Consider the following 70787-nt stretch of genomic DNA (forward strand, 5'->3'; position numbering starts at 1 on the left):
TTAACCACACCATGAAGTGGATAAAGGTTTCCTCTGAATAAAAATGCAAATATTCATCTAGCTGTTGCCATGAAATCATCACTGAGACTGTAGAAACGCAACTGATCTGCAGGCAGCACAAACCTTTGACCACATCCAGGCTGTGGTTTGTTGTTTTAATCAAATTACAATTTAATAAAATAATCTGCCGAAGAGGATTTTCCTGACAACAATCAAACACAGGACATTTTCCATCAGGACAACAACGTACATTGTGCGCTTTGTAGGTTCACATTGAGTTTGCTGCTGTGAATCTTGTTTGGTTCAAAGAATCCTCTGTTAGGGTTACACTTATAACTTGTGACCCTATCCTGGACTTCACTTCCTCGAGGTTACTGAGAAGACACTGGCCTTGTCTTTTAGTTCTCCTATAAACCAGCCTTTGTGCTATTCGTCTTTCTCCACAAACAGTGAGACCAAAGGGAGAGAGAGAGAGAGGAAGAGAGGAAACAGATTCTCAAGACCTGGTGGGAAAAGAGGGGTCTTGTGGAGGAAAAGCAGAAATGTCTCAGGACATTCCTTTGTGATTACACCGCGCTGGACAAATCCAGACGTCGTTGCACGCAGGAGGCCTCAACTTAAAGTCAATGTCATTAGCAAAGTGTCAACATAAATGGCTCCATGTTCTTGTGTTTGAAAGCTATTTGCAATAATTATGCTTTTTTTTTTTTTTTTTAATAAAACTGCACCAGCTAGAATTTCCAGTTAGAAAAAAAAAAAAAAAACGCTCAGAAAGGCAAGCAGGGATGCATCTCATAACTGTACCACACAAACAAGAAGATTCAAGCAAGAGGAAGTCTCTCTTTGCAAGGCTCAGGTTACACACTTGTGATTTGAGCTGAAACAGCAAACTGCCGACAGTGCAAAAGAAATAAAAGGAGAAAAAAAAAAGCATGTTCCTCCCCTGTCACAGCGAGCATGAATGAGGAACAGCTAAAAGGAATGCGCCATTATCATCATATCAGCAGCACTGGGGGAGGAGAGCATGTAGTCTCTCTTCACGTACCAGTGCGTGGAATCATGTATGTCAAGGAGTGGCGTGTGTGTGTGTGCGTGTGTGTGTGTGCGTGTGTGCGTGTGTGTGTGTGGAGGGGGGTGACATTGGCCTACAGACCCGGGCTGAGTAACCACCTCCACAAATCACCAGACAATGCTTTTCCCAATTTGTCGAGGTCAGGCGTTATTTTGTTTGTTTGTTTGTTGCTGTCAGCCATTAATCTGCGGCCCTCTTATATTTAACCCTTTCACTCCATGTGCATCCTTCACTTCTTGTTCTGTTGGCCTTGAGTAGATTTACACTCGGTGCGATCGCTATTCACTGTCACACTCCACATGCAGCTAATAATGCATTACTCAACGCTTTAGGTGCTACGCTTTAACCAAGCACGATGAGTATCTAATTGACCTTTGCATCATTATGTATCTGCTGTGCAACAGTGCTCCCACTCTGCGCCAATCTGACCTTTACCCCCCCCCCCCCCCTCACTCACTTAACATGAATTCAGTGTGTTGTAATTTCAGATGGACAAATTCATTTTGCTCGGAGAAAATAAAATATGCAATAATATCTAGAAAGCATGCAGCATATGTAAGGAAATGCATGGAATGTATACGTCACCCCCCCCCCCCACCCCGATCAGTGCTTCCTGAGGTTTGCTGAATTGGATGTGAGTCAAGGCAAATCAAACGAATCCTGTTAATCCTGGGTTTAGTGTGATGACAGGATCGACAATGCTTTTTAAAGCATTATTCAATTATTCAAATCAAGCTCATTAGACCTGTTGAAATTGGCTTTAATTGTCGCCCCGGATAAACAAACACGGATTTCTGGCACGCAAATAATTATTTTGCTCAGCTACAGCGTTTAAGATGCAGAATATGTGAACTGGAGCGCCCTCTAGGGGCTCCGAGCGTCCTCTGCCTTCCAGAATGACGTCAGACCCGGACTGTGTCAGAAACTGCTGCAAAGGCCCAGAACTGGTCCAAGCCGCCATGGGGCCCTAAGTAGACTCTGATTTCGCCACCACTCCCATTATTACTGACTTTTGGCAATGTTTGTTTTCACACAATGTTAATCTAACACATTATCAAATGTATCATTATAATTTGCATCTACAACAGTGTCAATTTGTAATGTTTTAACTCGCCTATGGATTTAATCTCTGCGCTGTCTGGTGTTCATTTGTACTTGAATACTATTAACTCCAAATAAAGTCACACAACATGAATGGCATGCGTAACCTCAACTCTAATAAAGAATGGAATTAATCATCACAGGATAGCAACAATGCTGTAGTAATAAATCAAATATATATAAATAATGATGAGATAATGCTGGAAATATATACAGATGGACGTAAATATTTAACTTTAATTCAAGCATTTGCTCTTGCTCTTCTTATTTATTTATTTTTGTAAATTGCAATTTCAATATTACAATTTCATCCGAGTATCTCTACTTTCTGGCTACTTGTGTCATACAAGGGGGGGGGGGGGGGGGGCTAAGCAGCCATTTATTCTGGCCCAGGTTCTGATTATTTTCAGCAACAGTAATAAATGACAATTAGAGGGCAGAGGTTTTTCTGTAATTATGCAGAATACAATTTGTAAAGCTTCAAACTGTGGCCATGAAATTGAAGGCGTGCTCTTCATGAAGTCTGAGGTCATTTAGATAAAGACACTAAATTTGAAATAAATGGCCTCCTGCTCCGTTTTCTTTTGCACTCTTTGCTCATGTAATTTGTCCAAATTGTGTTTTTCTTTAAAATACATTTGATGGTGTTTGATCGATGCCTTTATTGCTTTCATTGTGCAACATTGAGGAAAACTATGTACCGGTAGATAGCTGTGAGCAAAGATTTTTTTTAATTTTGACATTTTTACAGTGTCTCCCTTGCGATATTAATTTTGAAAATGTCAGAGAATCATGTTGCAAATAAGATGCATCACATGACCCAATTTTGCCAAAAAAATATTCAGTGATGTAAACATACAGGAATAGGAGCATCAAAACAATAATAAATAAAAATGACAACAATTTAAAGAAACAAAAAAATCACCAACATTATGCAAATATTAATATTTAAAGATCTAATGATTACTTTCCGAAGGTTTTTATCTACTGGTTTGCGCATTTTAAAATGTTTTACATTGCGTGTTGCTCCCGTTTGATGGAGAGATGGGCGAGGACAATAAATCGATTTCTGATTCCATGTGGATTCATGAGATTTGCACTATAAGAGATTATAATTGCATTCTCAGAGCCATGTGTCATACACCCTTACCCTGTTTCACCTACCTACATCCAATCTTCAATTTCTGCTTCCACCTGTCCTGAACCTTGCTCTGACACCTTCACAAACGCAAACGATTACAGCAAATTATAAAAGCAACATAACAAATAGACACTAGACGCACTGCCAGACATGTCAGACACACACCTAATCCACTCCCCTGCACTCACTCACAAGGATAACCTGTTTTAAACTAACGCCCAGTCACTCACCGTGTACAAAATATCTCATTATCATTGTTTAATAATTATAATTATAATATCATTATAAAGATGACACCAAATATGTTTATGTAAACTCTTCATCGACAGCGAAATACTGTTGTTTCCCTTTTGGGCTGCATGTAAGTAAAAACATCAATAGTGTACATTACAAACTATGCAGTCAATGATTGCCATTTCTTTTGAACAGGCATCGATGCAGCCACCTGCATTGTCAATCCCTTCATTTCTCGCTCTTAACTAAAGCTAATTTGCAGGAAGACCCTTAAATATAATTATGTGCACGATGCCTATGAATAAACATTCAGAAGAAAAAAACATAAATGCGCATTATTAACACGAGCAAAGAAATAAGAATGTACTTCCTGGTTGCCCGGCAGGGGTCCTCACGCTGAGGCTAAGGCTAAGCTAAGCTAAGCCCACCTCACCAGTTGCGTTTGCGAACAGCCCAACCCCGTTAGCTGATACACAGCCAGTTAGCTAACGTTTGGTGTAGGCGGTGGCTGTCTGTCAGCAAAACATCAAGAAGAAGAAGACAAGAACAGGACACGGTAAACATATTTCACTTCTAAAGCATGGCAAAATCGTTAGTTAAAGTATAAAACCTCGTCTGTCTGCGAAAGATTAACAAAGACCAGGTTTACTCATTTATGTGTAATTGCTTGCGATTTTTCAAATACCTAGCTAAAACTATTGCTGTGTAATAACCAAAGGAAATCTGGCCGTGTTTTTTTTTTCCCACAGTTTTTTCTAATTAGGTGATGTTTACTAAGAAGTGCGGAGTCAACGTTATAGTCATTGTGAAAGCTGCTGTTTATGGGTTGTTGTTTGTTTATTGTTGACTTGTACCATATTAACTCAGTTTGGCTTCTATGATAAACACACGTTCATCTGTTTAAAGCAGCACAATTCAACAACACATCCAAAAGGGCCCTTAAGGTGGACCAACAACTCCCTGACACAGTTATTATCTCAGAATGTACAATGAGCTATCTCTCTGACACAGTTATTATCTCAGAAGTTACAATGAGCTATCTCTCTGACACAGTTACTATCTCAGAAGTTACAATGGGCTATCTTAGCGTACCGTGGCTACGTGGATGGATCCGTGTCTCCTTCTGCACCACCTTATGTCAGAAACACTCAGCTCTACCTTTCAACCTGGCGTAAGAACATTAGCATTTGCTCAGCACCGCATATTGAATCTTGTAAATGCAGCTCAATGATAAGTCTCAGTACCTCATAACTATTAAAAAACAAAAACAAAAAAGACTTTGCTGAGGCCTGCGGCTCATGAGTGATGCTGCTAGTTGGAAGTGTCATATTCATGTGACAGAGTTTATAGTTCCTGAAATAGACTCTGGGACTCCGATACCTAATCCAGGGAGCGGATTTTGGTGTTTACAGGCACACTGCTCAACAGGCCACCCTATTGATCCTTGATACTTGCCAGATTAGGAAATTGCCAGTCATTTGTTTTTTAAATGTGAAAGTTTGTACTTCAAGGTATAAAAGCTTCACACCCTCTCTTTCCATTTTGTTCAGAATAATTGTGCATTTCTGAACAGCTCTCTGTCAGCCCATCGATGTATCACACAGTATCTCTGCGTTGCCTATCCCGACGTCACAACAGGCACGCCACGATGAACTCGAGGTCTCGCAGGACGCCCTTTTCTCTGTCCAGTTCGAGTTCGTCCTACACGCCGAGTCCAGCGGTCTCCTCCTCATCATTGGGCTCCAGTAGGCTGTACTGCAGGGAGACGGCGCTGAGCAAGGACTTCTTCCCAAGGGCATCGTCTTCGTACAAGACGGATGTGAGCCAGCAGGTAAACTGATGATGATAATAACAATAACTAAAGAAGACTTGCGGTTTCATGCAGGGCCCACACACGATTCTGTAATCAACTCGACTCCTCCCCTTTGCTGCTTCAGTCTGGTCCCATGCTGCTTTATTTAACTTTCTTCTTAAGGGCTGGTAAAGTACTTGTTTGTTTTTTTCGACGAACGTCCCTGCCATCCAATTCAGTCTGGAATGCAAAGGTCACATAAGGTCACAGCTGGAATATTCAACGAAACATTTTGGGCCCATGTCATCCAACCGTGCCTATTGCTGTTCTTCCTGTTCCAGAGTATTCCAGAGAGAGGGGACTCGAGTAGTACTGCAGTAGCCGGTTACTGACGCACAGCACTGTGGAGGTCTTTTTATAGGACAGCCTAGATTCTTTGGAACATGATGTGTGTATTTCAGTCCTGTTTCTTGTCAAAGATAGTGTTACCGAGGACCCGGGACACGCCCGGTTGTTTTTCCACTGGACTGGACTGAAGCAATGTCCAAAGACCCAATGAATCGCTTATTGCTGGTTTTAATTTAGCATCTGTGTATTATAGAAAAGTACCAGTTGAATCTATTCCAACAAAAGCACACGAGTTCAAAGAGTTCAATATAGTTATTCTTGCAAATGTGAATCTGAAAATCCTTTGTGCACGATAATGTCCGAAGCGCAGCAGAAGTTGACCGTTGGAGACGCTTTCCGTTTCTGCTTCAGCGTTGGTCTCGACTGATTCTGCTTCCGTCCCTTCTCTTCCTGAAGAGTCCCCGCCTGCTGGGCTTGTCGAGAGACTCTAGCGGCTCTGACGGCCGCTCCACCAGATGGAAGCTGCCTTCTTCTCTGACATCCTCCAGCGAGTCCAGCGACCGCCCTTGGGCCGAAGCGTCGCTTAGCGGCAGGAGCAAGCTGGTAATGGAACTGCACCGCGTTACCGGTTAACGGCAGCAGAATTGTCTCGCTTTTAACGTCTGCCTTGATTTTCCCAGCCCGATTCTGGGGGAAGGTTCGGGAGGCCTCCGGTTCTGTTGAACGCCACTGATGATAGTGATTCTAAAAGAGCCAAACTGTCGTACAGCAACAGAGGACTGTACTCCAGGACGCCCAGCACCCCCCTTACGGCGTCTACCTATGCCAGTCACGGGCTGAGCTGTGGCAGAGGTACTTGTTACCAAATGTATGGCGGTCGGGGGTAAAACCTGCAACTCCATCAGATATATGATTTTATACATTTAATCTTTCTACTCAGGAACAGGAGAAAACCGAAATGATTCATCGTGGAACTCGTACCATTTGCTCTCGCGGTCGTCATCGTCGTCCTCGAAGCCTCTCCTGCCCAGGAGAGCGCTCGAAACACAGAAGGAGCCCAGCCCCTCCGGTTTGGGAGAACGACGGATGCGGACTCCCGGACTGACGTCTCCTTTGTGTAGGCGCACGTTGAGATGTAAACGCGCAAACCAGTTTCACTGTAGACCCACATCACACAGACGGCTTCTCTCATTTCAGATCAGACAGACAGGTTGACCTCCTCATATGCGCAGGGAGCTCGACCTAAACAGACGGCCTACTCTCCCTCCTCCTCCTCCTCCTCCTCCTCGTCCTCCTCTTCCCCCTCTTCCCCCTCTTCCTCTTCCTCCTCCTCTACTTCTAGAGAACGTGTCCTAAATAGCTACCTATCATCTTCCAGCTCCCACAGGCCTTCTCCTCTGGTGCGTGACTCCAACAACAGAACCACAACCCATTTCTCGAATGGCTCATCAACCCGAAATGTATCTCGGGATTCGCGTGGAAAGCTCGTATCCTCCGCAGGCGTCTCCTCCTCTTACTCCTCCCGGACCCCATTGAACAACCCTCCACTACCCAGAACTGAGGCCGCGCTTCCCCTTAGGCCACGCCCTGAAGATGGAGGGCCAGAGGGTCGGAGCTCCACCCGCCGCCTCCTGTCCCGTCTCTTTTCACGGCGCTCCAGCCAAGACTCTTCCAGTGGATGCTCGAGTAATCGCTGCCTTGATGAAGAGAGTCCTTCCACTGGGGGAGAGTCTGTGGACAGCGATGAGGGGACCAGGACGTCGAGCGTGGAATCTGACTCTCTCGACTCAGAAGCAACGTTGGGGCTCCTGAGGAATCGCAGGCCAGTGCTCGCCCCGATCCAGGAAAACCACCGCCATGGCGTTCACAGCGGCTTGCCTGAGTCCGGAACGCCATCATGGAGAGAGCCTGGCGTCAGTAGTGACAGCAGCACGAGCAGCGGCGGCGGCGGCAGCTCCTCCTGGCTCCGTTCCCGCTGCCCTCCCCTCCTCTCTCGTCTCAGAAGGCATGTCAGAGACCAGAGTTCACACTCAGCCAGAGGCTCAGAGGAAGGCCGCGGCCACCCGCAGTACGTAGCGAGAAGGTGGGATGACCCTCAACAAAGAGCATCAGATGACGATGACGATAGCGAGGATGAGGATGATGAGGATGAGGGGGCAGTTGCTCTAGAAGCCTGTAGCGCCAGCCGTCCCAGCAAACCTGCAGTGGAAACTTTACCTGCCCTGGGAGATGCGTCAGAGGAGCTCTCTCCACACCGCGGAGTCAGAGCGCATCAAAGCACGCCCGCTGCTGCCGATCCGCTCGGCGCTGCTGGGAACCAGCTGCATGGCCGGAGGGAGAAACCCGTTTCCAGTAGCGACCAGGAGAAGCTGCGTGAGATCAAAGAGAGGTAATGGATTATGATCTTTCAATAGCCATTAAGTCCTGGTTAATAGAGGAATATATACTGATAATTTGTGTTAGTAGCTGTGAGTCAGAGCGGCTAACAACATCTGCAGACATGAATCCAAAGAAGGTGGGACACTCTGTAAAGCAGACAAAACAAGATGTGGGATTGAGCTAATTATTTTAATACTCTGTTAAACGTTGCCAAGTTAACATTTGGATTGTTTTATCCCGTCTGGTTGAGTTTTGATTTGTGTCCGACCGCAGACTGCTGATGGAAGATTCCGATGAGGACGAAGGCGATTTGTGCCGGATCTGCCAGATGGGGGAGAAGTCGCCTTCCAACCCCCTGATTCAGCCCTGCCGCTGCACGGGCAGCCTGCAGTACGTCCACCAGGAATGCATCAAGAGGTGGCTCCACTCCAAAATCGGCTCGGGTCCGTACGGCGCTCTTAACACCACCTTATAACCAAATCCTGCCGCCGCCGCCGTCTTGATGCGTTTGTTCTCCCATCAGGCACCAACCTTGAGGCCATCGCAACATGTGAGCTCTGCAAAGAGAAGCTGAGATTGAACATCGACAACTTTGACATTCAGGAGTTGTACAGGACACATGTTCGAGTGAGCGACCATTTTACTTCCTCAAGTACAAATACAATAGTAAAATCAGTGCGCCGCTGCCGAAGCATGGAGTCAGGAAATGCCACCAAAAATCAGTCTTAAAGAGGTCCGATATGAACTATCATGAAAATATGTCTTCTGGATCTGATCCAGAATGAAGTCAGGAAAATATATTACATTATATACAGTTACAGTTAAGAACACACCTTAACTCCGATTCACTTTTGCTCTTCATGTTTGGTGTATAAAGATACCAAGAACAATCTAGAACCTTTTGGTGTTGATCCAGATCACCATGTAGACTAAATCAAATTACGAGGGGAATGAGCTGCTTGGCGGAGGTCTGCGCTTTTCTTGTTAATTTTCTGCATCCTTTATGTGCTGAAAAGGCTTTGTCTCACTCTGCAGTCCGAATATGACGAGTTCCTGAACAGCGGCCTCTACCTGGTGGCCCTGCTGCAGTTCTGTGAGCATTTCTCCGACGTCCTGGGAGCATTTGACGGAACTGTGGTGAGAACTCAGACGCTCACAGCCTACGGTCTCAGCGTCTCGTCGCTGAATCGACGCAGAAATTGTAACGCCTTCTCTTCCTTTCCCAGTTACTGGACCTGGCGAGAATTCTCCACGAACACATGGGCAATTTTGAAAGTACGTTATTCAGTCCTTCTCTCCTGTGCTTGTGTTGGTAGAAAGGCCTTTCTAATGTTTCCCTTTTAATGGATTGCCACTGTAGTACATTTGCGATGACTGAATTTGTGTGTCTGATTTGCAGTTTCCCACAGTGACGGTGAGGAAGCGGTTCAAGACGGCAGACCGTCTATCGATTTTTCTGATCTGGACGACGATCTTGAAGAGTACTGAACAAGTGGAAGTGCTGCAATGTGGGTTAAAAGTGGGTTGCAGAGCTACTTCCTGCCATATGGTAGCAGATCTAGTTTTTGCGTATGCATCAATAGTCGTATTCGTTTGAAATGCCAGGTCTGCTGAACATGCAGCATTCGGGTGAAGTTTTGAACCTGCTCTTGATTTTCATTTCTATTTTTTGCCTTCTCAGATTAAAATGACGACCTGAGTAAACACAATCGTAGATGTTTATGGGTTCTAATGCTTTTGAGCCATTCGGAGGCGACCATAAGTTGCAGGTGGCTTTTTGCTGCAATGCAAACTTGAAATGGTTTACCATAGTATGTAAAATATGTTGTTGACCCCCACCAAAATTCTTTCTCAAATAAATGCACTTTATCCTGTTGTATAACAAAATTTAAAGGAAGACTGTTGTACCAAAAGTGCTTTAAATTTTACAGTGGTAGAAAGTGGGAAAGCAAAGAACAAAAGTGTTGATTGGTGAGCGATTTAAAAAAAATAAAAAATAAAAATAAAAAAGGCTTTTGGGAGAGAATCAATAGAGGGCGCTGAATAGTTTTATTGTCTTTTTCTCTGATTGCATAAAAGTCATTTTCTTTATTTTCCTCAATTTCATTGTCAGTGGGTCGACTCCAGAAAATGTTGCAGGACGTCTTCCTCAGTCTGAATAAATACGAGTTCTACTGATTACTCCTGAGAATGATGTTTTTTTTCTCCCTTTAGCATTGCATCATTTATTTAAATGGCCTGTTAGCGGAACAACTAAACTCAGCGTCTTTCTATAACAATGTTATTTGTTACATCGGCAAGTCTTAGCTAACAACTGCTAACTCTGACTAATGTTCTCACTGCAATGTGTTGCTGCCACCTAAGCCCCGCCCACAAACAAACATGTTTATGGAAAAAAAAAAACAGGCCTATAACACCACAGAGAATATAAGACACAAAAATACGGTATTTGATGATGGAATTTTATTGGATTCATTACCTGATTTGAGCTGAAGGGTCTCAGTGGTGACAGTTTAAATAACAGAACTGTTTTTTTTTTGGTTTACAACTTGAAGTGAATAGCTTAGCAAACTCTGAAATCCACACCGCGAAAGGAAGCTCAGGCTTTGGACATCCTAAAGACAAAGAGCATCTTTGGTTCATTTTTAGTTATAAAACCAACATCACATATTTACAAAGCTTTCACAGCGAGCAGCAGTGCAATTTGAACGTCATTAAAAACTTCCCAAAAACTCTTTTGTGCTCAAACAAACACGAATTGTTGCTCCACGGCATTTTAAAGTGCATTTTTGCTCAGTAGTTAAGTGCATAGGAAAGTCTGATTAACAAACGGACGGCTGACAGAAACGGGTGCTTGATTTATTTTTTGAGGATAAGATGCTCCTTTGATTTTTCTTTCATCTTATATTGAAAACTAAACCTTGTTCAGTATAAGTAATTCAAGCGAGTCAGCAAATATGCTGAGAAGTACCGAATCCAGTGGCTTAAGATCTCCCATTTCTTCTGAAGTAATATTAAAATGTACAGTCTTGTAATTCCTACTACGTCAATTACAAATATATCTACTTCTTTGAAGACAGTCCATCCAAAAATAAGCATCTTTCCTCATCTGTCCATATACGTAGTTTTAATGTGAGCTTCTGACCAGAATAAGGTCTCAGTGTCGCTATTTTGTGCTTCTGTTTTTGTTATTAATTTTAATTATTGTAAATTAGTTAATAACGGGCAAACTAACCAAACAAATTTGCAAATTGACACAGTGGTGCATTTTTAACTCAAAAGTCAAAGAAAAATTTGTTTCCCTTTTCAGGCAAGCGTTTGAGTATATTAATGTCTACAAATTAAAAAAATGAGACCCGAGAAAACCCGATTTTAAGTAATGGCATACAGCAGAAACAGTAAATGGACATTTAGTTTGGAGTCACTCATGCGTCAGTGCAATTTACCCCCACTTTAAGGCTAAAGGAGAGTGTTTAGTCAGTTCAAACTCGTTTTAACAATCTTAAAACACCCCACACATATTAATAATCAATATTTACCACGAAGAACTAAAACACAGCTCTTCAACCCAATCTGAAAGAGCCCAAATTAAGAAACAGTTTCGTTGGATGTTCACATTTCACCCTCCCTATTTACAGTTTTCCCACATACCTCAGGAACACTTGAAGGCCTCAGCAGGGAAAATAAATAATTTCCAAAAAGTAAAAAGCTGCACCTGCTCCACAATGCGCACGAGGCAGGCACGTCGATACTCCCTGAGGCTGATGACTTCAGCGAGCTCAGTCAGCTGTTATAATACTGGTGGTATCAGTTTCATCAAATGTTCTCTGGTAGCGGACAGTAGAGGAGAAGCGGAATCTTTTCTTCTTATAGACGATGAAGCCAATGGCTAGAAGTAGAGTGATGAGGATTACGATAAGTAGACCCAGTGCCACGGGGGAACCTGCAGATTCTGAGGACCAAATATGTGCAGTCAGTCAACACAGATTGTGTTTTCTGGCAAGAACAAAAAAACGCAGTTGTGATTCTCACTTGCTGCAGTTTTGCAGACGACGCGACTGTGGCTGGCTGTGCAGTCGACACGTCTCCAGGTTCCTTCCTCCGCCGTTATGATGGGGCAGTAGGGGCTTGACTTCTTCTCTGTAGAGGAGGCCTCGGGCTTCCAGTTTGAATAAGCCAGCTCGGAGCCATCCTGCCAGGATACAGGCCTCCCTGAGAGGATGAAACGGCATAAATAGCATGAGGTGATATGTTGTTTTCAGTTTGGTTAATATGTCAATATAACAAATGCTGCCCAGTGTGGCTGGAAATGATGCAGAGAATAATAATGCATGCTGAAAAACCCTAAAATGCTCTGGAAGGGACCTCAGAGTTAGATTCTCAACATGAGCGCTACTCGTCAGACAGCTGTCGCCACACTGAAGTGAATTCTTGCTTCCAGTTTCTTTACATTGATGTAAATGCAATGGAAGCTAAACTGTCTGTAGTTTTTTTTACGGTCCAGGTTCTAGATCAAACCAAGCAGCTTACCCTGAGCATCGAGGAGCAAGCCGAGCCACACTCGACCGGTGATGAGAGGGTCGTCATTCATGTACTTTGACACGAAGCTGTTTTCCTCGGTGGACTTTATAGTCAGCAGTTCAGCATCTGTCCACAGAAGAAGAAACGAAATCCAACGATGGACTTCAGGCGCTTCAGACGATTACTAACTACGAGCTGCCACGCAGGAAACGGCGACTCACTCATGTCCCGACAGATGTTTTTGGCCTGCTCCATGTCGTACAAACTGTAGTTGTAGAAGCTCATGTTGAAGGCGTAACAGTGATCCTGGTGCTGCACCCAGTTGGACACACCGTTGCTCTGAGGGCAGCGATTAGCCTCTGGGATCGCTTGCAGTTTGGCTCCTGGGTTAAAACAGCGCAGAAACAAGATTAAGCAATTAAAAGCACCTGAATGCTTCTAGAATTGCAATGGTCTTACTCTGGGACGCGGTGGTGATGTTGGTGGTGTAGCAGACGGCGCCGTCCACCAACGCACTGCAGCTGCTCTTCACCCAGGCGCCAGCAGGGGTTACAAACACACAGCTGGGCTCCTGCTTGTCCGGGCTGGAGCCGTCCCGTGAGTCCGACATGCTGGCTTTGTAGTCAAATCCCGTTCCGTCAGACCACTCGTAGGCTGCGCTGCCGACCTGCATGGGATCGAGATGGACGGAGGCTGCCGCGTAAGCCGGGCGCATCTGAAGTCCCGATCCGAATGAGGTCCGAACGTTTTATTGAACTCAGTTACAATAAAACGCTAAATCCTACCAACCTGGCTGGAAAGCCCAATCCAGAGTGGGAATCCGTCCGTCTTGGAGATGAGGTTGATAACCGCGCCGTGCTGGATGTCATGGACACTTGCCAGGTGGCCTCCACGCTGGTCACACTCCTTCAGCGCCTGGTACCAGCTGAACTTACCGGTTGCAATCTCGTAAGTTAAGTTGCCGTAGCGTTGGAGATCCTCCAATGACTGGTTGTACTGCTGTTTCAGTTCTTGAGAGAAATTAAGTAATCCTGGTGAGTATTAAATATGCCGTAACAGTAATTGTGGATGGACGTGATGCACCGACCGTTGTCCAGCTTGCACGTCACGATGGTTCGCTGCTGGAATTCTGAGAACAGGTTTGGGTTCGAGATGAGGATCCAGTCGCTTTCAATGGTGAGCGCTGCCAAGAATGGCGCCTGCACATCTGGTCTACCGGCCTCCCAGTTGGAATACTGGACCTTTGTGCCGTCGTACCACCTCATCTGGTTATCTGCAGCAGAACACAGTCACCATTATCTCTAGGCTGACTGCTGTAGTACAACAGTACATTCATTCATTCATTCGTTCATCTTCTTGACCGCTTTGTCCGTTACCGGGTCGCGGATCGTTGCTGGAGCCTATCCCAGCAGTCAGCGGGCGAGAGGCGGGGCACACCCTGGACAAGCCGCCAGTTCCGGAGAACCCGGAGAGAGAACCCGCGCAGAAAACAAAATACAAACCGTTGTCATCCTTGAACATCCCCAGCCACACAAACTGGACCAGGTCTTTAAAGGGTAGGAGCTGCTGCCCAATAAACTCGTTCTCCTCGGCATTCCGGATGGTTAGGATGTCAGCATCCACATCTGGAGCAGAAATACGTCACGATTTGCAACATCAGCAGGTACAGGACTTCTAACGTCATTATATCTCTTTATCAATGGGGAGTTTTTCTCTATACCAAATGAGGTGACAGTGTGCACGGGAGCCCAAGTAGCTCAGTCAGTAGAGCATCAGACTTTTAATCTGAGGGTCCAGGGTTCAAGTCCCTGCTTGGACATCAAGCTCTTTACTGAATTTACCTCATTTAAATTCTTACGTAATGTTTTGCAGGTATCGAGAATCTGTCCTTTGTCATAGTGATCCCACCGGTTGGCGACCAGCTGGAAGGAGTAGCAGTTGTTCTGGAAGGGGATCCAGTTTGGCCCGTTCATCTTATGGGGGCACTTCACTGCCACATCCTCCGGTGTTGTGATGATCTCCGCTGGAATACAGAAGTTTAAACTTTTTTTTCATATAAGAATTTTTTTTTTTTTTGAAGAGAAAGAAAATCTGTAAAGACTAAAATAAAAGGTATAGAAGAAGTATTTTAGTTTGGAATACTTTGATTGAAATAATGAAGAGATTCACAGCTAAGAAATCCAAAAACTAACAAAGGACGTGTACCAGCGAAGGAAAAGGAAAATATTTCCAAGTTTCTAAAGGATTTGAAACATGGAAAATTGGATTGCATTAATTTCGAAACCATTTGAGAACAAAACGATGCTCCTTCACTTGTAATTAATGAAACATACATATTGAAATGAGTATTCATTTAACTTGATGTATCTATCTTTCTGGAATAGCACTAAGAGTTTCTGCTTTGTCTCCATTACAAAAGAGGAAGTGTTGGCAGATTTGTACATTGCAGCACAGGGTTTGTGGTTGCAGGCTGCAAACTGTGTGAAACATTTTGAGCGATAATATTGCGATGGTTTCCGTAGCTGCAAATGTATTCACCGCCATGCTCTACAAAGTGTCTCACCAGCAACATGCAAATATAGTGAGACGACTTTCACAACCACTCCCGTAGGGCATTTGCCGAGAGTGAAATTCCTCCATCTAGATCTAGAGGAGAAACGCCGCGTGCACCACTGAGTCCACGCCCCGGCAGGAAGGAGCTGCAGGAAGAGGAGCGGCGGGTATTTCTGTTGATCATCGTTCCACATCTCCACTCACTGTGTGGTTTGTGGCAGATAGCGCCTCCGAGCTGCTCTTCACACTCGGTGGCTTTCCAAAACCCGTCGGTGTCCAGATAGACGCACGAGCCGCTGGTGACATCAGGAGACCAGCGGCTGAAGACGGTGTGACTGTGGTCGGTCCAGCGATAGTGGATTCCATCCTGGGGGGAAAAAAAGAGAAGACGCATTAAAGACAGTCCTGCAAAAAATAGTGGATGGAAATGAAGGCAAGCCCTCATGCTCACTTACATCTTCGCTAAACAGGCCGATCCACATGGGCGTGCGTGCTCGGCTCACATGGACAGTGAGGCTGGATTGCAGCAAGGTATCAGCCACACTTGCTAGGTCCATGCTGTTACTCCTGCACTGCTCCAAGGCTTCAAACCAAGTGAGGTTTCTGACGAGCAGCAGGACGGTGTGGTTGTCGACGTTGAAAGATTCCGTGGGTACGTGGGGCACCTCTTGTTTATCTGTAAAGATGAAGGGTTATGTTCAAGAAAAGATCAGGGGGGGGGGGGGGTGTCAGAAACCAGGATTCACCACAAAACGACAGCTATTCTTTGCACAATCGTTCCCCTTCTCATATGACCACCTCACATACATGATATAATATGTGATTGTGCATGCTGTCACAAAGGAAACACACAATGTCCCAGTTTGTGCAACATTACCATGACATCTTTCTGCATCCTTCCCAGCAGAGTCAAATGTTACCAGGTTGACAATGCATTTTAGATTAAACTGTTTTACACACGGGTTTGGATAATAACAAGAGCTGGATGTGTTGATTTACCTGAGTAGTGCTGGCAAAGCGCCTCATGCTGGAACTGTGTGCAGGAAGTATAGTCCCAGGTACCCAGCATGGCAGAGTTTTGGTTATTGATCATAAACACACACAGGTCCATGCTGTCTGGATCCAACGTCTACCAGAAAAGAGAAAAAAAAAAGAAGTTTTTTTTGTTTTTTCATGTAATTTTTAATATAAACCATAAACTGGTGCTAACATTTAAGACGTTTCTGTATTACATTACACTCTCCAGAACCTGCTAAAAGACTCTGTAAGGTGTCAGATTGGTTAAATCCAAATTTCCAAAACATGCGCGAAAACTTACATTAATCTTAATGGCCTTGTGCATGCCGTGAAGCAAGGGGTTAAAATTGAAGTAGTCGACGGGGGACTGATCCATCCACGCGGGGTTGTTGTTGGCGATTTTTAGACCGATCCATATCCTGTCCTTGTTTGTCATCCTTGGCAGAAGAGTAGTGATGAAGTCTAAAACACATACACAACTGTACATTTATTGTTGTTACATACAGCAGGCATTTGGACTCTATGAGCTGTTTAACCATCAAACATTATAAAACATTTTCAACACCAAAACAAGAGCAGCTCTCACCTTGCTCCACCTGATCTAATATAGTGACCAAGGTTCCTCTCACCGACTGGCAGACCTCGTTGGCGTAGTTGAACGACACAGGCTTCATGCTGCTCATCAGTGTGTAACACTGGGGGGGGGGACCAGAATGTTGTGATTTATTTTATGAATAGGAATAGCAGATGCCAAGCAGACCTGTAGTCTACCTTTAGTCATTCAGCTTTAACAGCAAACCTGTCTAATGTGCTGACAAACAGGAGTCAATCTGTTTTAAAGTGTTCCTACTGGACACGTCGAGGGAGCAGACCTTATTTCGGAAGGACAGAGAGCCGTTTTCGCAGGACAGTCCTCCGGGATGAAGCCCCTGGGGGTTCACCTCCACTGATGTGGTGTTGTGTCTCTCACACACAAACGATAACTGCTGCTTGCAGTTGCGCTCGTACACTGCGAGGAAACACGACGTTTAACGTGCTCATGCGTAAAAGAGATGCTAAGCAGCACAGTCGATAAATACTGATTTAGTCTTCAGACTCATCACTCTGACAACATGGTGTTTGCTCACCTGGAAACCTGTTCTGAGGACTGATGTTGGAGCATCTGCCCAGGAAAACGGAATGATAGAAGAACATCTGGGTGTACCTGGAACATCAAACGCAATCACATTTTACCATGTGCAGATCAGCGTCATGACGACCAGTCTGATGCACAACATGAAGGGTGAATGCGGGGGACTGTGCTGACTTACGACATGGGGAATATCCCTTGAGGATTTCTCATATCGACCCACCAACGTTCTTTGGGCGAATTTGCTATCTGTTTGAAACGCGATAATTGTCGTTATCATTTAAAACAGTAGTTCTGTAGATAGAAAACACAACTGACCGTCTCCCGTCACTTACATCCATTAGGTAGTCTTGGATCCGTGCGATGGCAGTCGAGCTCAGAGGCGAAGCCAGTTTGCCGTCATTGGAGCCGCAGTAGAGATGAGCTTCTTCAAAATTTAGCTTCGGCTCTTTAACAAACCAAAATTCTGCTCCGTCTACATAGATGGACGACTCGTGGTGCCCACCTTTAACGGACGACACAATGAAGTCATGACACATTTACGACCAAATCACAGACCCAAAAGCATAATGGAATCTCAACAGAAGTGCTATTACCAGGATTGTACCAATCTGGATTCTTTGGTGTTTTTCCTGAGGAACCATCAACAAAAAAAAATAGTTAGGAGATTTCATGTGGTTCCTGAATAAGATGTGTACAAATCTCTTTTTTGACCACAACAATTCCACAAGTACATGACATAACGTAAATCCCAGCTGTCTTGATGAGAGATTTTGAATCTTCACAAACACAAGCCAACCTTTGCTTTGTGTACACAGTGCCCTTCACAGCTATGCTCACGTGTGTAGTCTTACCACGCGGTATTTGGCAGACCCACTCCAAACGGGCATCACAGTGAAACAGTGTGGCGTAGAAAGGAGTGGGGGATAAGCTGTGAACCAGAAGGTTCTTTGTCTAATGGAGACAGATGCCACAAATGTCATCAAAGAAATGACTAGAAAAGTATTATCAAACTGCAACATCATAGATCATCTTGCTTCAAATATCCAGCCCCAACCATGAAGGCAGCGCAGTCCCGACTGTAGGCGTCATCCTCGTGGAAATCGTGGCGTAAAACATCCATAGATACCTGGCAATGAACAGAACTCACACTCAGACACGGATACAGAAAGAGAACAGATGCATTACATGTTAAGATTCATGCTGCAAGTGTTTTCACAGCGTCATGCTCACAGGCTGGCCACTGCTCCAATGCCAGGACCGATCGGCTGGGTTTCGTCTGTTCAGCCCGACCCAGAAGTAGCGATTATCACTGCAACAGCAACAGCAGAGCAAACTGCCTGATTAACATTGCAAATACAAAAACAGCGTATGCAATTAAAATGAAGCGCCATCTCACATTCATCAGGTGTGAAGCATAAGTCAGCAGACGTGTCATTTCATTATTCTAATTAATCGCAAAGTTGTAACGTGGACAACAATAGAAGCTTGAATCTGAGGTACGCAGCCGCGAGGTGAAGCCAGGCATGGCTGACATCCGTCGCTTTGTTAAGTGACTAGAAGTGCTGGTCTGACAGGAATTATTGTCACTAATTACAACACACACTGATGTATTAATGCGTGTCTGTTTACCTGATGGATTCTCTCATGATGATGTGCAGGGCCTTCATCTCCTCATTATTAGTGAAGCCGGGCAGGTTGGCTCCCAGAGCCTGGCAGAACCTCTCGGCCTCCTCCCAGGAGCGTTTCCTGCTCAGCCGTTCCTTGTGAAATACCTGACAAGGTGAAAGGCTGAGATGCAACAGCGTACAAAAAAACCCAAAAACATTCCAGGACAGGAACAGACTGGATTCAACTCATTCTCATCATTTAAAAAATGATGTAAAATAGTAAAACTATGATCCTCTTTATCTTCGGCTGTATGTTCGGTAGTTCCTTTAAAACTCCCACTATGAACTTTATCAATTTGTCAAACAACTAATGTTGTAAGCTTATGGAAGCACTATCACACACAAACACGCACCTTGTAGCAGTATTTAATGCCTGGTCTGGACACCCATCCATCAAAACAGGTTACGTTAGAGTTCACTTCTGGTTCCGGTTCTGGAGGAGGAACGAGGTCTCTCCTACAAATGGTACCGGCCTTAAAAAGTGTACAGTTCCTCACGGTCCAACTGCCCAGAGGTTTCGCAGTGGAAATCGCTGCACAACCACCAAGCTGATCTGATGCACGCAAAGAAGAAGCACGAAGAGTCAGGGTTATTTCAACCCAGAACCTTCTTGTTATGAGGCAACGTAGCATCCGCTACGTATTATGCACTAAGTGGAGCAGCCGAAGAAGTGTGTTGTTTTTACTAACATGGTTCAAACCAGCCCCAGTTGGTGTAAGCAACCGCACTGGTGGATCCATTTTGATCCAGCCACCGGTACTCCCCCGTGTTATTAACGTCCTGCAGCCCAATCCAAAAATGCTGTGGTTCTTCTCTTAACTGCTCCCCAAGTAGATGGTTAATGAAGGTCTGCTCAAATCTGAGAGAAACAGTCAAAGTAAGGACTTTGTCTATTGGCATGAACTAATCAGCTGAAACAGAAGCCTTTAGTTGAATCACGCCTACCTGCTTCTGATAGTGATGTCACAGCGATCTTTGAAGGACACTTGTTTGCTGTTGACTTGATAACAGGAGTTGCCGTGTCTCCTCCAACCCTGGATGATTCACAGCAGAAACAGACGTTGGATACAAACAACAACTGCAGCTAATACGCTACAAATCTAACCGTGGCGCCCTATCGTTCATGATTACTGCTGCCGTCTGCAGGGAGGTCATCCGAAAGATGTCCGTGTGTAAAGGAACAGATAACAAACGAAAAACAAAAAGGCAATGTTTGAAAAGATTCCCAGTAAAAAGCCAATCATCCTCACATCCTGAGCGCTGCAGCCATCCTGTGTCGCCGATTCATTGACCTCTCCTTTCTTCTGACACAAAAACGGTAGCCTCTGTGCGCAGCTCCCAACGCGCCAACCATGATTCTGGGGAGAACACGCACAGGTCTGAGCTCTCAGGCTAGAGATAAAGCACCTTGTGAAGTAGATGATATGGAGGCAAGTTCAGAGTCCTGGCAGCATGCATATTTACGAATCCCACTATGGTCATGCCATGATTTGTCTTACTCTTTCTCGATTGGCTTGGCATGATGATGATGATGATGATGACGTTTACAACAGCCGACCTTCATGCATTTAACAATTTAATGGATTTTTGTTCCTTTTACAATTTTGAAACGAAATAGAAATTCTTTAAATTCCATATTTCCACTTGACCAAGTACAGGACCGCACCGAAGGAAGGGTTAATTCCTTCACACAGATGGATACACCCACCTCTCCAGAGTAGAAGACACAGCTGACGTCTTCAGATGGTTGGACGGGATGATTTGCATCCCAGTAGGTGAAAGTGACGGGTGCCTGGTCGATCCAATTGAAGACAGCCGGGTTAACGCCGACGCCCATCAGACCGATCCACACATCCAAAAAAAGCCCAGCTGACATACCACGACACACAAAAAAAAAACATCAGCTGATGGACACGTTTAGAATCAAATATGGCACTTTGGTTAAATCATTTCACCTGCGTGGAAATTAGTGCTGATCATCTCTTTGGTGTCGACAGAATGCAGGCTGGCCAGAGAGCCGCCTCCACCCTCGGTGTTGTTACAGTGCAGCTGGGCGTCTGCGTAGGGCTGAGGGGTGTCTTTCACTAACTTGTAACACCACCCATCCCACGGGACCCATCCATCCGGACACACCGTTTCTTTATATGTAAAAGACTCTGCACGAAAGGAGCAAGATGGAGGCCGTGAGGGTGGAGTCAGGCTTATCTGCATCTAAACAGTACATCTTCAGTAAGGTTTAGAAACTATGGCTGCAGGTGGGGAACAGCGAAGCTACCTGCGGTTGGCGTTTGAGGGCCGTTGACGTGCTTCTTACAGATGTACGGCAGGCGTTTGTTGCACGCCTCCGATTCGTAGTTGTGCTTGGAGTTCATCACACCGCAGTCGGACTCAATGATCGAGGAAGTCGATAGGATTGCTGTTGAACACATTCCCGCACACGACAACTAAACGTGAAGTCACAGCAGACTGCAGCTTTCAGTTTGAGTCACAGGAGTGAAAATGAAGGAAGTGTTCCAGCAATACTGACGTAGAAATGTAAGCGATCACTAAGAGGTCGTATGAGAAGCTCACACCTGCAGAATGCTTAACATTCACTCTAGTGTTCTTACAAATAACGGCGTTTATAAAAAAAACCCTCCATTCAAGGCTATTAATGGCTTATTCAGCAACACTAACAATCCCTGTCCCACAATATGACCAAAAGCAAAGTCACAAAGAGCTTCTTTTCAACACTGGCCTGTTGTTTCTCTGACTGACAGAGTCTTACGTTATAGAGGGGCAGACAGAGAACTCACAGTACAGCATGAGAAGATGAAACTGCTTAACTGTGAGAGCTCTGAGGCTATATCGACTAATTCATCGCTGAAAACCTACAAGTGCATGACTTTATTCTATCTTTACTTCTAATGTCATGCAATTAAGACAAATATCTTTCGAAAAGGGACAAAGATTAAGACAGAGGAGACAAATAAGAAGAGAAAAAAAATATCTGTAGCACCATCATCGGTTTCCCAGCGCAGGACGAAGTAAGGGGAGCCGTCGGACCATTGCCAGCCCTGAGACGTGTCTAACTGGTGAAGACCGATCCACATCTTTTCAGGCATCCTTTCAAGGCCCAGCAAAACTGCAGAATGTAACGGCATAGCACACGAGATAAGTACAGCACAGTAAATTCACTAAGAAAGAGAGAGAGAGGAAGCAGATGCCACAAATGGATTAAGGCATCACAAATCACAGATATGCCCGACTTCAAGGACCGTCAATTAAAAATACGTGTCAGCTTTGTAGTTCAGGTCATCCCAATAATTGGGTCAGATTAGAATCATGCAAACGCTGTACATTTTTAATGAAAGATAAGGCTGCCTCTGTGATCGTAGCATTAAAGTGAATCACAAAATACTAAAATGGAGGACAGAAATATTATCCAACGAGATGGAGAAATATAGCACTGCAATGGAAGAGAAGTTGCTCCATGATGATGCAGAAACGAAGCTAAATGGGTCTCACAGGTTTCAGAGTGGAGATCGTTCGGCTCAGACACACTCAGCAGATCAGCTCCCTGACTTCGGCACGAGTCCAAAGCTTCGTGCCAAGTCACAGCAGCTCCGGAAACAAACCCGTAGCAGGATTCTCCTTCCGGACCGGCAAACAGAGTCTGACAACCTTCCTCTGCAAAAACACAAAAGCGTCACGCTTCAATTCCAGATGCATCAAAATTAATGATTGTGTATGGATGTGTGTACATTGTATGTGTATGGGTATTTGTACATGCTGTACTTCAATGTTTTATGTGTTCATAAGGCCTTCCTTAAAAAAAAAAAAAAAAAAAGAAAGAAAAGAGACAATAAGTTAAGCACAGATTAGCTACTATCTACTTTACAAGTTGTTATATAAACACCATTGTTTTGCTTTTTAAACTAAGATTATAAATATAAAGTATAACCATCCCATAAAGGTTTTACATAGCGGTTCAATCACTAGTCTGTGTCTTATTGGATATCAAATACACTATAGAAGAACAACATGCCGGGTAATAGGCAGAGTCCCATTTTTCTGTCCTGGTCGTAGTCGGATGAGGTGGCGCACAGGTACATTCCAGCGTCGGAGGGATATGGGAGGCACTCGTGGTGCCAGGTGCCGTTGTATTTGAAGGGGAATTCACACGGCATGCCGGCAGAGTTCCCATCCATGGTGTGGACAACTGAACGGGACAAAAGAGCAAAGCCTCAGAACTTTTCACAAGCATCTGGTCTATGTCGGCCAAAAAACAAGCCAGAACAGCGAAATTCAGAAATGCTTTTTAATCCAAAGATACACAAACACATGCCTGGCAGATAATGTGGCAACGAAGGAACCAAAAGCATTGACAGAATACAAGAAGATTGTTTCCTGGAAACACGGATATTAATACTCATAGAAACCGCAGACGCTAATGTGTGTGAATCATCGAGGGAACAAGAAGCTATGAAACAAAAGGGAAAGCTACTCAGCAAGCACAGCCATAAAAACAAGGCAACGCTTACAATGAAAACTGAATGTAATACGACTTGCTCTCCCAGTTAAGGCCTTGGAGCTCCACAATGGACACCTTGAAGTGCTTTCAGCGCGGCTTAGGTGAAGCCTTTTATCTTGCAGATGTAATGAAGGGGAAATAAAAACGATACGCACCACGATACGGCGTCTGGCAGATGCTTTCCTGGGATCCTCCTCTTACCCACGAATCGTCGGTGTCCCGTCTGGCCACGACTTTATCCGCGCTGACCGACAGGCCCATTTGATAGACCGTGTAAACGGCGTCATCCAGGCAACGCCACCACAGCAGGATGTTAGCGCCACAGTCGACCAGGGACAGCGTCTTAGAGCGGACGTCTAACGCCAAGCAGAGCGCCGAGGCCACGTGGAACAGCCGGTGACCGGATCCCCACTTCCACAGCTGGGCCGCATCGTTTGGGTCACAGGAAGCGACATTCAAGTCAGCCAAATCCCCCGTGGCCAGACACAGCGTTGTGTTTGAGTGCTGGATGGTGAAGGCATCTTTATCTGTGGCGAGGGGGGGGGGGGGGGGGGGGGGGGGGGCACACAAAGGAACGTTGCTATGTGATCTAAATCAAAAATCAATGATAAAACAGTAACTTCAAGATCATTTCTTCCGTGCTTTCGGAAGGTCACCAGAAAGGCTTTTATAACAACGCAAGGAGAAACAAAAACGAACGCTGCTAATAGGAAATGGTGAGATATCGATACGAGTTATTGTTTAATACTTTGATACTAATAAGATATCATGAAACAACACAGACAAGTCTGGAAGTTAATTTGGTAACACTAATGTTTCACACAAGTGGTTGTTTTTGTTTTTGTTGTTCAACCATAAATACATTTGTCATTTAAATAAACTGTGGAGAAACGGATCTTTGTCAACAATTGTAAATTAGTGGAAAAAACATGACAGATGATTCATCCTATTCATCCGGGCCAGATCTTCCTTTCTATTTATTATTTAAACTTTTATGTTCCAACAACCAATGTTGCTCTACTCGAGTATTCATTGCATTGACGTTCGTGTTATAGCTGGGCGTGTTGCGCGTCAACCGATTGGCTGATCCCTGCTCCAAGCTTTTATTATTTTATATATAAAAAAAAACAAGACTTTATCTGAGAACATTCAACAGAACAAAAACATGTTTACATCCGCGTTATTTAACATGTGCTTCCTGTAAATAAACAGCAGCAGCGCTGCTCAGCACAGATTTATTACACGCACAGCTCCGGGACGGGGTGAGTCGGCATTTTCTTTTTTTTTTTTTGAGCTGTCAGAACACGGCGTGGCATCAGGGGGGGGGGGGGAAGGGATCCATTTCAAATAGAAGTAATCAAATTTAAAGATCGGTTGTTGTTCTTGTGGTGTGGCAAATTTGGAGCTTAATTTCATGCATTGTTGATAAAGTTATTACTAGTCTATAAACACAGTAGGAATGGCGGAAACCTGCCGAGTCATTGTCGGAAAAAACGTGAAAAAGAAAGCAAAACTTACCAAAAGCTGCGCGGCTAGCCGGTGAGCAAGTCCCTCTGAACACACTTGACTCCAACGCAGTCAGCAAACAAAGACAAAGTGTCGCTGCGGGTATTTTCAGCATGGCCGCGGAGTGGCGCTTCCGTCATTCAGAAAGAACCCGGTCCGGACGGGGAGTTAGACCGTGAAAAAGAGAACCCGAACATAAAGGGAAGCAATAACAAACCGAACCCGGCTCTACCAAACTGTCACTGAGCTACCAGAGTCCTGTTAGCCGTCAGCGCGCCGACATTACAGCGGGACGCTTCCGGGTTAACCTTCAAAATAAAGTTGGCAAAGCAGCGCGGAGAAGTTAGTTTAGCAACTCGGTGTAGTTTAAAAATACAGAAAAAAGAGATCAATAAAATAAAAAAAAACACCCTTTCATCTAGACTTACTCCAGAATTCACATGCCTCTGGAAGCCCATCACAGCCTTCGTTGAACTGGAGGCAGGATACACCCTGGACAAGTCACCGGTGAGACTTGAGACACATGATGAAGAACACATTCGACCTAAAGGATACTTTAAAACAGGCACACCGAAACTCGCCAAAATATTGCCTCTCAGAATCACAAAATTTCAGTTTGTTTTAAGTCCAATCATTACTTACTAATGTTTAATTTTAAAATATATATGTGTAATTAAAAAAAAAAAAAAAAAAATCAAATGTGACAATATTTATAAATATGAGATTAAATAAGTTATCCTTCATTTCACCGGTTATGGGAGGATACAGGGAGCAACGAGAGAAGTCGCAGCAAAAAATGTTTGTGCTTTTATTTTGATGGCAGAATCAGCGGTCTTCCTGTTTAATGCAGCATTTGCTGCCTCTTTGTGTCGGCGCCTCCCTTCACACATACGCGAGTACTTTTTATGGAGTACAGCGTGGCGTTCATTATTTGTTTTGTATATTGGAAGTTTTTTTTATGCTACTTTTATGCTACTGATCATGCTGATATCTTTATTTATGTAAACAAATTGAATTCATTGATGAGCTTAATGATTGTTTGCTTCTAAAGTTTTTTTATATTTGAAATAGTTTGTTTTTTATTTTAGAGTAAAACTGTGCAATAGTTAATAAACTTAAACCTGAGTCTGGTTTCGTTACAATCGATGCACTGTACCGTACGTAGCACATCCTTTATTTAGCCACATAAACATTTTGAGATTGTTCATTACATGAAAATAACTATTTTCAAAAAGATTGAAACTTTTAGGTTTATCCTTACTTTGCTGATGAACACAGCACAGTAGGGACAGTTCATGTAGAACACTGATATTACATCACTTTTCATAAATCCAGCCGGTATTTATGAAAACCCCCAACTGTTTAAATGTTTTTTCGAATGTATTTTGGAAATTAGACACAGAATTGAGCAAAGACGACTGATCGAATACAAAACAGCTGGCAAAGGAGCAAACCTGCAGAGAACCAACAAGGCAAAACCTCCGAGTGGCTAAAGGCAGCGATTATAATTAGTTTTATGATGAGGACTTTCTAAGGATTCGATAGGCTGATTAGAAAGACGTGAAATTTCCTCTAATCCCTCGGTTCCTTGGTTAATCACACAGCAGGTTTTCTGTTGTAAAAACTGGAATTGGTGGCCCTAAATTAAATTCATTAAAACACAAAACAAAATACTTTTAATAATTATGTTTTATCAGTAGACAAAAGGGAAACAAGAGAAGAAATCCAACCATCAGTTATAGCTTTGCACACAGCCTGTTAGTTTTGAACATAATAACCCTCTGGTATCAATATTTAATAAAAGAAAACAATACAAACGTAATACTGATAAAACGTCCATACCACCTGTGCTGCTCAAACAGCTCCTGAATTCTTAAGGACATACATACAACATAAAAATATCTCTAATTTCTATTTTATTGTCAATTTTCTTGTTTTCAAAGCCAATGAAACGTTTTCCTTGTCCTGCGTAAATCTTGAATAAAACGAATTTGTCTGAAATATTGTTATAGTTTAGAAAAGAGAATTGATTAAACCCTCATTCTGCAAACATTTAAGTTAACATTTCTTTAACATTCTCGGCTCAGCATGAGAAATATATTCACAAGCGTTTTCCGCACAAAAACAGCTTGAATAAATGAAAACTCTTGTGAGCAATGGGGATCCTTCAACCTTCAAACACAAACTACAGAAAGACATGTTCACCGTCATCGTCTCCCCACTGTCCTGAAGAGTCAGCGTCATTCATTCAAATCCAGGTCGCGGGATCTACTGGAGCAGTCTACAGGCGAGAGGCAGGGTACACCCTGGACAAGCCGCCAGTTCATCGCAGGGCCACAGACAATCATTCACGCACACACATATCCTCGGACAATTTTAGCGTAACCAATTGACCTAAACTGCATATTTTTTGGTGGTGGGGGGAACCCGGAGAACCCGGGGAAAACCCACGCCGACACGGGGAGAACATGCAAACGCCACACGGAAAGGCCCCCCAAGTTGGATTTGAAGCTGCGACCTCCCTGCGCTACTCTCCTGAATGAATCTCCAGGTCTGTGATCAGCACATTTCCGTCCGACTCTGTGCCCTGGGAGCTGGTTTGTCTGTAATAAGCGTTGCCGAGGGCGGGAAGGCCATGAAAACGTGAAGCGTTCCTCTTGTACACGAACCACATCACGCCCGCCAGCAGGGCAAAGATCAGCACGGCCACCAGCACTGCAGCGGGGATGATCCCATGATGCAAGCCTTGGAATACACAACACGATCGGTTCTATGATTAATAAAGCCTCAGCCTCATGTTAAAGTGCTTATTTTAATGACACCTATCGGATTGGCTAATGATTCAAATTTACCATTTAGAGGCTCCACCTCCACTTCTGTATTTAAATCTGCGAAAGAACACACATGGTGAAATTAAATTTAATGTCACGCATCATTCGTTCTTAAATAAGATTTACAGTAATTAGTCAAAATGTCTACGTGTGTATATCCGCTCTTCAGCCGACTGTAGACGCTTGTTTTTTACCAAACATTAATAAATCTGTAAAGACTGAAAATCTCTTCAATCAAACGCTGAGACCAGAGGCTCACAGAAGGAATATTCAAGAGCAAGAAATCATTTCTGCTGTTGTTACATTACGATAACTCCTCACCTCCGCAACAAAAAAAAGAGGAATATTACATTTTGGGTTGGCTGACAGGTGAGCATATTATTTTTAATTTCAGCCCTGTGAAATTGTGACTTGGATAGATGTGCAGGTTTTTAGGACACAGCTTTAGAAGGTCATCCAAAATTCCAACATGATGTGTGCAGTTGGAGGTGTCTGAAGTCCACAATAAGGCCCTCTGGTTAAACTCACTTGTGATGGTTTTGCAGACAAAGCCAAACCGCTCGGCGCACTTGGACAAACGCCACACCCCGTCAACCACCCTGGTGGTGACGCAAGAGTCAACAGTCAGCAGTTTGGGGTCCGGGGCTCTGCTGGGCCAGTTGGTGTAGTCCATCGGCGAGCCATCCACCCAGGACATAGAATCAGCTAAAGACAGAGGCTTCTACTTAACGAGAACAGCGGCGATGCGTATGGCAGAGTGATGAGATGCTTACTGTCGATGTCGAAATACATCCCCAACCATACAGTATGGTGGAGGAAGCCCGAAGACCACAGCTGCTCCAGAACAAAACGATTCTCTGTGTCACTCTCAATGGTCAGGACATCCGAGGTGTTGACTAAAAAAAAAGAGGCACAATACCACTGACATGTTGGAAATCATCCTCATGTTTGTGCAGTGAATATCAGGCTGCACCAACCTCATCTTAATATAGAGAAAAACTGGAATGACAACAATCCAGCAAATATATATATCTGTTAAAATCCTACATCCACCATGCTGAACGTAGCCCCAAACCGCTGCTCGAGGGTTCCCACCTTTCTGCCTGCAGTGCTCTCGTGACTCTTCAAATGCCAGTTTCTGCACCACAGGCTCAAAGTTGTAACAGCCTTGTCCAAACTTGACCCACGTGGTGGGACACGCCGCCTCATATGAGATAAAGGGTTTGCTACCTGCGAGAGAGCGGGAGAGACGGAGACAACAGTCTGTGTTTTCACACGCATCTTCATTGGCGAGCACTCTGACTTGTACACTGGAGTGGTACTGACTCGGCGGGGGGACGTGACAAAGGGCCCCCGGTAGCAGAGCCTCACAGTCGGCTCTCCGCCAGCCTCCGCTTACGTCCATGTAAACACAGTCTCCTGTCACGATGTCTTCATCGTCATCGTCTTCATCCCAATGCGTGTACACGGTGTCACTGCCGTCTGACCAGTGATAATTGATGCCGCTCTGTAAGGCAGGTCACAGTCAGACAAGAAAACCTTCACGCCGACTCGCTCGCAATTATCCTCGCAGGGATTCCGGCATCCCGGGTGTGTTTTTAATTAGGAAGAATTCCGAAATCTAAACCTCGGATTTAATTTGACTCCTTTTAAACTCTTCAGTAAATAACCAGTGTGCGCCATGTTTTAGTAAGCGAAGCGCATGTTTCTGCTACTTACGGTTAGCAGGTATGAGACCAAAAATAGGAAAATAAAAAGCCCGAAGCCGTGTGGGAGAACCGTTACTGTCATCGTTAGCAAAAAGAAAACTACACGCCACTTTGGCTTTCCCTTTCAGGAATCTTTTTGTCATTCTTTTCTCAGAATTTCTTCCAGGCTATTCTGCTTTATTTAAAGGCTTTTCTCTTATATGAAGAAATCTAATACCCTATGTTAGGGCAGATAATCAAGCCCAATATTCCATGTTTATAAAGTGTTTAACTACCTGATATCTATCACGATGTCGTTTCAGGAGGATGCTCGTAAAAAAAAAAGATGTATATCTTATGCACATTCAATTAATTACACTTGAAATTGATTAAACAGTGAGCCCACTTGAAATCAGCACCAAGATCGATCAAATTCTGCTTCTTCTGTTGATTTTTTCGGCAGACTGAACGCTGTCTGTTCCAGACAAACACATACAATGCTCCAAACATTATAGAGTATTATTACATCAAGAATACATACGTCTTGACTATACAGTCCAATCCAGTGGGGGACAGCCAATCTGTTTACGAGAACCGTGAGGAAAGCCTGGTGGTAGGCGTCCGTGACGCTGACCAGGTCAGAATCCGCCTCCGTGCACATCTGCATCGCGTCGTACCAGCTCATGTTGCCAGACACAACCTTGTAGCTGCGACTCCTGTACTCAATATTGTAAGAGAGAGGGGGGTGATAGGAGTAGTTGGGGGGCTTGGATATATCTAGAACAAGAAAAAAAACAAGACACAGGTAGGCGGGATCAGATCAATTGCTTCAATGTGTTGATGTTAATGCAGGAAACACATTTATTGATCAGAATTAGAATCAGAATACTTTAATAATCCCATACGGAAATTATATTTCCTTATATTATATTAGGTGTCAGATTAGTCAATTAAAGGGGCCTTTTTCAAGCTCTTCACAAGAGCTAGAAAATCAATACCACTCCCTCATATCCGAGTAGTGACTTCTGAGTCTTTCCATCATTGAGATTTTGCCAAACAATCAGTGGAGATTCCCAAATATTTTCCAAAACTTCTTAAAAAAATAAAATAATAATAAATGTTTTCAGAAGACCTCTCAAATGAAAACAATGGTCCCAATTAGAGCACCATTTTTTAAAGGCTTTTGTTAAGAAGCAGATAAATCTCAACATAACCACCAAGATTCAGTTTGGAGCTTTAAGGCACTGAGAACCAAAAACAAAGACGATTCTTTTCTTCTTCTCAGCTCTCTGGTGGTTGAGTCAAGGCCATGAAACTGACTGAAACTCTGTGGGTTGGGCATTTGAGGCACGGTCCAGCATTACTTAGCGTGGTAGATCTGATAATGGAAATGCACTTTAGTGCCAATGAAAAAACACACACACACGTGCATGCTTAAAGTGTGGTAAGAATCCACAAAGACAAGATCTTCGGGGTTCTTCTCGTTCTCACGCTTTACGAACCTCGAAAATAGGTATTGTCTTGATTTATTTTCATCGTGTTAATGCATCAAAGTATTATTTTGTTAAATGTGGCTCAGAAACACATTTCCAAATAAAGAGTGAGACTGAAAGACAAACAATAACAGAACAGAACCAAAGAGAAATCAGGGGGAAGCATTACCTTGAGGCTTTTGACACACAAAGCCAAAACCACTTTCGCTGCACTTCTCATCGTACCACTTCCCCGTCAGGTGGAAGTTGTGGTTATTGGACAGAACCGTACACAGTGGCTCGTCAGTAAACCCACTGAGCCAGTCATTCCCCTGGGGGGGGGAGTTAGGGAGTATGTATCAGTGTAAACAAATGGACGCAAACCCATTCACAAAACACACGCACGACAGAATTCACACATCTTTAGATTTGAAATGTTAAAACTACTTTAGGAATACTCTAACCAATACTCTTCTAGTAGAAACATTCCCCTGTCTGTTACAGACATCACTGTATGAGGAAGCTGCAGTGAGTGTAACTCTGCATGTTGTGTGTGACCTGCTTTCAGGTTAAAGCTAACGTGATTGTATCCTAATATAATATAAAAGGGGCCTTTTTAAAATAATATATATATATATATATATTACTATTTACATAGCATCCCAACATTTTTGGAATCAGAGTTGTAGAAGTGCAGACACATACAGAACTTGAATAATTACTGCAAGTTATGTTCTCTTCGTGAAAGAAATTAGATGAACAATGAATACAAATAAAAAAGGTTGCGTGTATCGTAAACCTGAATTCTTCACAGACGCTTACAGTGAGAAAGCTCTTCGGTTCGATCGGAGACCAGTTGGTGTAGCTGACTTGTTTCCCGTTTATCCACCTCATGGTGTCCTCGTTCCGCAGGCCGATCCACACGCCTACGGAGCTCCCCTGGAGCAGCATGGTGATGTACGCTGCAGGAGCAACGGCACGTTCATAGATACGAATACCAGCAGAGGAGCACGTAAGCAAAGTGTGCTCGTCTGATGCTGCTTGCACCAAGGCACTCACTGGATGAATGTGTGTTCCAGTTTGTACCGACCTTGTTCAATCTCATCTTCTATAGCAACCAGCGAACCTTCGAATGAGGAGCAGATGGACTCGGCATCTTGCCAACTCTTTCCCTCCTTTGGACTACCAGGGAGGTGAAACATGAGGCACTGTCAAAAAACACACACACGCAAAATATAACTATCCGATTTTTGAAATGCTAATTATTCCCCAGTTGCCCCTGGTACTTTTTATTGAATGCTTCACAATTCACAGTCGAAGAAGCTTTGACTTTGTACTTTGACTAACAGAGAAACTATTTATTTTTAGTGGTGAAACAAGAATATTACATTTGGTTGTAATCCTCATCAGAACTCTGCTACTTCTAATTAAATCCAGGGTAAATGAAGCAAATGATCTTAAGATGAACTACAAAGTCCAGTTGAGGAGCTTCTCTGGTTATATCTCACATCAACACGTTAATAAAGGCGAAAACAGATCTTTTTTTTTCAAGATTGGCTCAGCTTGAGTGTCATCAGTGGGGGGTTATTCTGAAATGTTCAACATATCTTACTCAGGAACAGTGAATATAAACACAACCATCCTGCTTCAACCCGGGGGGGAGGGGGCAAAGCAGCTGATTGGTGGAGAACAGGGTGAAACGAAGGACTTTTAACAACATGAAACATCACAGAAGTAACCTTTAAAAGTTTAAATGGTTACGGCTGACTAACCTACCGGTACACTATTTTATATTTAGAAGTGGAAAAGCATTTGAATTAACTAACTGTGAACTACTGCTGCAATGTTCTTGAAACCTGGTGGAAAGTGCACAGCGTGGAAGAACCCGCTATATTTCGGAGTGGATCTGAATCACAGGGCGGATACACAAATAGTTTTCTCCTTTCAATGAGTAGGTTTCAGTTTCGGGTCAGCCGGTCCTCCCTAACTAAAGAGAGCGAGGCAGAAAAGACAGAAAGAAGGGACAACACAGCAGAAACTCAGAGAGAGAAAGTGATTTTTGTACGATTGTTTCACAGCGGTGATGCTCTAAAGCAAACAAAAACACCCACGGAGCCCTTTTGACATCTGTGACACAGGCAAAGCAGCGGAGCAAGCATAAAATGCCTTGCAACTTCACTATGCTGTATCATCATTCATTTATATGCTGCCTATAAATACTTAAAATAATACTGAATACTAGTACTGATGCAGGATTTGGCCAGTGTTACCTTTAAAAACAGCGCTCAGTAAAACATGCAGCTGTAAATACAATCTAGAACCCTTCACACTCGTTACCTTGTGTCCGAAGTACAGCCAGTTCTCTGGACATCCTCCGATGTAGTGCGGCTCCCGTGGAGTCTCCACCACGGACACCGTCTTCCTCTTGCAAACATAACCGTGGGGATCACTGCACTTACTGGTCGACCATTTTCCTGCAACGCACCAATAAAACAAACCTCTATGCATTCTCGCATGCGCACGTACACAGTGCACGTACACAGTGCGTCATTCTACACGCACGCGTGTTTACCTGATGAGGAGGACATGGCGGCACACGACCTGCTTCGCCTCAGGTCCCCTCTGGCACTCCCCTCCGCCCAGTTCTGAAAGATGACGTCCGTCTTGTCACTCCACCTGTACACAAAATGCACGGATATGTTTAAGGAACAACACTGGTTGATATCGCCAGCGGGTTCTCAACAGATAACATGTTCCAATCTAGCATCTCTCTCTTTTTGACTGCTCCTAGTTTTTATTCATTCATTTTCTACCCCTCATCTGGGCAGGGGGGGGGGGGGGGGGGGCAGCAGTCTAATGAGATAAGCCATGCCATCCTCATCATCCTCCCACCTCCAAGGTGTCCCCTCCAGAATGCTGATAGATTTGGTAACTTGTATACACTTAGACGAGGTCAGGATTAGCATAAAATCGTATTGTTTGCATAAAAGCTTTTTTCAATACAACATGTTGAACGGTCGGTGCATAAACACCTCTATTTTGATTTAATTATGCTAATTTTGATTGAATTAATTATGATTTAATTATTATTAGATGAGCAGCTCAATCAGTTGAAGCTTTATTTTCATCTTTGCTTAGACAGACAGGTCAATTAAAAATATATATTGGAGTTCTTTTTACCTGATCTCATCTCCGGGCTCCCCAATAGACAAACCAATCCACCAGTCAGTCGGGCCAAGAGAAAGCTGATGAAACAGTGAAAGGAACAGAGATTAAAAAAACATCGCTCCACATTTACCCTCTTCCTCTGCAAATCCGGTCCTCAAGTGGGCCGCAGGATCAGACTTTCAGAACCGCTCGTACATGAGCGGCCATTCAGGTGCTCTCTTCAGCCTGTGCCTCCACTCCTTTATCTCCTTTATCTCTTTATCCTCTCGCAAGCCTCGACACCACTAGAGACTTCTTCATTGAGACCCGCCAGCCCAAAGAAAACTCAGCCCTTTTGCTGTGTGTGGGAGCACTCGAGCGTTAAAGTGTTGACATGTGAGGTACTTTCCAACTTGTCGGCAAGTGTATATAAACACTTGAGTTTTTATGAGGAACGAGTGTGTTACTTGTGTTCGCACTTGTTTGCTTTTCACTGTGTGTGTGTGTGTGCGTGTGTGCTCTACTAGAAGAATGGGCCTAGTGGGGCATTTATTGGATTCACTGTGATTAAATACATTGCTCCGGCGGTGTGCTGGGGTGCGGCATTGTGCTCCTGACGGCTGGATAAAAGTGTCCACGGCTGAATCATGAGGGTGGTGAGAGTTCTTGCTCTTCTTAAGATTAAATTGTTACGTTTAATTTTTCAATAAACTATTACTTTAAAAAATATATACTATAAGTGAAGCTTTTAAGAAGGGTGAAAGGAAAACACACTATTACAGTACTGTAGTACTTTAAAACAAATGTGAATTTAATAACTTATGTTGCAAATCTATAAAGATGGCAATGCTGAATGAAACTAAAAGCAACCATTTGTTAAACTTTAGACCTTATAATTAATGTTTTACGTCATTGATGCGTCACACAATTTGATACAATGGAAGAAAAAGACTGAGGAAGTTGTGGAAAGTCCTAAAGACATCTGTTTGGATCAAACATAAAAAGGTTGGTAATTGGTGCTATTATCACAATTAGGTATTATTATCCAAAGGCTTGGTCGTTCATGAGCAAGGATGGGGTGAGGTTTGCCAATATGTGAAAGACATTATTGCATAAATGACCTTTCTACATGGGCTCACCAAAACATTGCACTCATTTGCACATTTGCTTTTGCTTTTTTAATTTTATGGATGAGTGTGAGCAGTGGCAATCACAGACCCGCTGCAAACGCTCCTTGATGAAGTGCAGCTCCTCCCTGGAGTGAACGGACAGCAGGTAGGCACCCATCATCTGACAGGCTAGAGACACCGAGTCCCAGTCAAAGGGCTGCTTCGCCAGCAAATACTCAGCTCCACGGTAAAACACCCAGGGCTCGCTCTCTGTGGGACAATTCAAGATCAATTGATCACTATAGCAAATCGTAAAATGCCGTGATTCCTGCCTGCTTGACCGCTACAAACACAACGACGCACACTTTTTCCCAAAATACATTACAAACACAACGACGCACACTTTTTCCCAAAATACAGTACAAACACAAATATAGAAAAACATTAAGTTACCAGTAATAAGATTAAAATAATAATATTTGTAGATAATAATAAGAGGATTAATTAGTACTTTTGGAAAATAAGTATTTTCATAAACACTGTTTTGTGTATGCAAAGAATCAGAGTGTTACTCACGCTCTGTGTACCAGTACGGCTTTTTCAGAGGATCACCTGTAACATTAGTCAGATTTAAGTTAGTGATACAGTAGAGACGTGTGAATATATAATATTATAGCGTGGCGGTGGTTACCCCTTGGCAGCTTGCAGATCCACTCGTGTTTGGCGTCACAGGGCTGTGGCACGAGAGCAGCGGTCAGGTCGCTGTACACAGCACAATCCCTCCTGTCATCCTCCTCGTTCTTGTCCTCTATGAAGGAAGTCACCACCTGCAGGAAAGCAGAGCAAAGATGAAACTTATTTAAGCTCCGATTGTTGCTGCATAACAACAACGCTGGACTGCAGAATCATTGTGAACATGTCTGTGTACTCACAGGAGAACCGTCGGACCATTCCCAGGCACCAGGATGTTCAGGATCTCTCTTATTCAAGCCCACCCAAAACCAGCGACCCTCTGTTCTAAAAAAGAAGAGCACACTGCAACATAAGTCCTGCCAAGCACTGCGTGGAGAAAATGAACTCATCATAATTTACTTAACATTTTCTGTAAATGTAGGTCACACTTATGCAAGATATAATTTGCTTTCATTAAAAAAGTTTATATTGTTTAGTTCCTTAAAAGTTTTTCTATGCACAATTAAATGTTTTATAAATCTTGTCCTCCTAATGCATTTTAGATTTTACTAATAACTTTTAATGTCCTTCACATTGAAGCTCCAGATTGTATTTCATGTAATGGACATGTGTGCAGCCAGAGGTCGCCACAACAGTCGCCACATTTAAGGCGACTCTTCCTGCGTCTGGATTCTCAAAATAACAATCATAAAAATAAATTCTTTAGGCTTTTCTGTCGGAGAGGGAGGAGTCAACGAAAACTTGCAAAAGCAACTCACACAAACGGTCTAGAAACGTAAAAAAAATGAATGTTTTTTCTTATTGCGTTCCTGCAAGGCCAGGACGGCTGTACCAACCCTTCAAACATTGTGCTGAGGAGGTGCTTAACAAACACCTGCTCTTCATAGTGGTGGAAACTGGCCATCTGAGCTCCGAGGGCCTGGCAGAAAAAATCTGCTTCCACCCAGGAGCGTTTCATCAGGACTTTCTCGTCGTGGAACACCTACAAGAGTTTGAATTCAGCTGACATATAAACAGATAACAAATCAACAAATGTTGTGGTGCCTGTGCATAAAATGACGCATTCATAAGTCTATTTGTTTTGCCTGTTTTCTAATGTTGTGATTTTTGATGTGTAGCCTTCTTCGACATATGCGGAGCTCTGCATTCTACTAAGCGCCACTCAAACTATTTTTATGGTGCTAAATTAAACAACTTTTAGGTTCTGACTGCTGGTTGAACAATTTGATCTTGTGGAATTTATGTAAATAAATTCCCTATGAGTATATCTATAAGAGTATATTTTTCTCTGTTTGCATGACTTAGTGGCCCACTGCATGCTGGGATAGGCTGTAGTTCTATAAGGGGAGTAAGCTGGACTTGAACAGCAAATATTACATTAAGTGCATTTCTGTCAGTGTTGGTGGGGTCAACTTGACTTATGCTTGACCTATTAAACTTCAGCTGTAGGACGACAAGATGCACTTAAATAAAAGAAGAGAGGCTATGAGTGGATGAACCCACCTTAAAACAGTGAAACAGTCCAGGGAGTGATTCCCACCCTGGAGGACAGGGGGCATAGGCGTCGACGTGGTGCTCTGGTAGCTGAACATCATGGTAGCTGCTGATGCTCTGTTTGCACAACGACAAGGCTTTATGGGACTTGCAGTCTTTCACCTCCCAGTGGCCCAAAGCAGGGCCACCTGACATGGCAACACAGCCATCAGCACTGACTAAGGAAATGAACGGGAAAGGAGAGGAGGAAGTTGAAAAGGAGTGAAAACAATTTGTAAAACCAAAAACCATCCATTAACCCCCCCGCCCCCCAACAGCCACCTGGCTGGTGTTTGTTCCAGTTTGTAAAGGTGAGAGGCGAAGATGAGTCGTTATGAGAAATCCAACGGTATTCTCCATTTCTTTTCAGGTCCGCGAGGCCAATCCAGTAATACGTGCCGTCCTTAGCTCCACTCTCACTCAGCAAACTGTTGACGAATGCCTGCTCAAATCTACCAGCAGGAGGAGAAGAGAGGAGAGGATGATCAAGATGATCACACTTAAGACTCACCACATAGAACAAATCCTATTTAGATGGAAACACAATGAAAAAAAAGTTGTTGAAACTTTTGAAGGTCTAAGGCAAACTTATGATTGATGCATTTGTAAGGTTGGGTGAGGCTAATATGAGTCGTTCAGTCACCCAAAGGTACATGTTTATATGGAAACTACAAAAACTAATACTGGTATAAAATGCAGCCTTGTTATAATTTCTATGCCATGCGAAAGATCGACTCGTCGTAAAAGCAAAAGGGAAAAAAAGCACCTGTTTTCCACATTAAGAAGAGGCGCCTCGCAGTAATACCCCATCAGTGCATCATCGTAGTTCTGCTCGTGGCTCGTCACGGTGTAGCACGAATGACCGTGTCGCTTCCAGCCCTGTAACGACATCAACAAATCCATCCACCAAACTGCATCGATGTCTCATTCAAACCTGCAGCTTTCCTTTCTTCAATGTGCAAAACATAAAATCATTTAACCTCAATATCAAAAAAAGTAACTGTATATACAATTTATAATCAAGACACACATATAAAGAAGAATAAATATTACAGGATCAACTGTAAGAGGTAGGGATGTGAAATAAAGAACTGTACTAGTATGTATTAGTATACATGTTTGCAATTATATGTAAGTCTGTGTGTTAGAATGTGTGATGGTTTGACTAGTGCTGTCAATTTGCCACCCTGTCCTCCATAAAGCATCAACTTTCTATAGAACAAGTTGCACCGCTGCTATTCTTTCATGTTATCACCTGCATTGCCCGATTGCACAACCAAGAAAGCAAAGAGACGACTGAATGGAATGATCAGAAAGCACTAAAGAATGCCCACTGGTATTGTGCTTGCAGGTACTTTTTGTTTTTGAACTCCTGACCCAGGGTGAGAAGCAGCTCGATGACTCAAGGGTCTGATCCTCTCGTAAAACCGAGACAAGGCGCAGCATGAATGTCAGACGATGCGTCAACACGGGGGTGAATCATCTTATTGTGCTCCCAACGGGGGGGAGGCAGACTAGTTCAGAACTGCAGCAGGCGTGCGGCTCAGCCTGATGCACATCCTGATCCGTATGTAGCTATTTTAACTCCGCCGACAACCACATAATCTGCCTTGCAGAGTTAAAAATAAATCAGTCAGGAAGAGGGTGAATTCTTTTTTGTTTTTTTTGGCAGAGTGTGGTGGCATCAGTTCTGCAAAGGTAGCGTGCTTCAGAAACCTCTTAAGTATATATCAAAGTTGTTGCCGTGGAACTGCAAAAACAAACAAACAAACTAAAAACACGACAATTCTTGATGGCAAAAGGCACAATTATGCCTTCTGTATGCACAAAGTCCAATTTATTTCCCCACAAAATGAGTTCTTGGATGGCGTGTTTCATTCTTGATACCCTGGACAAAACATTTTCTGAGAGAGAAATGTCTTCTAATTTGGGTGAATAATGAAAAGGCCAGAATTATATCTTTCAGAAGAATTTGAGGCGCTCAATGACGTCTGCATGCACGCACATTGACCAGACACACAGTCCTGCCTTACACCAGGTTCGTCAAGCCCATGTTAACCCATAAGTTTAAATCGAATGGAATGCTCTGCCTTGATGTTGTTTTTAAAGACCCTTCAGTCATTCAGTACACGTTGACCTGGATGTGTGCGTGTGTGTGCGTGTGTGTTGTTGTGCGCATTCCTTTCGCTACCTCAGGACAACCCTCGTCCCAGGTTCCGCTGTGATGAACTTGACTCTCGCTCGTTCTTCTACACACAGCAGGCAGTCGCTCGTCACATGAGGTCAAAAGCCAGTTGCCCTCCTGTGACAGCATTAGATTAAACACACAAGTAAATAATCGGCCAATCAATAGAAAATTAATTTGCAGTTATTTAATGGTATTGGATTAAAGTTGTCGAAAAATTCCAGCTTCTCAAATGAGAGATTTTGTGCATTTTCTTCAACTGCTAAAACATTCATATTCGAATATCTCTGTCCTGAGTTATTAGAAACTTATGATTGAAACATGGACCAAACAACAACAGAATTGTTAATTCGCTATTGCGGGAAGGATTTAGGGCAAGTTGCTGTGATTGAGCTTTAACAGGTGAAGCACAAACACAGGGGTTCTCACCTTTGTGTCTGTTTTGGTGCAGAGCGCAGCATCCGTCAGGTTGTGAGGGGGGTGATACTGGTGCCAGAGAGTGAGAGTCACCGGTGTGCCGTCGGACCACGCCACAGCCGGCAAGGATGCGTGCTTTCGAAGACCAATCCATACCGCTGCGCTCTCCCCTGAATCTACACACACCGCGGCATTCGTATACCCTCAGTGCAGCCACGACAAACAGAACGCCACGCGTCTGTGTTGCATAGTGCTCCTTACAATTAGCGAGGATGTTGAGCAGCATTTCGACTTCGGACAAGGAGTGGAGGCTGGTGAGGTTCGCCCCCTGAGAACCGCAGGCCTGAGAAGACTCCTCCCAGGTTCCTGCTTCGCTTTCGGGCAGCAGCCTGTAGCAGAAGCCGTTATGAGGCCACCAGCCACGAGCGCACTCCGTAGGGAAATACTGCCACTTCTCTGGAGGAGGTCGAAGAGGAGGAGACATCAGAACGCCACAGCCCATGCAGATAATATATTTGTAATATGCTCATTCCTGTTGTGGTCTAGCCTCTCACCGAGCGGATCGGCTCTCTGCGTGTCGTTGGGCGTCTTCTTGCAGACGTAAGGCAGCGCAGACTCGCAGGAGAGGCTCTGCCAGTGGCCTTCATAGGCTGAGTTGTACACCCCACACTGTCTGTTATCCTGAAGCGGGCTGGGAGGCAGACCTGACGGCAACACAGAGGGAGGAAGTTCAGTCTCGTGTCAGGCTTGTTTGGAGTCCAACAAGCTCCAGACTATTGTCTTTGCCTCAAACTGGGGCTGCAGTATACGATGGAGACAAACCCCATGAATGATTGTGAAGCATTGTTATTACATTAGTGATATATTTATTCTGTTTATGTTAAATGAGCTACAAAACACATAACTTTTATGTAAAAAAATATTAATATTAAGGTGTCTTTCTAGTGCTATTTTAAAAATAATGATTATAACATAATCCTGTATCAATTAAGTGAAACCTCTTCTTAATACAACTGTCTTCAAAATATATATAATGAGAGGGGGGGGGGGGGGGAATTGTCTTTGGCTGAATGATGCATGCAATGCACTATTAATCTTTTACATCTGCTGGATTTGTAGTTTATGTTCTGTTTTTTTTTCACACAAATAACAATTCTTGTGCTATTCTGTTAAATATGGTTTGTTGAATTTCCATCTCAAAATGACAAAACGTACAAGGACTGTTCTCTGTATTTCTGTTGGACTGAGATCTATTAGACTGAAAGATAATCAAAATGCCGCTGGGAGCAATTTCATGGATGTAATTATCAATCAGTTGCAATAATTTAGGTCAGTCGACACGCAGAAATGTTCAACTATGTATCAGAAAATGCAGGTTATCATTTGTGTAACTATTATACACCAAATATATTCACGTAAAATCTCATGACAATGCCCTATAAAATGAAACAAATAACCAGTACCTGTGGTGAACTTGACCAAAGACAGAGGAGCTCCATCGGACCACTGCCACCCCCGCCCATCCTTCAGATGGTTCAGCCCAATCCACACCCTCGCTCCAACACCCGCAAGACGGTCTGTTGTATGTTGTAACACATCTCATGTTATCAGGTTGTTGTAAAAATCAGCAATGCTCCCCTTACTGTGAGATTTAAAAATCAACGGACCAGCCCAAGAAAGCGATAAAAGAAAAGTTAAAAAAGGCCAAGGAAAGATCTCAAACTTTAGGAATGCAAATACACAGTGCATTTTTCTAATGAGCTGCTTGTGAACCGGATTGATGCTTAACTCCTGTGTGCCTAATTCCAGATTCCTACCTCTGATGTACCTGTGCTCTGCCAGGCTTGTGATGCTAAGCAGGTTTCCACCTTGAGCCTGACAGGTCGACAGCGCCTGACTCCACGTTAGGATCGTGTACAGGTTGAACTGGTAGCACGCACGGAGTTCCCGGTTTGACTCCCAGAAATCTTCACAACTGGAATCTATGAAAACAGCCACACATGAAAGAGGTAGGAGAACACCGAGAAAGAAAAATGTACAATGAGAACGCATGCATTACAAAGTTCAAACAGCAGGTGTCCACGTGTGTGTGTGTGCGCGCGCATCTCCCTCTTTACCTTGCACAGGACAGAAACCCCATCGTTCGGCCTCATCGTAGCGAGTGCTGGTCGCGCACCACAGCAGATGGTCCTCCCGACCCTCAGTCGTGCACTCATGGTACCATTTGTTGTTGTACTTAAAGGGCAACGCGCACGGCATGCCGTGCGCATTTCCCAACAAAGTGTGGATATCTGCATAAAACACAGCCAGCGTGATTTAGAGAACATCCTAAAGAAATGATTGCCGCGTGAAATGTCACCAGGAAGGTCCGTACCATCATACGGGTCCGAGCAGGGCCCCTCTCTGGGAGTGTTGTACCTTTTCCACTCGTGATAAGAGTTTTTCTTAACCACCACCAAGCGTCCGGCCACAGCCACCTTCCACTGGGATGCACTGTACAGCATGTTCCCAGTGCAGCGCCACCACAGCACAGGAGCGGTCATGTCACACTCAAACGTGCCGAGGGGCTGCGTTGATTCCGAGAGGTTGAGGCCCAGACAAGTGCCGGTGCCCAAGTTGAATAGGCGATGCCAGGAGACCCACTTCCACAGCATGCGACGCGTGGGCCGCTCGCAGTCCTCCAGCACCAGGTTAGAGCGATCCACCATGATGCAGCGCTTCAGCGGCTCGCTTTCCAGGACGAACAGACCCTTTTCTGGAAAGAGAGGAGATGAGAAGAGCAGAGGTGAGGCAAAGAAGAGGAAGAGGAAGAGGAAGAGGAGGAGGAGGAGGAGAGGCTATGAAGTTTGCATCTCTCCCCCCGTTTGGATTTCCTCCAAGATCTCCAGCTTCCTCCCAGCACCAAAAAAAAAAACACGCAACACAGAAGTATTGGTGAACGTAGGCATGAATACGACTATCTGTCTCTGTGATGAACCGGAGACTCTTACAGGAATTTAATGAGAAAAATAGAATACAAAAAGATCAAAAGGCATCTCCCCAGTAGATGACAGATGTGGAAATATTATATCCCTTAGACCATCTTCCGAGACAAATCCCACATACAGATAAGACTAAACACAATGTGTAACCATGGAAATGAAAGAAATACAAACATCTCAGTCATCAAATAGTAAAAGAAGCCACTTTTATAAATTGGTTGTTATGGGTGGCAAACTTCGTGAAAAATTAAAAGGAATTATGCAACTGAAACAAAGATCATGACGGCTGAATTCACCGTTGTCACGGCGTTCCTGGTGGGGATAGATCAGACCAGACATTCTGATTCAACCCAAACACAAATGGCTGCAATGAAAAAAAGTTGGAGGAAAGATCGTGTATTCGTAGAACTGAATCAAATTCTAATTCACTTTGATTGTTTAACTAAAGTCACTGGTGTTACACATTCAGTGGGAGAAGTCCTGACATCCTCCCTGCGCGTTTATGCTGGCACGGACTTCGCCATAACAATGATGAACTCACATCGGATCTGTATAAAATGAGCAATCGTGAAGATTGTGAGATAAGATGTTCATTTTCAGTGATTTATTTGATTAATAAAGAAATCATTTCTAGAGTACGCCTAAGATGAAGTACTTCCAAGGAAAAGTCTAGAACCCCCAAAACGTTTTCATCTACACATGAAAACAACTGGAACCAAAAATTGGAAACACAAGCATTTTTTTCCCTTCTTTTTTTTGACACAGTAGAGAAGTAACGGTTTGAGGTTATTTGATGACAACAACAACAAAACTGATTAGAAAAAGCAGCCCTGCTGCTAAAATCCAGTCAGACTGATGTTCTTCTCTGTAAATTTAATTAATCTATGGGACTAAAAAAAAATGGTTTCTCTTTACCAAACTTCACTGGCGCAAAGCGTCCAGCTTCTGAGCGGTCCTTTTCACAAGATAATAAAAAATAATAATTACTGCCGGTAATCAGAGCCAAAGCTGCGGCGGGGGTTCAAACTGTGGTCCGGGGGGCCACTGGAGGACGTGAGGATTGTCAGGATAGTAAAAACTCACGATTTGCGCAAGAAAGCTGTTCGGGATGTTTCCGACGCGCGTTAAATCCCAGCAGAACGCGCCGAGCGCACTTCTTCTGCAGGAGATGGAGGGGGGGGGGGGCTGCAAAAGCACCGACGGCTGCAAAAGCAGGATGATTCCGACTTACTGTAAAACTCCATGAGCTGCTCTTTCTCCAGGACCTCGCCGTCCTCCTCGGCGACACACAGGCAACGTTTCGCCAACAACAGCGTTGCGCACACGGTCGCCAAAACCGCCACGGAGCCGCTGAGACAGAACAGCCGAATGAACATGTCGACGACCGGGTGCGTTGTAGAGACAATGTCCGCACATTCCGAGGCTCCGTGGTCAGAGGAGCGCGTTTCGGGCTCGTTGGATTTTTCCCTCGTTGAAAACTTTGTCCGGGTGAAGTTTTTCAGCGACGTCACGTCTGACGGAGGAGCCGCTGCTGCTCTGCGGGCTGCAGGCAGCATTCCTGCCGCTCCAGACGCGCTTCAAACGCAGCGCGTTATGGAGGAAAAGGCCTTCAGCAAATAAACAGACATCATACTAACGTGGATGCAGGGAAACTGCAGATTAGTTTTTGCTTTAAACCACAGGAACGATTGTCCGCCAATGCGCAGCCATCTCCTTTGTAGTCCCCTACAAATACCTTTGTAGTCTCGGTGGTCTGTATTTTACTGGATTCGGATTTTTATTTGAGATCTGCACCAAATTGCACACACAGGTGAAAAAATATTACTTTGTGTGCATAAACAATCCCGGATCTGATTCTTTCCCCATGTCGGAGCCAAACTTTTTAATTGTCTGTTCTGACCCAAGTCCCATCAATAATCAAAAAGTCCGTGTTTTTCTTTTTCTAAATGGAATTCTCTGTATACAGTGCCAGCGGGAGTGTAATTTGTCACCCTGGGCCCAACATTCATTCATTCATTCATTCATTCATTCTCTTCTGCTTCTCTTCGGGGAGAAAATACAAAGTGTACAGATGGGACAGATAATAAGATGTTGAATATTATTAAAACCTACTTATTTTTTTTAAACACGTTTAAATACATTTTTTTCAGTGTATGCTGTGTGATACATTTAAATGCTAAATGTAACCAATAATAACTCAAAATCCAACTTTATTTATTTATGTGCCATCATGTCACCAAAAACCAAATCATCAACACTGTAGGCTCAGCCTTGCTTTAAAAAAATCAACAAGTAAACACAACATTTTTTAGAGATCATCACAATCATCCACTCGTATATTTACAGTCATTAAAATACACAAAGTTGTTGTTGTTGTTTTCAGTAGTAGACCACTCGTAGTGTAGACTCCCTTCCATGCTGCATGTTACAGTAGACAAACGTGTGTTTGTAGGATCAGGCAGCAGGACGGAGCAGTTTGGTTTTTTTTAGCAGGACGCTGGCAGTGCATGTTTACAGCAGAGAATTCATCACAGCCGTGCCTACTGTGTTACAACATCTTTAACTCAACAGAGATGCAGACATAAAACTCATTCCGGTAACACATTTCCTTTCACAACCATGCGCACGTACACACACACACACACACACTTTGAAGTGCACTCAGGTGTTGGTTTTGCATCGCCTCCTGCTTATCATCAGTAGTGATTCAGTGTAATAATCTTTTCTCTCTGCGTGTTCTTGTAAGTTACATTTTTGAATGTCGATGTGGAGCTTCTGAACAGAGGGTTGGTCCCCTGGAGCGAGAGAAAAGAAAAGACACAAACGTTTAATCTTTTACAAACTGAGGTTTCTGACAGTAATGTAGGTCTTTGATTGCTTTTTCCATTTTCCCAAAATGTATTTACAATAAAAAAATAAAAAAATAGAAAGTAGAACAGGCTACTGCCAACATCATCTGTTGAATTGCATCGAGGTCTTACCGACTGCCATTTTGCCTTTGACCTCTCGGCTTCGAATTTGGCTACCTCTTTCCGGTCATGAACTGAGACCAACACCTTCCACACTCCCAGCAGGATCAGGCCGATGCACACAACGGAGAGGGAGACCCCCAGAATGATCATATAGACGTTGGGAGGCTCTGGGCAACCTGAGACAGGAGAGGGGCTGGGGTGAGACTCAAACCCGTAGCCTCTTTTGTCCCGCCTGCTTTCGCTGTTGTTGGGAAACCTACCGTACATCTGGAGATCGTAGGCGGTGATCCCCGTCTCGCTTCCCACCACGTTAAACGAAATCCAGCACTCGTTCTCAGTCATCAACGTACATTCCATAAAAGGCGTCTTATCTTTATCTGAGGGGATAAATACAAAAATAGAAAGCCAGAACCTGTTTAAAACCTATGTGCCAATGCTGGAAAGTTCTACCGAGGCATGGTCTCTCTATTTACTGTCTGATTTCGACGTTATTGAAAATGTACAAAGACGGTTCGCAAAACTTATTCCTGGAATGAGGAATTTGAGGTTGCAAAGTTTACAACTTCAAAGTTGTGGAGGAACTTCATGTTGTTTGGGATTGTGTTTATAAAAGTCTTCATAATTTAACTGAAATTCCTCCCGATAGATTTTTCACGCTAATTCGAGGTCATCCTTGGAAAAAATGTCATCAAACCTCTACCTTTGAACTGTAGAAAGTACTTTTCTCTAATATAATTTGGATTGAGTTATCAGCATAAATTCTAAAAAGTGAGAACATTTGCATCCATAACGAAGACCATTGTGCATCCTCTTCCTTTTCTATTTTGTGCAAAGATTGTAAATGGATCCTTGCTTCTGTTGTGCTGTAAGTGTGATTTCCATATCAAAGGCTACAATCGGATATATATGCATGTGTGTGTGTGTGTGTGGGCCAGCCCATTGTATTTAATATCTGAAGCCTGAAAATCCTCTGCAATAATCAGATATACCTCTCGGGTGGCACAAGGAAAGTGAGTTTAAAATCTCTTCCATAATAGGAGATCAAAGTCCTTTGGCTTGTTCACATGCTCTACAAAAGCTCTGCCTGCACGACAAGGTAAATAATATGTTCCCCATTGTCTGGTGCCGATGAATGGACATTGGCAGTGTTGTGTTAGGGATGAGGGCCTCGCGGGCCACAGGGACACCTGAGTCGATGTAGGTCAGCATTCCTCGAGATCTCTGACCCATGGGGAAAGTTGGCACGGCCCAATGTTGATAGCACTATCAAAAACTCTAGCAACAACAGGCATTTACAGCACAAGGTAAGAAGTCAACTAATGTGGCCTGTGTGTGTGCGCTACATTTATGCAGCATGAATGTCTATGCAGATCCTGCCTTGTTTGAATTGCCTGTGGTCAAGGATCCCTTTCAATTTCGATGTCTTGAATATTATTTACTTCAAGCCATCTGTTGACTAATCCCGATGCGTCATGAATACCAACTTGCATAAACTTGAATCCTGTCACAAATCATGCCTGTTTTTCCTTCGGACAGATTATTTAGTGGCATCTGTGTTTCAACATGTCAAGAACTGTCGAAAGCTCTTTGATGCCAATCTCTTCCAAGCAACCCTCACATTTGAGTTTGACAGCGATTGTATGTTATCAAAACACCAAACCAGTTCAACATCGGAAAGGTTCCCAGGACCCACAAGTACATCAAATGCTGCTTGAAAGGAACAAAACATTTTATTTGATAGGAAAACCCTAACCCTAACCCTTTTCAAAATAAACGACATCAGTTCTACAGGTGTTGAGGAATAATTACATTTGACTGTAAATCACATCAATAAATGAAAAGAATGGAAAAACTCCACTCCACCGCTCCCTCAAAAGCAATAACTCCAACCATAATCTATCATCCAGCTCTACACGACATGAGCAATTATAAAAAAAATGTGCAAGAAAACACAATAGAAACTGTAGAATATTGCAAAATTCCAACGCAGCGCTAGAACAGGTACAGATGAGGATTATTTACCTGCTGTCGCATTGATGGAAATTTTAGGGATGCTGCATTTTTGATCGCACAACTCGCCATCATCCTCATCTTCCAGGTGACACTCTACACAGGCCCTGGTGTCAAAACGAGTGGGAAACCAAAAGGGGTCATGTTTTCCTTAGTCTCAGCACCATCAAGACAAAATTACTAATGATTATTATTATTATTATTTTTGCCGCTCTGAGAGAAAGATTTAAAGAGAGGAGGATAGGGTGGAAGAGAAGGAAATAGATGGAAGAAAGTCAGGACCACACAGTTTGAATGCCGATGTCATCGATACTCTACAATGATTCCACATTATTCATTCATTCATTTTCTTAACCGCTGGATCCATAAGACAGATAATCATTCACACACACACACCTATGGACAATTTAGTGTAACCAATTCACCAAAGTTGCGTGTTTTTGGTGGTGGGAGGATGCCGGAGAACCCGGAGAGAACCCACGCAGACACGGGGAGAACATGCAAACTCCTCACAGAAAGGCTGCAAGTTGGATTTGAACCTCTTTGGAAGCTAAACTTTAACGAGGGCTGTCCTCTTGTCTCAGTTCAAAGAAATCAGAGTTGGTCACTTATCGCCGTTTTCTCAAGGCTTCCACTCGCTCTCTATCGCCTGTCTTTGCTGTAACAGTGGTATCAAATAGCACTATCCCCTGACAGCTGCTCCACACCGGTGAAAGGAAATCTCTTAGCGTGGTGTTGAGACATTAGATCTCTTTTGATGTCGCATGGAAGGCGTAGACACATGCGAACAAGGGGAAGGGAAACCCAATATGTCTGTACTCAAAGGAACATACAGTATATAGTCTTCAGGTAAAGAATAGACCGTTACAGCTAAAAAAAACCCCTCGATGTTACAGCTGCTTGGCATTAATGTCGTCTCACCTTGCAGTTATGCAGGTGTCTCCACATGTTGGACACTTTTCACACGTGTCCCCAGATGCTCCGGGTATGGAGCACACACAGTGGCCACATTCGCATCTACCCCGGTCGCTGCAAAGGGTGCCATCCTCGGACAGACACGCCTCGGTGCTGGTGCTGCAGTTACAATAGTCCCCTGTCCAGCCGTCTTCACAGAGACATTCCCCACAGTCACACGCCCCGTGACCTGCAAGCACAAAGCCACTGAAAACCAGACTTCATGCACAAACACACGAATAGTTTATGACATTTAAATGTTTCTCTCACCTCCACAGAGCTCCCCACGGAAGCGCACGCAGGAGTAATCGTCACACTGACAGTAAGGTCCATAGATGCGTCCAAAACTGGATGCATGACACACGCACTGGCCGCAGTAGCACTGCCCTTGACCGCTACATATCTCGGACTCGTTGCTTGCAAGGCAGTGGCTCAGCAAGGCGCTTTCCTCGCTGCATTCACACTCAGCTCCGAGGAAGCCCGGCTGGCACACGCACACGCCGCAACGGAGCGCACCCTGGCCCTCAGCGCACCGGCTGCTGCTGTTCGCGTCAGGCGGACGCCGGCAGTCACACGAGCAGAGAGACTCCAGTTCCACCTCCAAGCTGTCCTGCAGGCCCACCGGTTTGAAGGAGAAGTGCCGGACCCCCGGCAGGCATCCCGGGAGAGACACGGACACGTTGAATTCTACCTGCGCAGAAAAGAGGATGCCCCATGAGTCTTCGTATCAAGTTCTGTTGTTTTCCAATTCTGCTTCCTTAAATATTAATTAGAGCACAAAATGCATATTAATCTGCCATTGGTTGCTGACATATATTCAACAATCCTTGAGGAATATTTGCTAAGAACTGCAATATCTGGCTGCTTGATGGAATAAAATGTAAACTGTGTATGATTTCTTTTGTAAAAGCAGAGAGAAAAAGAAAGAAAATGCAAAGATGAAACAAACAAATTCAGTTTTTCTCTTGTCACTGGTTTTGTTGTATGGAAATAAGGCATATTAGCAGCTAAATCATTTTAATCCAAGAATTTACCACCACAATATGTTATTGAAATCTCCTACAACACAAACGCATGATTTCTTTTCTCTATTTATCTGAGCAAGATTTAAAAACCCATATTGAGTTTATTGGAATAAAACCAGGCAGCAGTGGCAGCCGCTCCTCAAATAATCATAAGAGAGGAGCTGGAACTACAGAATGATGCACACACACACACAATAGATGCAGTTCTCTGTCAAAGGTGAACTACTAGTTCACCTTTTCAGAAACTAGCCTGCAGGAAAGGAGCTTTAAAAATTCAAACAGAAAAATTTAGGGCAACTGACTGTCTCTCCAGGCTTGACGTTGGAGCAGCGTTTTACATCAGGGAGGACGGTCCCATTTGGGCAAATGGCTGTAAAGGACATCTGGAGCTCCTCCGTCTCTCCAAGGACCTCGAGTTCGATCTCTGAACGCAGTTCCTGGAAATCCGGGCATAAACATATCAGTGCATAAATCGAATTGACAACGCACACCTGACACAAAGCAAAAGCAAAGCAGCAATCAAATCGATACACTGACTTTTATCACGCCGGTGGATTGAAGTGGAACTACACTTTCACACTCTGCAATGACCCGTGTCACGCTGTGGAACCTATAGTCTTCATGTGTGAGTCATCGCCACAGGTGTGCTGGCTACACAAAAGCACCTGAGGGAAAAAGTGACAGCTAACCTCAGCAGGAGGAAAGGCTATGCCTGAGTAATGAACTCTCTGACGGACCGTCTGGGTGCGAACAGAGGGTTAATTGTGCGCTTCCTGTAGGCCTTTAATTGTAATGTGCCTTCAGCGTTGCTAAGGAGGAGAAAACAGGGGGATGTTTGTAGGACACAGCAATTTGAAGTCGGATAGAAGTAAAGTACGCCAAACATATTCAAAGGACTTGGGTGTTAGTGGAAGTAGAAGGGTGGTTAAAGTGAGGCATTAAAAACGTCAGTCCGCAAACACTTATCTAAAACTGCAGGGATGCATAAATACTCATCATCGCTCTTCTATCACTAAATAGTGCCTCTTTCGTTCAACAAGGAGGACTCCTCTCCTCAGCCGAATTAACACGGCGGAGACTGAAACGAGGTGTTGGCGACGTAAGTGGCAAGGAAATGAGAAGACTTGCCTCCATTCGCCGCCGCCATCGGGTAGTATGAAAGGACACTGAGTGCAAAGACGTAGCAGCCAGGTAGAAAGAGAGAGAGAGAGAGAGAGAGAGAGAGAGACTAGGGAAGAAAGACCAAGTCAGAGTCAGAGGCGCGAGGAGATCAAAAAGCTGAGACAAGCAGGGGCTTGCCGTCGAACGTGCTGATGCACAACACCGGGCGGCGGAGGAGAAGCGTAGAGAAAGAAAGAATGAAAGCAGAGAGGACACAGATACTCTATCGGCTGTGAGTGAATTGATTCATTGAGGCTTGATTTTCATACGTGGTTAAAACTCAACCACAAATCTTTTGATGCCAAATAAAGTTGTGAAAACTTTAGACCATCTGAACTGTTTTTGTATCTGAAGGTGTTCTCAGTCGTTTTTTTTCCCCTCATGATTAGTGCCTGGAAACACACAATCACAAGAGCGTTCATTTACTTTGTATGCAGCCACAATCAATTCAAGGACGTTCCTCGAATCCGCCGCCAGGACTCCGACTGTGGCTCCAGGTATTAGATCTGCATAGTTCTGTGAGAAAAAAAACACAGACATACAGTTACAAACGTGGCCAGACTTGGCTCGGATACGCAAAAAAGTGATGAAGAAACAGAGGCTAGTTCTAACAGGTTTGATGACAATGCAGCCCCATGAATAAATACGCCGTCCTCTCAGTAAATGCTGCGCTCACACAAACAGACTGATAAACTGACGGATATGGCTTCGGATCGATTACCTTGTAGTTGTGTTCTTGTCGTTCTGTCACAGCAAATATCAGCAAGATATTGTTCTCCACCACCTTATCAATCAACTGGCCAAGAGTTGGATATTCCTGGAAAGGAAATGTAGACAAACCAGCAGTGAATGATGATGATGATGACGATGATGATGATGATGCTCTGTCATGCAGAAATGAGTCATCATAAATTATTCATGAAAGGAAGTCAATCAAACTGGGATTAAATCGGAGAAGCAAATCTACTGCTATACTTTCGGCTTGTCCCGTCTGGGGTCACCACAGGAAATCAGCCTTCTCCACTTCACCCTGTCCTTTGCATCGTCCTCCCCAACACCAGCCACTCTCATGTCCTCCCTCTCTACGTCCATGTATCTTCTCCTGGGTTGACCTTTAGCCCTGTCCCCTGGGAGTTCCATCCTCAGCATCCTTCTACCGATATAGTCCCTGTCTCTCCTCTGGACATGTCCAAACCATCAAAGTTTGACCTCTCTGACCTCATCTCCAAAGATGAAAGCTCGCAGATATTACTTTATAACGCAAATACCAAAACGACATGAACTTACCAACACTGTGGACATGGCATACTCATTGTTGGCGTCCAAGTGACACTGTCCATCATTGGGAATCACAATGCCAGCCATCTTACTGTCCATCCCAAAGTGCGAGTCAGCATCACTGACGAAGACCAACAAACGCATTGAGTCGTTCCTCCAGCCGATCTTGTCCTGTCAGGAAATATGTCATTTTTACATAGAAACAGGGGAACCGCTACAGAAATGGAGACAACAAGATTTAGAATCCAAAAATGTTAGAGGACAGATCTTACCCCGCAAACCGTTGCCTGCATGATGGCGTCGAAGCCGCACTCGGGAACATCGACATTTGCAGTTACACGCTGTATCGCGATGATCTCGTTGAACTTGTCCGCATCGCTCGTCAGAGACAAGACGTGTTTATACCCAAAGGTCGGCAGGCAGTTTAAGTCCGGCGTTATACTACTGAAAGTAGAAGACGAAAACAAGAAGTTGAAAAATGAGATTGTCTGACATCCAAATGATAGTGTTGAAGATCTCCAGCCCCAAACATGCATCAGTAAAGAGTACACTTTGGAACTCTCAGTACCTGCAGGGGTTGGCCAGCTCTCTCTCTGTAATCTTAATGAAAGGCAGGGTGGGCTTCTCCACAAAAGAGCCAAAACCCATTCTAAATTTACTGGTGAGATTGGCCATCTCTTTAGAGAGAGAGGACCCCAGGACTTGGATTTTCTGCAGGTCATCGAACATGGATGCCGACAGGTCCATCAGGTAATATAGATCCACGGGATAGTCCTCCGTGTGTTGAATCTTGACCTGAAGATTCACCTGACTACCTGTGCAAAAAAGAGAATCAACACCTTATTTTCATCTCAAAGCCAAAGAACCGCTTCGTATTATCAAATCAAAATGCTCTCATACCAGGTCGTAGCTTTAGTGCCATTTTCTGTGGTGAAATCTGAGTGCTATTGATATTTCCAATCTTCTTCCCAGGAGGGCGATCCTGCAGGATTTGGCTTTTGGAAATGGGGAACTCCAGTTGACTCCTAGCACACCCCTTATCTAGTAAGATATCCAGTGTGTCACATCTTTCGCCGACTGAAAACCAGTCTGTGAAATTCTGAGAAAGGAAGGAGACGGTCTAGTTGAATCAATCCGTGCCCAGAATCCTGCGTGTTTCGGCGCACTGCGGTCACCTGCTTACCTCCTGTGTGCACCAGGCACAGTGAGAACTGAGCTGCAGGCACTCATCGCATGTCGCAGCGCTTCCAACTGAACACGATCCTGCGGCACATGTAAACACGAGGTGCAATCACAGCCGGCAAGTCAGTATCTGTCAGAATTTCCTACTGTCATCGAAGGTGTCTTCCAGTAAATATGTTTACATTTCAAGTTTTGGAACCAGATGTAAAATAAATCACATATTTTTTAATCACATTGCTCATTTGATGGAAAGTGAAGCCAAAAACCGTAATAGACAGTACCATGATGAACATGATTTACATTGATATTTATGAACTTCTCTGTTTGCACCTTACAAAACGTGCTGCCCTTGGTTCATAAAGGAAGTCCAACTTACCCTCCACGTTGTTTATCCAGTACTGAAGGATCAGGCTCAGCAGTATCAGCCCCATTAGCTCGTGAGGTTGCTGGTAGTGAGGAAACACGAGAAGAGGAGTTCAAGTTCTCTCATATTTAACCTGGGTCACGCCTGCTGTCTTCAGCGGAGAGCAGACTGAAGGAGAGCCCTTCCGTACCGCAATACCTGGCTGGAGGAGGAGGAGGAAGGGGAGGAGGAAGAGGAGGGAGGCTGCAGTTACCTGCGCCACATTTTTTTCATTTGCTTCCGTCCAGGTGTGCGAACGAGTCAGGTAAAAGTTAAGTACTCAAGGACTTTACCTCTGAATACTTTTACTCCTCTACATTTTAGGCAATACATTATTGGAGGAAGGGGTGATGGGGGGTCTCTCAGTTGTGTTATATTGCTTTCCAGTATAAGATTTTACATAGAACCAGACATAAAAGACTACCGGTAGTTGACATTAGAAAGACAATAAACCTTTGAAAATTATTACTGGCACAACTAACTTTATCTGAGCCGTTGGTGTTTGATACTTTAATTAATGACAGATAGCAAGACTTTTATTTTTAAATAAGAGTCTGAATATTTGTGCCGGCAGTGTTTCTAAATGTTAAATCGCGGAATTATGGCTAAAGAGGAACAATAAATCGAGACAGGACACACCTTGAGCAAATACAACCTGTATGCCCTGACACCATAACGGAATAGTAGTTAATTAATAACCACAGGAGAGCATGAATCATTGTCTTCAGTCCCACAACATTCCATTCAATGCAATGCCTAACTCAAGATAAAGCTGACTCAGCTAATGATATGAAATATGACTGTCTGCCAGTGTGATACCAGGTGGTGGAGCTGTGTAGGTGTCCGGCCATTGACAGCTGCAGTGCAAATAGCCCTGCTCACAAGAATCTCACAATTCACCGCCACACCCCAGTTGATCTGGGTGAGTCCCATCTGTCACCCAAAAACCATAACCCCACCGCCACTCCCCTTATACTAATCCTCTCTTCTCCTCCTCCTTTCCACTTTCGGTGACAGCCCCTCTTTTGCGAGCTCTCTGTATTTTGACCCGCTTCACCAAGTCGAGTCTGACCTGTGAAATTTCCATTTCATACCTCTTTTGGCCAAATTCCTCTCATTTCTGTTTTCCGGTCTACCTGCAATTTCCTCCTCTCCTCTCCTCATCCTTCCCTTCCTCGCCTCCTTCGTATTTCTCCTTGCTTGTCATTACCGTATTGTCAGTGACTCACTTTCACTTGAATTCACATCCTCAAAGAGGTATAAATAACCGTCATTAGAAATGCTTATTGCGTCAAACTGGTCTCACAGTTTTGTAATGATTTGACTACATTGTTTGACCTGACTTGGCTTTAAATAAAAAAAGGTTGCTTCCTCAGAACTCGGCTATCTCTCTCCCTGTGGCTCAGCACATTTGGGCTACACATGGAAATGGAGGTGTGCAACAACCCTGCAATGAATCTGCTCACCTTCAGGGGCATCCGCTGATAACATGCTGTCCCGTCTCAGCCTGTCTTCCTTGTCATCATGTGAAAACCGGAGAGGAATGGGGAGGATCAAGCCGGCGCATTCAGTTATAATGTATCCCAGCAGTCATCAGAGTAACAGTAAACCTATTGTTACGGCGCCCTTTATGAAGCATGGCGCGAGGGTGACCCTGCTGCCCATGCTCCATAGCTCATGCGTGCTTTTGTGTGTGCGCATCTGACAGTGGGCAAGTGGTGTGTGTGCATTCAGGGGTCATGTGTGGGTGTTTGTGCAGGTTCCAGCTTGCATGTGTGTGTGTGTGTGTGTGTGAGTGTGTGTGTGTGTGTGTGTGTTTGCAGTGGGAGGCTGTGATGATAATGAGTGACGGCAACAACTGCTGACTGAGACCTCAGCCGGAGCCAACTTCTCTTTTAAAGGGCGGCCTGGCTGATGTGCTGGTGTTGCAGTCGAAAGGTCGGTGTTTGTGGCGTGTCTCTGTGCATGCGTGCAAATGTTTACTCAAGTTGAATTACTTTGTTGCTGCAAGGAGGAGGTGGAAAGCTGGAGAGGGAGTTCCAAGGCTGTGATGCAGCCTCCTTCTTACAGTGGTATGGCTGGAATGCAGGTGTGCACACACACACACACACACACATGTGGATGAAATACAATAATGGAGCTGCAGGTCTGTACTATAAAAGAATAAAAATGACCCAAAAGCAACACATTAATTAGAACAATGCTGCACTGCTTTGACTCGTACTGGTCCTTTAAGAGGCTTTATTTTTGGCTAATATTAACATCAGCATGCAAATATTTTCACCATGATACTATTAGAATCAGAATCAGAATCAATTCATTCGCCATTGTCAGTGAAAGGATTCACAAATCGTGCCACTACTACTACTGCTGTACTTTCGGCTTGTCGCCACAGCAAGTCAACTTTCTCCACTTCACCGTGTCCTTTGCATCGTCCTCCCAAACACCAGGCACTCCTCATGTCCTCCCTTATTTTATAAGCTTTTTCGTGGATTTATATACAACTATGTGCTAAAGCTGTCAAATGAGTGTGGCGTAAAATGTTTCCCTTTGAAACGTAGTAAATGTAAGGTAACAGAAGCAAAACAAAAAGGAACGTGCTAAATACACGTGCATCAAACTGCTATATGTTTGCCATCTCTGTTTAGTTCCGGTTCTTTTTACTGCACCTTAAAACACTGGAGTTTGCAAGAGTTTGCGTCCCATGTGCTGAACTAATGACGAGTGTCATACTGGATGAATGATACTGGATACTGGAGCAGCCCCCCCGCCCCCCTTGGTGTCGGTGCCCCGAGGCTGACCTTGGTCTTTCTCGAGGGATCGGTGCCATGTGTCCCCTCAGCTGTGAAGAATTAAACGAGAGACAGAAAGTGACCGACAGGAAGGCGAGAGAGATCTAATGTTCAAAGGGTTGCTGTCCTGACAATAGGAACTTGAGTGACATGAGCGTGTGCGTGTGTTACATGGGACATGTATGTATATATATATATATATTCTCCTGGATGGGTGGTATGCTGGTGGTTAAGATCTGGTTGACTGGTAAGGGACGAGGGCATGGTGCCTTTATGTCTCTGGGATCAGCTGTGCTAAGTCTAAGCTTAAGAGGGGAGATCCGGTGTGAGAATGAAAATAAAGAGCTCGAGTGCCTGAAATAGTGCAAGAAAGGACTTGGGCATGAGCACACATGTGTTACTCATCTAATCACTCATGAGTCGCACATATTAGATCAAAAATAATAGACCGAATATGCTGGACAGTTTGTGCTTTCATCCCCTTCTGCTGCAAGATAACAGGCACATATATATATATATTTTCTATATTAATTACATCACAGTAAATTGTTCTGCTGTTGATTTAAATAATCTGAACATGCAATGACTTTTATGTTGCTATAATGACTATAAGCACAAGTATATGGACCTCCTGTCAACTGTAAAGGGGGGGCTCCTTGGCTCCAATTGTCATGTTGCTCTGTGGGGGGATAACAGTTTTGTGCTTTCTGCTCCAGGAGGTCGGGAAAGTTTCCTTTCTTTCTTTGAAAAAGGAAGACACAAAGAATTACGCCAGGCTTTAGTGCAATTTCCCTATTTATCCACAAGGTGGGGGCATAAGTTAAAGAGTGCTGGGTCAATGCTGCCTCGGCAGGAGGACGTTAATCGTCATGCTTTGTGATTTGATTAAAAATATATATACTGTACCTAAATGGAGAGGTGAGAAATGAAAAAGACGTAAAACGTATATGTCCTATAATAAATGTTAGGATGAGCTGGGTGACGGGTGACACACACTCACGCGGGTTGATGAGTCAGTTTTGCACTTGCCTTTAATAAATATTTTGGATAAATTAAAATAAACAATAGGAATAAATTGTGTTGAATTTAGGTGCGGCTTCAAACCAAGAGACACAATGAATCCTGTCTCTCTGTCGGGTCAAGGACTCTCTTTAAATGGTTTAAATGTCTGACTCCCCCACCTGCTATCTAAACTATTGTCTCTATAACTCTAATCTAATCTATTTAACAGCAGCAGCATTTTGACTTTGTTGAAGGTTCAAGTGTGAGGAGTCCAAGTGGGCCAAACCCGACCCTTCAGGCCATCATGGACTCGCATGTTCGCTCTAGCGCTCTGGTCTGCCTGCTCTTTGCATTCTCATGGTAATGAGGCCTGGATAGAGCTGTCTGGCAGGTCATTCCCTGACCACACCCTGTGACATTAATGAACACTAAATGCACTGGCTGGACGTGTTCTTTGTACCGGTGTCCTCAGGTTGAATGGTGGTGTTATAGATACAGTATGTAGATGTATACTGGATATACTACAATATATACACAATGAATAACTGTCATATATAACTATGTATACATAGAGCAATAGCATCTTAATCTTAATTCAAAAAAGAAGAATCCTTAAATGTCATTAGTAATTTAACATCCTCAGGCCTCAAACATGCTCTAAAACACTCAGTGAATCTCAGAGCACAATACTTAATTTGAAGAACTGTGAAGATCTAACTGAAACATCAAAAACTATATTTTCACTGATAAAACAGAAACAAAAAGTATTTTCCACTGTAACAGAGATGTTTCTTTCAAATCCCTGCATAGATGAAGAGGGTGGTTCGCAGCTCCTCTTGTGGGTCACATGACCACAGGGAGACTGTTCATGAAACCACTATTGTCCTCCTGGGACCTGACGCCTCTGAAAAGCTGCAGAACGCCAGTAATCAGATTAAAGGTAGCTGGGTATGGGGGGGGGGGGGGGGGATTTCTGAGGAATTGCAAAAAGATCGTGGAAGTTCTCTAATCTGTACCTGTCAATGAACTGCAGAAGAGGGGCTAAATAACACAGCAGGAGGCGAGGCGGGAGCCAAGCTGGAGGGACAAATTGGTCTGTTGTTAGAGGGGATAATGGGACAGTGAGGGAGGGGAGCATAATCAGTGCGTATAGAGTGGGATAGAAAAGGTGCAAGAGGAAAAGAAGGAGGCCGAAGGACTCCAAAGGCCGAGACCTTGTCCCATCCTGCCCTGGTCCTTATATCACCTTTGTGAGCTGGTTGGAGAAGGCTGCAGAATCCATCTGACCTTTCTCTCACTCACAGACAACAGATATCACTAAAGGCCAATGACTACTGTTTTATTCAGTTGACAAGAGTCCATTTGTTGGGGGTCAAAGGGGAAAGTCTCAGGGGTGAAGACCTCTGCTGGCAGTGGTGAACAGGATAACCAGAGGAAACACTATTCTTAACAGGGCAGTGCTTTGATTTGGGCACAAAGGCCAATAGTTCCCTGCTTAGATGTAAAGAAATTGAAATTGGAGCTGCTATAAAACATGTGTGAGGGATCTAAACTGAATGGATTTTACTAATTGCCAGGCTCCACCTGGCCCGAAGCCCTAATTAGTGCACCAGAGATAGTATTTGATTATTGTAATAAAAAAGGAAACTCTCAATATACTATAGTTTTCTGTTTTTTCTTTCTTGTTGCCAATATTTATAAGCTGTTGAATTTACGAGAATGGTTATTACATTTCAAATTTTCTTTGCATAATGGATTTTCATCTTAAAACATTTGCATTTTTCCCTTTGAATTATTACCATAATGGGCAAAAAGAAAGTGAACGCTTCATTGGTTCTTGTTAATCTGTTATAATTTACTGAATTTGCTGAATGTCTACAGCATGCAGGCTTAGATTTCAGAGACAGGAGGGATGCATGAAACACAGTTATGTCTCGCTGCAGCCTGGTTGCCAGGCAGGACTTTGTGAGTTCTAAATGTTAAATCACTATATTATTCCATATCCTGATTACTTTTAGTCTCCAGTCTTAGAGTTTATTTTAATTCTCCTTGTGAGTTTCTTTCTAAACCGAACTCATCCTTGGTGCAACATTCTAATGAGTATTTTAAGATCGGTTTTTGGTACAAAGGTGTGCGGTCGAGATTGGATGACTCTATTCATTCACCGTAACACAAGGTTCCATGTTTCAAGGAACTTTGGAGTTTTGGAGTCAGACAGTTCGTATTTTTGTCTTTCAACACATTGGACACTCAGTTTTTTAAACTGCATGCAAAATAAAGGCAATGCATCCGATTTCCACACTTTCAGAATAAATATCCTCCTAAAATTGGAGAGTCAGTGTGCCTTGTACCATTTTGCACTTAGTGCACACATATGGATAATCTAATTGTAATTGTAAGACTCCAACTAATTGTATTAGTTGGAGTCTGGAGTTCTAAGAGCAGGATTTTTCTCTCCATTATTCATAAAAGAATTACTAGAAGGTTTCCAGAAAGGTGGAAGTATGTGAAAATGATGCAGTGTAAGCAAACAGTTGCTTACACTTTACACTGTCGTAACTCAGAAGCATCTCTGTGTCAAATTCATCCAATTTGAAGAGGAGAATAATTCATTCATTCAGTTGCCATCTTATTTTCACACATTAAGAGCTCGCTGTGATTCTCCTGAGACTCGCTGACAGAAAGAGGGCGGTCATCTCACACTCCATGCTGCGAATGTGCAAATGAGGGAGGAAAGTCACGGTGCAAAAAAAAAAAGGAGGGAATGAGAGGGACAGGAAAGGAGGGAAGAGAAATGATTCTCCTGGGAAGGGAGGGTGTTTGGGTGAAAAGCAACAGCATATGTATTGTTGGGGGGCCCTGACTCCCTGCCTCGCAACCATGGAGAACTCCCTGTTCCCACGGTTTGCTCAACAAACAAATGCACCCCCCCAAATACACACACACACACACACACACACCACCGCCATGCTCCTGCACGCAGTAGTGATGTCATTAATTACCATCAAAATGAGGATGACAGCAAGCAAGTGTGCATTCGTCTGCCAGCAATGCTTTATGTGTGTGTGTGTGTGTGTGTGTGTGTGTGGAAGAGAGAAAGAAATGAGAAAGAAAGAGACCATTGTCCATTCTTAGATAAAGAAATCTCCACTGAAGCATTGTAAGTGGAAAAGGCAGAAAAATGGACCAACTTGGTGGATCTTCGAGTGAGAGCTGGGCTGTCACATCTCGTCAGAGACTCACAAAACCTGACGCGCGCACACACGGTCCAGCCCGGCGACAGAGACACTGTTCACTGTGATCCTGTTCTTTCCTGGTGAAAAACCCTCCAAACCTCATCGGTGCACAAATCGTGTTTTAGTTTTTTTAGTTTTTAAATAAACACCCTGTTTGTGTACTCTTTGTGTGTAAAAATCTGCTTTTGTGTCAAAAACTACTTGTCAGGTAATTTTCGGGTCGCCAGCAGAGCAGACATGCAATAAAGGTTACCAAGGCAACCAGTCTGATTTATATTGGATCAAGTTGCACTGATTGCATTCGTTGGAAAAAGTGTGAGTAGCCATTGTAATGCTAACTTCACAGAACGTTTTTGAAGTGGTTCCATATATCCCTCAATATTTTGTGAAGTGTGCAACCATGGCAACAAATACATAAGTAAAATCCAACTGTTCTCTCACCGGAACTTCACCGTAACAAGTTTTGCCTGAATAATGTACAATGAAGCGTTTTCTAAAAGTTCGGTCACTCTTAGGAACATTGCCTTTGCCAGCGCCAAAATTTCAGCAGCATTTCAGACCTCGTCAGTCTCTTCAGAGTCATCAGCCGCCACCACCAACACCAGTGTTGATGCCATTCAAACACAATAGAAAAAAATATTACTTTTCCCTTGTTTCAAGTCTTAAAGTTTAACTTGAAGGACTTTTGGCACTCCAAAGCAATCGAAAATGTTCTTCTTAATCTTCTGTTGGATTTGAATTAATAGTCAGCATGTGGAAAGTCATCACGTTGTCAAGCGCCAGAGACAAACTAAACATGAGGAGCAGGCCATGGTGTTTGAGTTATTCGAATTCTATGGTGATGGTGCTTTTGTATACCAAAGTTCATAGAACTCCAGTAGTTGTCGAGACGTTTCACTCGAGATCCTTAATGTAAATTTAATGGTAGTGGTCGAGGCATCATCAAATTCCTTAGTATTCATTGTGTGTGTGGGTTCTTTGTCCGGACTTCTTTGCACGGTACGGATGGTAGACGGTGGACCATCATTAGAGGTCCTTAGTTTTTCACGCGGCATGGGCCTCACTCAGCTCAGTTTGTGCACTGAACCAGTACGGTAATGTAGATGATCAACAAATGGGATTCCTCTACATCAAAGTTTTCACAGATAATTGCTACTGCTTTGCCCACTACCCAAAACTGTGTTAAATAGAGGGTTGGATTGGTACGTGTCTACGTGACTAGTTTAGGAACAAATGCGTGCTTTGTTGCCACATACAGAAGGCTTCACTGGAATGTTTCTGCAGAGCAGGGAAGCTTTTTTTTGTGTGCTCTAAACTTTGATGAGATCTGATTTGTTGCGGGACAAGTGTCTTCTCAGTTTGATGTGTCGCCCCAGCTTCCAAGCTCATCAGCATCCCAGTGGGCTCAAACAGTGCCTTACATTGTATGTGCAATTTTCACATTATTATTATTATTATTATTATAAATATGAATATTAATGTCACCATCATTGTTATTGTAAGTGCTGTTATTGTTGAAGTTGTTATAAATACCACAAACTGTAAATTATTTTAATTATAATAGCACACATTTGTATTTCCCTGTCCCTAAATTCTTTTGTCTGTGCACCTTTCCTCCTCACATCTTCCCCTGGATGTATGGATGGACAGATGGATGGACGGATGGATGGATGGATGGATATACAAAATGGGGCAAGAATGAAGACAATGGAAGTTTATTTCCAGCAGGTGGCGACAAAGTGGCAGCTACAGTTCAGTCCTCAGTCTATAAGTTTGAAATAGTCTTTTTGTTCTTAATTAATTAGTTTTCACATTTATTAACAATTGATTGATATGATTAAGTCATTAAAGATAATAAATATCCAAAAATCGTATTTTCTAAGTCATTAAAGATAATAAATATCCAAAAATTGTTTTTTTATTTACTCACACAATTCTGCTCTCAGCCTAAAGTGCATCCTCCGTTGTTTTATCTTTGTGCAGTAAAAGAAAGCTGCTGGTCTTCTCTGATGCTGTTTGCAGAAACCACCAGCCCTCAATCCAATAATAGGGATGTGTAATGCTCAGAAGTAGCAGGTTGTGCTGATGCATGCGTCGCAGTTTGAATTCATTGTCTCTCTGACCCTTAGGTGCAACAATGAGCATTCATAACTAAGAAACAATAGAAAGCTAGACAATTAAAATAGAAAAATTGGTGGTGAGAAATCTTCAGTGTTTAATTTTTGCAAACCCAAAGACAACAGTGAAATGTAAAAGCATGCTATAATAATAGATATAATATTAAATTATATATTAATTATATAAAAATATAATAATATTTTAATAGTGCCCTCTAATTACTAGACTTTGGGGGTGCTGAAAAGGATCGTGCGTAGTCCCAAAGCAGGCCCTTAAATCTGCCAGAAAGGACTGATGCATATGAAGCGACAGGCGGGGAACGCCTAAAACAAACTGCAGAGGGGCTCCAAAACAGCAAAACAGACATATATTAAATGACCATGATTGGTTCTTAGGGCATGGGCAAAGCCTGTTTGAGTGGATGGGGAGCCTCACAACAGAGCTATTCATGTCTGTGGAGATGGGTTAATAGGTTGGGGAAGTTCACAGGACCTGCCTGTATTCTTATGCAAATGTTGAGTACAAGACCTAAAGCTCACTGAGTTGGAAGATATAAATGACTGGACGATCACCACCGTAAACGTGCTCCACAGCTGCTTACTGTTCATGATTTCACCCGGAACCCCTCGCTTCCTACGTTGAGTGGAGATATCAGAGGCTGACTGACACATTTTGGGAATTTCACGCAAAAGCTCTGAGAAACAAATCGTATTAAATTCAGTTCTGTCTTGGGGGAAATGCCGCCTTCCTGCCAGATCAGATTTTGAAGCAGCCCGATTAATGCAAGGATAAATAAGTACCTTGTTTGTTTAATGTCTAGATTATTGTCTCCATGGCAACCTGAAAATGATGCTCTTGACCTTCAGTGACTCTGACCTCTGTCTTTAATCTCCTGATGAAATCTCCACATCTGTCAGTCACGTTTGTTTAACATCATTTCAGGGGTTTTTAAACTTAAATTATAAAAGAATCACTGAGACCCAAAGACTGATTTTTACTGATCCGACTAAATCAGTGCGACACTGCAACTCAATTTAATTCTATTAGGGCTGCTCAGTCTGTTTCATTTATTACATCATGAAAAAGAGGAAAGTGTTTCCTTAACCCTGTCTGGTGTTCAGACATCAACAAAATAAACAGCAGTGCATCTAAATAGTTTTATGTTTTTAGGATATTTTTAAGCATTACAAACATGTCAAAAATACTGCCGTTTTACACACATGAAGAAGTGAGACCTTTCACTGCTGCAGTGAAACAGCACAGAGATAAAACGCGGGTGCATGAGAGGTGACGTCAGCATCGTTATGGTCCTTCTCTGAAACAAAGACTTAAACAAAGGAAACAACAATAGAAGTCAAAATGAGCTCTGTGATTCATGGCTGCAGCAGAAATGCCTTTCTGTGCAGGTTGCACGCTTCTTTAACCGCTTGCATCATCTCCCGTATGCAACTGAAGTGAAGTTGAGTCACAGGCTTGATGTGAGATCATTCCTGCAGCCACGCTGCTGCCAGAGTGACAATATTAAACATAAAGATGTTCCTGGGGGGACATGAGAAAACCTCTTTCTTTACCTTTTCCCTCCTCTTTCCTCCTGCAGCTCCATCATGCAGGATCATGCGTTCTTTTCTTTCTTTCCATTTTCTCTCATAACCTTCTCCAGTAAGTCTGCCACCCCAACCCCCCCCAACCCCCCCAGACAGCATGCAGTTTATGTAAATGACCAGCCTTTCATGGTCAGTTGAATGAGATCTCACCCCTGCCACGCACACACAATTTTTTTTTCTTCCAAATTTGAAGTCCATGATTCCACAAGTGTGTGTGTGTTTGCGTGTGTGTGTGTGTGTGTGTGTGTGTGTGCGTGCCCACGTGGTTGGCTGTTTGTGGTTGCTTGGTTGAGAGACTGAGAGGGAAAAGGGGTGAAAGAGCTCATGATGAATGTGAAATTTTGTGTTCTCAGGGCCTGGGTGGAAGTTTGAAAGGACTAATGGGGGAGGCGGGTTTGCGCATGTGTGTGTGTGTGTGTGTGTTTGAGGGGGTGCCCAGCTGTTGGATTTGAACCTGAGTCTCTCTCTCTCTCTCTGACAGGCAGTGCTTTGCATAGCTGGGCCGTCCAGCCTGCTGCCATAGGAACCCACAGCCCCTCCATCATAGTCATGGCGTGCAGCCACTGCAGACCGCGGGGGTACAAGGAGGGAGGGAGGAACGTTTCTGGGGCGGGGGGCAGAAGTGAATGAAATGGCGAGACGCTTCTCCCCCTTTGAACTTGAACTTGACTGACGGTCTGAAAGAGTGGCGGGAGAGAATGGTAATCGATTCCTGAGAAACTTTGCTCTGTGATTTAGTCGTTAGTGAAAATCTGCTGTGAAAGACACGAACAAACAAACAAAGTCTATTTATCATCTAAAACACAAAAAAAAACACACAATCAGGAAAGAGAACAACCTCAAAACAGTTTCTGGTTCATTTTGGTCAGACTAGTATTATAAATAGTACCAATATTATTAAATTACTAGTTTTATTCTCTTTTTTATTATCTATAAAACCATCATGTTATTATTTATTAATATAGTTCTGTTAAATTAAATAAGAACAAATATAAATGCTTTGTAAGAGAAAATTGTGCTGATAAAAACAAATACTGTATATTAATGTAATAATAATAATATTTTTTCACTGTTACACTGTATATAATGCTCAATAGTCCAGTGGCACATATATTATGTATGCAAGGACTACAGTATTTTTAATGAACAGTATTACAGTTTTTACTTTTCTCACGTTGCAGCAAGCGTTTTATGTCGTACTTGTTTGCTCCTGCAGGGCGATGGACGCCTCTCTCAGACCCACTGGAACATGGGGTGGGGGGTGAGGGGGGGAGAACTCCTCTATTGCCATTACAAACCCAAGGACAAGACAATAGCAGGATAATCACATGAACCCACAGGTTGGCAGGATCACGGCTGCAGGATATGAAGATACGATGAGGAGAGTTTGTAGTCCTTCCCAATCTCCCCGGATTCTGGATTTCAGGATTATTACATCATTAACGTTTTATATCCTGGAGAAACTCTTATTTACTGAATTTTCCAATTAACATTTACTTTAATCCAGATCTGCTTTCATGTTTCATGTTTATGCTATTTTTTTAATTATTTATTATTATTATTTATTTCACGTTATTTTCCCCTCGTGTCGAAGGTGATTTGTTTTTGTTTTTGTTTTTGTTTTTAATACATGGACAAGTCTTAGTATTTTATGACATAACCAAAGAAAATGTCAGAGACTGGGAGAAGACAGTTCCCTCTATATGATATCAATCATTTGAGATACTGTCCACAGTGTTTTTCATACACACAATAAGACGCTCAATCACCGCGGCAGGAACACAAAAAGATAACTCTTCCCGGAGACACTTGTGTGGCTGCAATGCTAATGCAGGCATCTGCCACTGTCTGGTTCGGTGCGACTTTTACTGCAGCCGATTGCTCACATGAACAATGTTGGGAAAAGACATGGCAGACCTTTGTCAAGTGCTCCAGTCACAAAGCAGCCATTGTGGAGCAGAGGCAGGATCGGAATGATAATGTGGACTCTGCATGGCTATACTGTTGACCAACAGGGTCTGTGCAGCTGCAGGGCACAGCACCTACTGCATGCCCGCTGGGTTTGTGCATGCATTGTGCATGTTTCGACCAACACATGGCTGTCGATGAAAAGTCAGGCGGTGCATGGAAGACAACAGACAGCATTATAATTCAGATCATAAAACACTGCAGTTTATTATGAAAGCAGGAACTGTGTTACATCTTCAGTCAATTTGAGCAACATTTCAATGTTTCAAGGTCACACCTGAACTTTTCTTTGGAGGACACATGAGGGGAAATATATTTTACAATTAAACATCTATGTTTGGAGGGTTTTAGCAGGAGGCTGTCAGCACTTCTAAATATGTAAGACCTTAATCCAACAATAAATAAGCAGACATTAAAGGGGGGTCAGAGCGCGTTCCAGGGATGCAGGATATCAGGGTGGCTCTGATTTCATCATTTAAACCCGTTTAATGTTCTCCCTCCTTCAATGCAATTATGTTAATATGCAGAGCTCGTCTGGCTCCTTTTCATTATCGCCTGGAGTTGCGTGATTGTGTCCTTTATTTTCCATCGTTCCATCTTTTTAGGCTCTTGGGTTTTCGTTGGCCCTCAGCAGCGATCTGTCTGGGGGAGGGGGAGAGAGAGAGGGAGAGAGAGAGAGAGAGAGATGCGTTAATGACACTGTGGGCTGCATTTGTAAAATAAATCGGGTTCTTTCCTTTTTCTTTTTCTTTTTTCTTTTTAGACCGTGTAATTGTGGCCGATTTAACTGTAAATCCACTTGACGCGCTGCTAGGCCTCTATTCCAGCGCCTCCGTGCGCGCCTGGCTGCCCTCTGCGAACTAACGCGATAAGAAACAGATGAATCATTTTAATACAATAACGGACAAAGGGAAGCATGTTTGTAAAAGCCAGAAACAGACAGGTGTTTGTGTTTACGGCAGAGGACAGAAGTTTTTTTTTTTATTAATGTTTATAATTATAGACAGTGTGTAATAGAATTCTGCTACAATGTTAGGAAATAAAGTAATTGCTCATTATTAATGCGGCGTGTACCATTACGCCTAAAACAATGATGAATAATTAACAGTCCTGCAGAGTTCTTCCTTCCTTCCATTCTTCTTTTTTTTTTTTTTTTTATCAGAGCAGAACATTGAAGGCCTGCAAGTCTGGCCTTGAATCTTCTGCCAAAAAATAAAAGCATGCTCAGAGAGGAGCTCCGGGATGGGGCCACATTTAAGGCCTAATAAAAGCTTTATATAAATATATTTCAAATGATTGGAAAACAATTGCAACTATATTTTTGTAAATGTTTGATGTTTTTTTTCTCTAACAGATTGCAGACATTCTTAACAGTTTGATAATTTACTGTTATTATTTATTATTATTTAATTTCATATTCGCACATATCTTTACTACGAGGAGGGGGGGGTCTTCTTTCCTGTGCATTTAGTTGAACTAAAAGTCTTTTTACGTGATTGGCTCCCCATAGTTTAGATTAAAGGTGTCAGATGTGCAGGAATGTTCCTGCAGCTGTAATAAAAATCAAATGTCAGAGACCGTACAATTCATTAATTTACTGTTTAATCACAGGGGCAGTTACATGTATCCGGACTCACTGGTTGGCCTTTCAAAGGTGTCAGTATGAGTGACCCCACTAATTAGCTTCATCTTCCAGGAAGACTTCAGACAGGAGAGCTTCCAGACAGACTTATTGTGTCTGTCTATAGAGACAGACACAATACCAGCACACTGATTTCATATGGGCTGCAGAGAGACACCGTCAAGAAGGAGGCTGAGCTCTAACTTGAGAAGGCCTTTCCTTCACACTCAAGATTCACCCAAAAGATCCTGTTTTCCCTTAAAATGTTCAACACCTTGTTAAAGACTGTTGCAGTGTGACATGTAATCTTCGTCAATGTCTGAAATTGCATAAAGATGTGCTTCATTTAAATTAAACCATCTTTTTTTTTGGACTGAGAATAAAATAAACATCACGATAATAATAAATATGTTTTGTAGCATGAAAAAAAGGCAATATTTTGGCTCATATGACTATTTTTTTGTGAGCCAAGTGGATGTTTTTGTTTTCTTTATAGTCAAATATTTTTGTGTATATACAGTACCAGAGTCATAGAGGACAGGGAATGGAGTATTTAAGGCTTACTGACATTTAGTTTCGGTAAAATCCACTACGGATCTGAGATAAAATACATCTCCTATAAAACGTTTAATTCACTTTGCTTAATTTTCAGCACTGTGGGTCAAAGCAGCAAAAACAAAGAGACTTCTACACTGAAAAAATAAAGATAATTAAAACATATTTCAATTTATAATGATCATTAATTAAACTGTAGTTATGCTAAAGTACTGAGAGGGGACTCTCTTCTTAAAGGTATTTAAATGAGACCTTATGAGGCGATGACTTTATAGCGTATACTGTGAAGAACTTGAGACAGAGTCATGTCCGTCTGTTTCATCATCAGCACTATACGCAGTAATAATTCAGTTTTCATTATGGTCAATCTAAGTGGCTTATAGAAATTAAAAACAGTGACAAAAAGCCCAAAACTATTTACAAAAGCTTAGGAAAAATCGGCAATCTGCTTATTATATCCATCAACTGTCCAAAAACTAAACCACAATTTTAAGGATAAAAAAAAATCCAAGCCTGGTTGTTTTTGTGTTGAATTCAACTACTTGATTGAATAATGAAGCTCTAATTGCAGCAATAAAATCCTGATAACACAAAAAACTCATTTTTAAAAAGAATAAATTCTTCATACCCTCCCAGAGATGATGTCAAGTCCTCTTGTGTCTGTTTATTCCCTTCAATACAAGAAGTTGAGGGTCAGGAGGTCATTCTCATTTTCGGTTATCTAGCTTTATGATGGATGATTAACACTCATACAGCTAGATAACCAAAGACAGGAACAGGCTCTGCTGATTGCTGTCAAAGGTGTGTGTGTGTGTGAGGCTTCCTGGGAACAAAGACAATTATTACAGTCAATCCACGCCTTCCGGGGTTTTTTAAAATCCTTTTATGCATGGCCAGTTTGATTTTAAAACTGAAATAAATCAACATTGTTTATTCCATAACTTCCCACAAAAGACTGAAACCAGCATTTAATGCTTTCCAAAAAATAGAAACAAATGCATTTAAAATGTTTAAAACTCTAATAAATTATAAGCCATTATTATAATATATATATATATCACAGATACAGTTCCCAATATACAATTTAAATATTAGGCAAATACATTACAGATCAATTAACTTGATGAGGTTAGACTATACAGCTGTTATAAAGCACGTTAAAAGAAAAAGCTGAAGCTTTAGAGCACTGTTATTTTAAATATAATTGCATTACACTTATCAGGTAAAAAACAACAACAACAACAAGTTTTTGTAAGGTAAGAAAAAAGGTATGTACGATACGCTGGCTACTAATACCTTCACAATGCACTATTTTATTTGCTACTACATCTGATTGATGCATTTTGTGGGTTGGCGAAGCCTGGGTCATTTTCTTTGTATATCTGGCGGAATACTCTCCCACATATACCCAAAATTACCAAAGGTCTTATAGATTAATTAATATGTACACTGCAGGAATTTATGTACATATACACTTTTATTGAGGAGCATAGAGCACATTCATAAACCTCTGTAAGTGTTGCCTTTAAAGCTCAGAATATTTGTGGGAGATCTTGGTGCCTGCATGTATCCCTCTTCCACGGTCACAATAAACACACGTTTAGTCTTTGTCAGTTTGATCTTCTACATTTACTCCCTGTGAAATTTAAAAAGGCAATACCAATTAAACAGCCCACTATAGGTTTATTACTATGGCTGTAGTTTTATGCCCTGCATATTTGAAACACTTGAATGTGACACTGTTAAACGTCTCAAATCCTATAATAAGTCTTACATCAGGACGGCGGGTGAGATGCGTTCATTAAAGCGTGCCTGTGGAAACTTAAACCCAAAAAACTCACTGGTCCGGGATGCGTCCTGCATCCATGTCAATA

At 43.2% G+C, this 70787-nt stretch overlaps 4 protein-coding genes and 1 non-coding gene across 7 annotated transcripts; 2 read left to right on the forward strand and 3 right to left on the reverse strand.

Moving 5' to 3' along the window:
• Positions 1-4037: 4037 nt before the first annotated feature.
• On the forward strand, positions 4038-10245 carry marchf7 (membrane-associated ring finger (C3HC4) 7). 3 transcript variants are annotated; one of them, XM_068742770.1, is made up of 11 exons: positions 4038-4104; positions 5099-5379; positions 6145-6291; positions 6369-6540; positions 6629-6805; positions 6886-8077; positions 8341-8510; positions 8591-8694; positions 9103-9204; positions 9294-9342; positions 9467-10245. In XM_068742770.1, exons 2-11 carry the CDS (start codon positions 5140-5142, stop codon positions 9553-9555), a joined length of 2442 nt encoding a protein of 813 aa, XP_068598871.1. In that variant the 5' UTR covers positions 4038-4104; positions 5099-5139; the 3' UTR covers positions 9556-10245. The 3 variants fall into 3 exon arrangements, with proteins under 3 accessions (XP_068598871.1, XP_068599578.1, XP_068598128.1); XM_068743477.1 differs by having other exon boundaries at positions 5187-5379; XM_068742027.1 differs by having other exon boundaries at positions 4048-4104; positions 4602-5379.
• Positions 10246-10515: 270 nt separating this feature from the next.
• ly75 (lymphocyte antigen 75) lies at positions 10516-25091 on the reverse strand. Its single transcript, XM_068741815.1, is given in 35 exon segments — positions 10516-12019; positions 12100-12279; positions 12598-12714; positions 12810-12971; positions 13048-13281; positions 13374-13598; positions 13676-13861; positions 14091-14213; positions 14447-14611; positions 15346-15508; positions 15597-15817; positions 16141-16270; positions 16460-16620; positions 16745-16853; positions 17031-17167; positions 17286-17362; positions 17469-17536; positions 17623-17792; positions 17884-17919; positions 18142-18241; positions 18345-18416; positions 18521-18599; positions 18920-19062; positions 19311-19510; positions 19647-19816; positions 19903-19991; positions 20208-20315; positions 20666-20826; positions 20871-21113; positions 21233-21373; positions 21956-22081; positions 22465-22626; positions 22985-23158; positions 23626-23997; positions 24989-25091. Coding segments are annotated over 35 exon segments (5280 nt in total). The 3' UTR covers positions 10516-11846.
• Positions 14335-14407, forward strand: trnak-uuu (transfer RNA lysine (anticodon UUU)). Its single transcript has one exon. It is a non-coding gene; the product is annotated as a tRNA-Lys (tRNA).
• Positions 25092-26503: 1412 nt separating the features above from the next.
• Positions 26504-44408, reverse strand: pla2r1 (phospholipase A2 receptor 1). Its single transcript, XM_068753403.1, has 30 exons — positions 44264-44408; positions 42426-42806; positions 42169-42342; positions 41869-42033; positions 41515-41628; positions 40606-40755; positions 40313-40507; positions 40064-40227; positions 39641-39751; positions 38216-38328; positions 37732-37901; positions 37420-37628; positions 36753-36898; positions 36156-36240; positions 35915-36050; positions 35800-35835; positions 35333-35493; positions 34148-34212; positions 33540-33643; positions 33305-33441; positions 32058-32175; positions 31790-31929; positions 31158-31299; positions 30037-30272; positions 29134-29314; positions 28903-29037; positions 28581-28703; positions 28336-28512; positions 27829-27864; positions 26504-27721 (listed from the first exon to the last, which is right to left on the reverse strand). The coding sequence occupies exons 1-30, from the start codon at positions 44406-44408 to the stop codon at positions 27504-27506; spliced, it is 4467 nt and encodes a 1488-aa protein (XP_068609504.1). The 3' UTR covers positions 26504-27503.
• An 817-nt stretch (positions 44409-45225) lies between these two features.
• Positions 45226-54045, reverse strand: itgb6 (integrin, beta 6). The gene is made up of 15 exons (XM_068742522.1): positions 53991-54045; positions 53616-53695; positions 53333-53531; positions 53001-53247; positions 52705-52876; positions 52442-52603; positions 51876-51971; positions 51581-51670; positions 50296-50430; positions 49239-49659; positions 48936-49158; positions 48027-48121; positions 46265-46381; positions 46014-46180; positions 45226-45827 (listed from the first exon to the last, which is right to left on the reverse strand). Exons 1-15 carry the CDS (start codon positions 54043-54045, stop codon positions 45729-45731), a joined length of 2358 nt encoding a protein of 785 aa, XP_068598623.1. The 3' UTR covers positions 45226-45728.
• Between the last annotated feature and the right edge of the window lie 16742 nt (positions 54046-70787).

Source organism: Brachionichthys hirsutus, chromosome 1 (genome assembly GCF_040956055.1).
Source record: "Brachionichthys hirsutus isolate HB-005 chromosome 1, CSIRO-AGI_Bhir_v1, whole genome shotgun sequence".
Classification (NCBI taxonomy): Eukaryota; Metazoa; Chordata; class Actinopteri; order Lophiiformes; family Brachionichthyidae; genus Brachionichthys; species Brachionichthys hirsutus.

Excerpts from the sequence above, each read along its gene's own strand:
- marchf7 (XM_068742770.1), top strand. The coding sequence starts at position 5,140 with ATGTATCACACAGTATCTCTGCGTTGCCTATCCCGACGTCACAACAGG. Across the intron at positions 5,380-6,144 it reads AGACGGATGTGAGCCAGCAG|AGTCCCCGCCTGCTGGGCTT; the intron begins GTAAACTGATGA and ends CTCTTCCTGAAG. Across the intron at positions 8,695-9,102 it reads TGTACAGGACACATGTTCGA|TCCGAATATGACGAGTTCCT; the intron begins GTGAGCGACCAT and ends CTCACTCTGCAG.
- pla2r1 (XM_068753403.1), bottom strand. The coding sequence starts at position 44,408 with ATGTTCATTCGGCTGTTCTGTCTCAGCGGCTCCGTGGCGGTTTTGGCG. Across the intron at positions 39,752-40,063 it reads GCACCAAAACAGACACAAAG|GAGGGCAACTGGCTTTTGAC; the intron begins GTGAGAACCCCT and ends ATGCTGTCACAG. Across the intron at positions 28,513-28,580 it reads GATGTATTTCGACATCGACA|CTGATTCTATGTCCTGGGTG; the intron begins GTAAGCATCTCA and ends CTCTGTCTTTAG.
- itgb6 (XM_068742522.1), bottom strand. The coding sequence starts at position 54,045 with ATGGGGCTGATACTGCTGAGCCTGATCCTTCAGTACTGGATAAACAAC. Across the intron at positions 51,972-52,441 it reads ATGCCATGTCCACAGTGTTG|GAATATCCAACTCTTGGCCA; the intron begins GTAAGTTCATGT and ends TTTCCTTTCCAG. Across the intron at positions 49,159-49,238 it reads CCGTGGGGAGCTCTGTGGAG|GTCACGGGGCGTGTGACTGT; the intron begins GTGAGAGAAACA and ends TTGTGCTTGCAG.